The sequence below is a fragment of the Garra rufa genome, chromosome 12, assembly GCF_049309525.1.
Source record: "Garra rufa chromosome 12, GarRuf1.0, whole genome shotgun sequence".
In the NCBI taxonomy this organism is placed as follows: Eukaryota; Metazoa; Chordata; class Actinopteri; order Cypriniformes; family Cyprinidae; genus Garra; species Garra rufa.
The window spans coordinates 16,522,230-16,594,318 of record NC_133372.1 but is presented as its reverse complement, the minus strand read 5'-3'; the positions used below and the strand labels follow the sequence as shown (position 1 = coordinate 16,594,318).

Sequence of the window (72,089 nt, the reverse complement as noted above, 5' to 3'; positions counted from 1 at the left end):
AAAGGGGTTTTGGCCACTTTTCCAGCCTGGTCAGGTTGGTCTTAGCTGGTCAGGCTGGGAAACCACCAGCTAAAACCAGCCTGACCAGCTTGGCCAGGCTGGGAGACCAGCTAAAACCAGCTACTTCCAGCTTAAACCAGCTAAGACCAGCCAACCAGCCTAGGCTGGTATTAGCTGTTTTTTTTTCAGCAGGGATGGTGGTGTTTGAGACTCATGATATGTCATGTCCATGTACTGAACTGTTATTATTTAACTATGCCAAGGTAAATACAGTTCCCTTCCGGGAACTCGAGCTGCGTCATCAAACGCTATGGGGAACGCCATTGGCGGGCCACACTCTGAACATAGTCTGCAACCAATGAAATGACGGGAGTGACGTCACAGGCGTGGTGAATAAGCGACCAGGAAGTGTAAAGCACGTGCGTTTGAAGCCGGCGGCAGCTTTTGTCATTCAGCGAGAGCGCTCTATGTGTGTCTGTCTGCTTCATATTGCTGTTTTTCTGTGCCAGTTTGCACAACTTTTATTTGAGCAATATGTCGACTAAACAAGGGGGAAAGAGAGTTTCAAAAAGAGCAGTTGAGCAGCCACATAGACGGTGTGTCCCTCCCTGCCAACGCTTCATTGTTGGTGGGGATACACACGATCTATGTGTCGTCTGCTTGGGTGCGGAGCATGCACAGTCAGCTCTTGAGGGGGCTGGCTGCCCGCAGTGTGAACGTCTTCCACTGCGGGTGCTCCGTTCCCGGAAGGCTCTCTTCGAGGAGGGAGCCTTCGCTAGCGTTCCTCGCGGGTCTGGCCCCGCTTCCGTCGAGGCGGAGTGGCAGCTGCACTTGTGGGGTTCGCAGCTCGATCTACTGGAGGGAATGGAGACGGGTGATCCCCTATCTCCTTCCTCACCTGGTGGATCGATTGACCTCCTTTTGGATGAGGAAGCCCGCAATGCGGTTCCTTCCCTCCAAGAGGAGGAGTCAACGCTTCTCCTATCTTCCTCCGAGGAGGTTGATGTGGAGAGCGTTGCAGAACTCAATCAACCGCCCCCCCGTTCGCCTCACTATGAGGAGCTAGTGGAGGTGCTGACGAATGCGGTGGCCAAGCTCAACATCAGTTGGTCCGCCGAACATGTCAATGAGCCGCAGAGAAGTAGGCTTGATGAGCGCCTCCTGCGGACAAAATCAGCACCTCCCAAACGGAGCCTTCCCTTTTTCCCCGATCTGCACACAGAAATATCCAGATCGTGGGAAAAACCATACTCAGCCCGCTTGTTCACCCCCTCATCAGATTACTACGGTAATGTGGGGGGGCTGGATGAGCACGGCTACAAAGCGATGCCGCAGGTTGAACAGACGCTAGCTAGCTATCTGTCACCTGGTCTGGCATCGTCTCTGAAGGCTCCGTCCTTGCCCTCCAAGCCATTAATAAAGATCATTTCAAACACAACTGGTGAGACCATTATTTCATGTTCTACATACTTCAAGTATCACATTTCTCCCCACTACCCCTTCTGGACATTGTTAGTCATTTAAACAAGTAATCTGCAATTAAATTCTTCTTACCTGGACAATGCTCAATGGTGAACTTATAAGGTTGCAGAGTCAAGCACCAGCGCAGTATTCGAAAATTATTATTTTGCATAGATTGCATCCATTTCAATGCTCGATGGTCCGTTTGCAGACTGAATTCTCTTCCAAGCAGATAATATCTTAGAGAGTCCACGGCCCATTTAATTGCCAAACCTTCTTTTCCACCGTTGAATATCGCCTTTCTCTTTCAAAGAGTTTCCTGCTCAGAAACAACACTGGTTGCTCACTCCCCAGCTCTCCTTGGGCCAATACTGCTCCCAGTCCAACATCTGAGGCATCGACCTGTACAAGAAATCTCTTAGAGAAATCAGGACCTTGCAAAATTGGTTCTTGACACAACAATTGCTTAATGGCTTCAAAAGCCTCTTCACACTCCCTTGTCCAGTGAAATTTAGAGGGACTCTTTTTGGTCAAATCTGTTAATGGGGAGGCCAGAGATGAAAAATGGGGAATAAATCTACGGTACCAGCCAATCAAACCCAAAAATGATCTTTCTTACTTCTTTGTTTGTGGCCACGAAATATTTTGAATGGCTTTAAGTTTTTCCACTTGGGGTTTGATTTGGCCGTGACCCAGAAGATACCCCAAATACTTCACTTCCTCTTGTGCCCATGAACATTTAGAAGAGTTAATAGTGAGCCCAGCATTTTGAAGTCTTTTCAGTATGTCAGAAAGGTGTTCAAGGTGTTCTTGCCATGACTGGCTATAAATGACCACATCATCTAGATATGCTGCAGCATATTGATCACATCCAGCCAATATCCCATTCATCAGTCTTTGGAAGGTGGCTGGAGCTCCATGTAACCCAAAAGGTATTACCGTATACTGGTACAACCCAGTAGGGGTCCGGAAAGCAGTGTAGGGTCTGCAAGATGGTTCAAGTGGAACTTGCCAGTACCCCTTACATAAGTCAAGTGTGGTCATGTAATGTGCTTTACTGAGTCTTTCAATGAGTTCATCAATACGAGGCATTGGATAGGAATCAAAGCAAGACACACTATTCAACTTCCGAAAGTCTGTACAAAACCTCACTCCCCCATCCTTCTTAGGTACCAGGAGAATAGGACTTGACCATTCAGACTGAGAAGGCTCTACGATTCCCATCTCCAACATCATCTTCACCTCGGTCTTCAATTTCTCAACCATCTTTTCAGGAACTCTATAAGGTTTCTGTCGAATTGGGGTAGAATCTTTCAAGATGATATTATGAGTGAGAACTTTCGTCAGCCCAGGTTTTTCTTGAAATAGAGTTGGGAAGGATTGACGTACCTTCACTAACTGTTGTTGTTGTTGTTCAGTTAGATGAGAATAGTCACCAGGAATGTCCTCTGAATGTCGTACTGGTTCCATTTCCTCCTCATCTACTTCCTCATCGACAGCCTGGACCATCATCGCCACTCGATTCTCATTCTCTATCAGTCCGCTCTTTGAACTCCCTCAACAAGTTGACATGTAGGATCTGCGTAGGACATTTCCTTTCAGGATACAGAATCTCATAAGTTACAGGGCCCAACTTTCGCTTGACCAAATAGGGCCCTTGCCATTTGGCCAACAACTTGCAAGTACCTGAAGGTAAAAGTACCAGTACCTTTTGCCAGGGTTGCAATTCTCTTTCTCTGGCATGTTTGTCGTACCATACCTTCTGCTTCTTTTGAGCCATCTGCAGATTCTCTTGAGCCATGTTCCTGAAGTTCTCCAATTTATCCCTCATCTGCAAGATGTATGAAGCGACACTGCACTGAGCTGGTTCCTCTGCTGTCCATCCTTCTTTGAGCATGTCCAGGGGACCTCGAACTTGCCTACCATATAATAACTCAAAGGGAGAAAAACCAGTTGAACATTGAGGTACTTCTCGATATGCAAACAAAAGGAAAGGAATCCACTTGTCCCAATCCCTACCAGTTTCGTCAACAAATTTCTTAAGCATGTTTTTAAAAGTGCCATCAAAACGTTCAACCAAGCCATCTGTTTGAGGGTGAAAAGGAGTGGTCCTAATACCCTTTATTCCTAGTTGCTTATAAAGCAGTTTCATCAATTTGGCCATGAAATTGGTTCCCTGATCTGTGATAATTTCCGAAGGAACCCCCAACCTTGAAATTAGATCTATCTAACACTTCACAATGTTTTTAACTTGACTAGATCGCAAAGGGTACACTTCAGGATATCTAGTTGCGTAATCACAGATTACCAAAGCAAACTGGTTACCTGAGCTACTCTTCACTAAAGGTCCAATTATGTCCATTCCTATGCGATCAAATGGAGTACCAATAATGGGTAGAGGTTCAAGGTAATTCCTGTCGCCTTTGCGAACTGGAGCTACCATCTGGCATTCAGAACAGGTCCTACAATATTCTTGTACATCCTGATACAACTTAGGCCAATAAAAGCGTTGACCGATTCGGTCATACGTTTTCCGATGACCTAAGTGTCCTGACCACGGGATAGTATGACCTAAATGCAAGATCATTTGACGGAGTTTACCAGGTACAACCAATCTTGGATTTTCAGTATCTGCTAAATACAAAAGGCTGTCTTTAATAATATACCGATCCCCAGCTAGTTTTGGTACACCCACAATTTTCCCATCAACTTCACAAGCTTTTTGAAACAGAGGTTGTAAAGTTACATCAGATTTCTGCAATTCCCTAAAATTGTCAGGAACCTGCCACTGAATTTCAACCAAATCGGATACAGGGCCAGGGAAGTTTGGTAGACTATCCTGGGCTTTACCTTTACCCCTATGTTTTTCTCGTCTTCGCTCTTTTTTGGTTTTCTTAACCTTTCCACCAGAATCAAACAGATCTACATGAACATTAGGGAGAGGTTGCAGGCCTGTACTCTGTGATCTAGTTACCACAGCAGAGTTTCTGGGAATTGCATTGACAAGTTCATTTAAAAGTGGGAAATCCTCACCTAGCACCACATCATAGGCTAGCTTATCAACTACCCCCACCCTCAGTAAATACGCCTGATCATCCACAATTATATTTACATCAGCAGTTGGGTAACTCTTTTCTTCCCCATGAACACACTCCAAAGGAAGTGTTTCCCCATAATTCATTATTTACCCATTCAAGAACTTCACCAACGTTTGGGTACTTCCCGTATCTACGAGGGCCTGAGCCACCTGACCATTTACTGTTACAGTTACATGTCTATGTTTTTCAGAATTAATTGACAATTCACATGCAGTTTCTTCTCTGGGTACATAACACATGTGAGTTACCTTAGGTTTTCTCAGGGGACAAACAGACGCCTTATGTCCAGGTTGATGGCAATAGAAACAGATTAGAGGTCCAACAGCAGTAACAGGTTTCTTTCCCATTAACCCGACATTGCTATTACTGGGTTCCTCCAATTTACCCCTACCCACAGTACCTTTACTAGACCTGGGTGGGTCCTGATGAGCAGCCACATATCTCTCAGCCAATCTAGCCGCTTCTTCACCAGTCTGAGGTTGACTTTCTTTGACCCAAACCCTTACGTCTGGGCAAAGCATTCAAAGATATTGCTCAAGAATGATGGTCTCCCCCATCTGGTCTTTGGTCTTTGTCGCTGATCGCATCCATCTCCCATATAAGCCTTTAACCCTCTGGGGTCTGAGGTGTTTTGGGGCCCTGAAGAAGTTTTGACATGCCCTGACATTTGTGCTTTTTTCAGTATCTTAAAAACATATGAATGGTTAAAGTCAGATTACATTGTAATCAGCACATATTGGGCTACAATAATATGCAAGCAACATTAATGTGCATGTTTGTGTTTTTGAGAAAACTATGTTTATGCGTGGTTATTGAAAATCTAAAGTTTTGAAGTCACTGAAATAAGGCCATGAACGACTTATAGGACATTTCTTTACAAGACTTTAGATAATTGGATGTCGTAGGTTAGAATTTTTTCAACCAAATGATGTGAAAATCATCTCGTTCACTCGTTCAGAGAAAACAATATATTGATTTAAATTTTATAAAACATGTTTTGTGATCGAAAGGGATTATTCATAGGTGTGGCAATGACCCATGAATATTTAGCAATTCACACCTGAGAGACAAAAGAGCCCTCCCTAATGGCCCCATCAATGCCTGACTTCACTAGCAGAACAAGAAACAATGTGAGAAGATTCAGAGAATGGAGTTTTAGATTATTTTTATTTTATTTACTATCACTGTATAAACAAAACATACATAATGAACGTCAAAGACACATTATTGAGCTCCCTCATCTAACCACACAGATGTGCACAGACTTTGTGGCATTTCTGAAAACTTCTTCTGAATTCTGTTCAGCAAATGAAACAAGTAAATCTTACCTGCTATTTTGCATGCACACAAAAAAAGTCAAAAACTTTTTTTACACTAGAATATCAGTGTAGTTGAACATCTCAAGTTTCTAGTGCTCTCACAGGAAAACAGTTTGAAGGGACTCAAGGGAAAGAGGGCAGGATTCACTTTTGAGCAGGTTTGAGATCACTACAAAAACAAAACAAATCAAAAATCATATCAGGATCATCTGTCAGAATACAGTCTATACTCTAGCATTTGTACTAATGTAAAAAAGGACATGTAATATCTGAGAAACTAATAATTATCGTTTAGCACTATATTACTAACAAACGTGATGTAAACACACATTCAGTGTAAGCACTCATATTATATTATATATTATATTTCACCCTACTGTTGTACAATAAAATAAATAAATTAATAAGTATGATTCTACAGTCATAAAGATATCGTCATAAATGCATCTCACAGTCATAATCACATCGTTTTTCTAGAACATTATAAATATCCTGCCATTGTGTGAGATGCAATCAAACGTACTTCATAATGTTTCATTTGATTAAGTCAGGAATTTTAGTTTGGAATAAGTCTAACTAGTAAAATGTGTACATGTTTTGCCAAAGGAAACAACAGCGAAAGCTAGTAGGAAAATGAAAGTAAGACTTACTCATGTAAATGTCTCCTCCTGTTGGGTTTGCGTCGCATCACGTCCTTCTTATGATCGTGGTAAATATAAGTCTAATTCCTCACAGCATATCTTAATTCAGGAACAAACTGTAACCAAGATGAACTTGAAGTCATGTTGCTTTGTTGCGGTGATGTGGGAGTTTCCTCGCGTACAGATACTCCGGTCCTTGCCGTGATTGCAGCACATGGCTAATTTGCATAGCAAAAGAGATTTCGCGATAGTGGGCGCGGTCACATTAGAGATAATTAGTTGGAACTGGATAGACTAGACATCTCCTTGGTTTCATATAGATTAATTTATCACAGATTATTGGTTTTTGATCAAACTTACTTCGTTTAAAAGCATAAATCTCAAGCTTTCAGTAGATACCACTTTTCTGTTTGTGTGCTGAGTATTCACCGAGTTTGAATGATTTAAGTAACGCATTTCTAAAAGCAGTTCGCGGAGACAGAGAAAACAGAAATCACCCTGTTTGTTTTCTTTATTCTAAATAAAAAAGCACAACTTTCTGCTGTTCCTGTGAGTGTGCACAAATAAAAGTACACACTTTACAGTTTCCAATGATGTATATCTCTAATTTGTATGACTAAAACTGACAGAGCATTTTTAGTGTCTTTTGCGCTGATCTTAAAAAAAGTAGGTTGGTCACGCCGGCGTGACCGTCGGCCCCAGAGGGTTAATACGATTATAGGTCTCTCTGACTGTCTCTCCAGATGGAACCATGAGACTTCTAAACCGCAGTCGATAAGTCTCCTCCGTCATGTTATACTTGGCCTGAACAGCTGCCTTGATGTCATCATAGTTGCCGGCTCTTAGCTCATCCATCCCAGCATAAGCCTCCAAGGCCTTACCTGTCAGTAAGGTAACAACTCGAGCAGCCCACTCATCTATTGGCCAACCCCACGTTCTTGCAATTCTCTCAAAGCGAACAAAAAAACTCTCCACATATTCTCCTTCTACAAATTCAGACAAACATTTTAAATACATTTTCAAACTCTCAGAGACTAGACTCCACCCCTCACTTCGATGACATATATAGGGCTTCCTGTTTGCGGGCCGGCCCCTCCTATTCCCCGGGAAAAAGGTAAGACAAAGAAAACCATGAATGTCAGACAAAAGTATTGTTCTAACTTACAATGTCTTTTCCAGATACCAAGACTTGACAAGACCAAAAAGAAACAGTCACACTGGAATGTGCACCTTCCGTGTGACTGAAAAACAAAAGAATTAATAAAGATCATTTCAAACACAACTTGGTGAGACCATTATTTCATGTTCTACATACTTCAAGTATCACAGTTCCCAAGAAGGATGGGGGGCTTCGGCCCATTCTAGATCTCAGACAGCTGAACCGCTCAGTCAGAAAACTGAAGTTCAAAATATTAACTGTCAGACATGTCGTGTCTCAAATCAGGTCCGAGGACTGGTTTGTCACGATAGATCTAAAAGACGCATATTTCCACATCTCCATCCTTCCTCAACACAGAAAGTTTCTCAGGTTCGCTTTCAGGGGCGAAGCTTACCAATACAGAGTTCTTCCTTTCGGCCTAGCACTCTCACCCCGAACTTTCACAAAGTGTGTGGATGCTGCTCTGGCTCCTCTGCGACTCCAGGGTATCCGCATACTCAACTACATAGACAACTGGCTGATTTTAGCCAGCTCAGAACAGTTAGTGGTTCAACATCGAGATGTTGTCCTCGCTCACATGAAAGAGCTGGGGTTGAGACTCAACACCAAGAAGAGTGTGCTTTCTCCAGTACAGAGGACCACTTATCTAGGTGTAGTTTGGGATTCGACCACGATGCAGGCACGAATGTCACCTGCTTGGATCGAGTCGATCCTTACTGCAGTAAATGCGGTCAAGCTAGGCCTGTCACTCACTGTCAAACAGTTCCAAGTACTGTTAGGTCTTATGGCAGCTGCATCCAACGTGATACCTTTTGGTCTGCTGTACATGAGACCGCTACAGAGGTGGCTCAAAACCAGGGTGTTTTCCCCGAGGGGGAACCCATTCCGCAAGATCAAGGTCACGCGGCGATGCCTACGTGCCTTGGACATGTGGAAGAAACCCTGGTTTCTGTCTCAGGGCCCGGTGCTGGGAGCTCCTTGCCGCCGCGTCACGCTAGCGACAGATGCATCCCTCACCGGATAGGGGGCAGTCATGAGTGGCCGCTCAGCCCACGGCCTAAGGAGCGATCATCATCTCTCTTGGCACATAAACTGCCTAGAGATGCTGGCCTGGAGCATTTCCTTCCAGACCTGAGAGACCGTCACATGCTGGTCCGTACAGACAGCACTGCGGTAGTGTACTATATCATCACCAGGGGGGTCTGCGCTCACACCCCTTATACAAGCTGGCGTACCGGATCCTCCTATGGTCTCAAGGAAAGCTTCTCTCTCTAAGAGCAGTCCATATTCCCGGACGTCTCAATGTGGGAGCAGACATCCTGTCGAGGCAGGGGCCGAGGCCCGGGGAATGGATGCTTCACCCAGAAGTAGTGAAGCAGATTTGGAGAGTGTTTGGCCAGGCTCAAGTGGACCTCTTTGCGACTCGAGAGACATCGCAATGTCCCCTCTGGTACTCTCTAGTTCCTCCAGCTCCTCTTAGACTGGATGCCATGGTACAGACGTGGCCGAGGCTTCGTCTGTACGCATTTCCCCCGATCGCTCTGCTCCCGGGAGTTCTGGAAAGAGTTTGCCAGTATGGAGTACGGCTGCTACTAGTAGCCCCGTACTGGCCGGCCCGAGTGTGGTTCTCGGACATAATCGCTCTCCTCGACGGCTCTCCATGGGAGATTCCCATCAGGAGGGACCTCCTCTCCCAGGCTGGGGGCGCAATCTGCCACCCCTGCCCGGAGATGTGGAAATTATGGGTGTGGCCCCTGAGGGGGCACAACTCATAGAGGCTGGTCTCCCAACCGAGGTTGTCGAGACCATTCTCCAATCCAGAGCTCCCTCTACGAGGAAACTTTATGGCCTTAAGTGGAACCTGTTTGCTTCATGGTGTCATGAACGCCGTTTAGACCCAGTTCACTGCCCAGTTGGTACAGTACTGGAGTTCCCGCAAACTTGTCTTTCCGCAGGGTTAGCTCACTCCACCTTGAAGGTGTACATGGCGGCTATTGGTGGCCTTTCAGTGGGCAGAGACCCCCTGGTCACACGTTTCCTCCGCGGTGCACTCAGGCTGAGGCCTCGAGTGAAACCGAGAGTCCTCACGTGGGACTTAGCTGTGGTGTTAGAAGCTCTATGTAAGCCTCCATTTGAGCCCATAGAAGAAATCTCTGATCGTATGCTTACTATGAAGACAGCATTGCTGCTTGCTCTTACCTCTCTAAAGAGAGTTGGGGACCTGCAGGCCCTTTCGGTGGCCCCTTCATATATTGACTTTGCGCCTGGGTTGGCCAAAGCATTTCTCTACCCAAGAGCTGGGTATGTCCCTAAGGTCCCGTCTTCAACACCACAGCCAATTACGCTTCAAGCGTTTTATCCTCCACCATTCGTGGAGCCCGACCATCGGAAGTATAACCTAATGTGTCCAGTAAGAGCACTAGACACGTATGTCCACAGAGCTGCCTTGTGGCATAAATCAGAGCAACTCTTTGTTTGTTACGGCCCTCCTAAGAGGGGGTTCCCGGCTTCAAAGCCCACTATCAGTAAATGGATCGTAGATGCCATTTCCACTGCCTACAAGTCCTCTGGTCTCCCATCTCCGTTGGGAGTCAAGGCTCACTCCACTCGAGGCTTGTCTGCCTCTAAAGCTCTGATGGCAGGTGTCCCTATCCAAGACATCTGCAGTGCTGTGGGTTGGTCCTCACCTCTAACGTTTGTCAGATTTTACAAGCTCGACCTCAGAGCCACTCCTGGCTCCTTTGTCCTCTCACCCTAGCAACAAGGCTAGGCTCAGAGTTTTACCCCTCTTGGTCTGGCAGTTCCCCAGACAAGAGATGTATTACTATTCTTGTCCTGGCAATCCCCAGGCAGAATCCTCCCGTGCCCTGGCATGATCACCAGGTGCACTGTTTATTCCTCTTTTCTGGCAGCTCCCCAGATAGAGGTGCATTATTACTCTTGTCCTAGCAGTTCCCCAGGAGGAGACTTTTCAGAGTGTCCTGGCCTACTGATTCCCAGGCACTCAGTTAAGGCGCATTCCTTCTATCAAGTAAAAGAATGTTTTACTCCTCTCGGTCTGGCAATTTCCCCAGACGGAGGTGTATTACTCATGCTCTGGCATTACCACCAGGCACCCCTTATCCCTCTGTGTTAACTGGCAGTTCCCCAGACAGAGGTAGACTATTTCTCTCACAGAGCTAGAGAATGTTTACTCCTCCTGGTCTGGCAGTTCCCCAGACATGAGATGTATTACTATTCTCCCTTGAAGCAAGAGAATTCCTACCCTCTTGGCCTGGCAGTTTCCCAGGCAAGAGGTGTATGACTCTCTCCTCTTGTGCCTTAGGGCCGAGATATATTTCTTCCTCTCGTTCTGGCTGTTTCCCAGAGGTGCACTACTCTCTCCTCGTGCGCCTGAGGGCCGAGGCATATTTCTCCCTCTGGTCTGATGGTCCCACAGACAGAGATGTATTCCCACTCGCGTCCTGGCAATTTCCCCAGGCGGTGCCATTCCAGTGTCCTGGCAAGTTCACCAGGCACTACTTGTGTCCCTCCTGTTCTGGCTGATTCCAGACAGAGGTGTACTACCTTTTCCTCATGTGCCTGAGGGCCAAGGTATATTTCTCTCTCTTGTTCTGGCTGTTTCCCAGACAGAGGTGTATTACTCTCTCTTCGTGTGCCTGTGGGCCGAGGTGTATTTCTCCCGCTTGTTCTGGCGGTTCCCCAGACAGAGGTGTAATAATACTCACGTCCTGGCAATTTCCCCACGCGGAGACTTTTCCTGTGTTCTGGCAAGATTCACCAGACACAACTCTTTCCACCCTTGTCCTAGCAGACACTAGGAAGGGACTTGGAATTATGGGGGCGTGGACATCTCGTTCCCCATAGCGTTTGATGACGCAGCTCGAGTTCCCGGAAGGGAACGTCTCAGGTTACGTATGTAACCCTGGTTCCCTGAGGGAACGAGACGCTGCGTCATGGACCATAATTCCCGCATCCCTGCGGCGCTCGCTTCATTCCTAAAGAGCTGCCGCCGGCTTCAAATGCACGTGCTTTATACTTCCTGGTCGCTTATGTCACCACGCCTGTGACGTCACTCCCGTCATTTCATTGGTTGCAAACTACGTTCAGAGTGCGACCCACCAATGGTGTTCCCCATAGCGTTTGATGATGCAGTGTCTCACTCCCTCAGGGAACCAGGGTTACATACATAACCTGAGACGTTTTCTATTTTATGGCACCTTTTTTCAGGACCTAAAAATGCAAGCCCTGGAAATAACAAGGCATTAAAATGCAAGCACTGGTAATGCAATACATTATTTTTTCAGTTAGTGCTTTTCAACATGTTTTTTTGTTTCAAATAAATATGCCATTAATTTTCTTCCATAAGCAGTACAAAGAGCCATGTGAACCGCATGTATTACTATCTGTGTGTGCCTGGGCTACCACGCCAACCGGCTTAAAAATAGTGGTCTCGGACTATGTGACCCTTTGGCTACCACGCTGATTGGCTTAAGAATAGTGGCCTGTGAGTATGTGTGCCTGGGCTACCACACCGACTGGCTTAACACTAATTAGACGTGCACTATGTGTAATGTCAATTAACAAAATGGATATATGTTGCAGTCTGATAGATAAGACCCCAGTATCCACCTGAGCGATTTAGTAATTTGATATCTGCTGTTACTTTCTACACTTCATCAGTCCCAGTGTCAGCATAAAAGGTCGTTATGTAATGTTGCCAGGTCAGATTGAGCTAGTCCTATCAGACTATGTCGTCTTGTTTCATGCCAGAACTCTGTATTTCATAAGTGTAATCTCCACATGTTACCCTTGTATGGGTAGGATGTGGCCTCCATAGTGACCTTTTACCAAGTCTGCTTAGGCACGCTTACCCAGCATAAGTGGTCCTGGCTGTAAAAACACTCTTTCAATAGTGGATATATAAAAAATAACTTTTTAACTTAATTAATTAGTCATAAAAAAATGTGTAAAATTTTGTCCTCAAAGTTGATGTGTTAGAAGTAGGAAAAATGGACAAGTGTAAGGATAAGGTATTAAAGGTGGAAGAGAGCGCTGGTTATTCATTTCCCAAACCGACAATCCCTGCCGGACCTGAGACTCAAATCCACAACCTTTGGGTTACAAGTCCAACTCTCTTAGGTCTCGACTGCCCAAAAGTGGGAAGAGACAGTTGTGAACCAAAAACAGGGTCATGGGCAACCAAGGCTCATTGATGTGCATCAAATTGCTCAAGAAGTTAATGCTGGTTCTGAAGTAAAGGTGTCAGGAAACAGTGCATCGCAGTTTGTTGCGTATGGGGCTGCATAGTCGCAGAACAGTCAGGATGCCCATACTGACCCCTGTCCACCGCCGAAGGCACCATGATGCACTATAGGAAGAAGGCAAGCCAGCAAAGGCAGTGTGATGCTTTGGGCAATGTTTTGCTGGGAAACCTTGGGTCCTGCAATCCATGTGTATGTTACTTTGACATGTACCACCTACCTGGTTTAAGGAGCACAACAAGGAGTTTGAGGTGTTAACTCTTCCTCCAAATTCCCAGATCTCAATTCAGTTGAGCATCTGTGGGATGTGCTTAACAAACAAGTCCGATCCATGGAGGCCCCACTTCGCAACTTACAGGACTTAAAGGATCTGCTGCTAACATCTTGGTGCCAGATACCACAGTACACCATCAGGGGTCTAGTGGAGTCCATGCCTGACCCGTCAGGGCTGTTTTGGCAGCAAAAAGAGGACCAACACAATAAAAGGTGATCATAATGTTATACCTGATGGGTGTATATACAGGTGCATCTCAGTAAATTAGAATGTTGTGGAAAAGTTCATTTATTTCAGTAATTCAACTCAAATTGTGAAACTTGTGTATTAAGTAAATTAAATGCACATAGACTGAAGTAGTTTAAGTCTTTGGTTCTTTTAATTGTGATGATTTGGCTCACATTTAACAAAAACCCACCAATTCACTATCTCAACAAATTAGAATATGGTGACATACCAATCAGCTAATCAACTCAAAACACCTCCAAAGGTTTTCTGAGCCTTCAAAATGATCTCTTAGTTTGTTTCACTAGGCTACACAATCATGGGGAAGACTGCTGATCTGACAGTTGTCCAGAAGACAATCATTGACACCCTTCACAAGGAGGGTAAGCCACAAACATTCATTGCTAAATGAAGTGTGCTGTACAGAGTGCTGTATCCAAGCATGTTAACAAGTTGAGTGGAAGGAAAAAGTGTGGAAGAAAAAGATGCACAACCAACTGAGAGAACCGCAGCCTTGAGAGGCTTGTCAAGCAAAATCGATTCAAGAATTTGGGTGAACTTCACAAGGAATGGACTGAGGCTGGGGTCAAGGCATCAAGAGGCACCACACACAGACGTGTCAAGGAATTTGGCTACAGTTGTTGTATTCCTCTTGTTAAGCCACTCCTGAACCACAGACAATGTCAGTGGTGTCTTACCTGGGCTAAGGAGAAGAAGAAATGGACTGTTGCCCAGTGGTCCAAAGTCCTCTTTTCAGATCAGAGCAAGTTTTGTATTTCATTTGGAAACCAAGGTCCTACAGTCTGATGGAGGAGATGGAGATGCTCATAGCCTAAGTTGCTTGAAGTCCAGTGTTAAGTTTCCACAGTCTGTGATGATTTGGGGTGCAATGTCATCTGCTGGTGTTGGTTTACTGTGTTTTTTGAAAACCAAAGTCACTGCACCCGTTTACCAAGAAATTTTAGGGCACCTCATCCTTCCTTCTGCTGACCAGCTTTTTAAAGATGCTGATTTCATTTTCCAGTCGGATTTGGCACCTGCCCACACTGCCAAAAGCACCAAAAGTTGGTTAAATGACCATGGTGTTTGTGTGCTTGACTGGCCAGCAAACTCACAAGACCTGAACCCCATAGAGAATCTATGGAGTATTGTCAAGAGGAAAATGAGAAACGAGACCAAAAAATGCAGATGAACTGAAGGCTACTGTCAAAGAAACCTGGGCTTCCATACCACCTCAGCAGTGCCACAGACTGATCAATTAAGGCTGTAATTAAATCAAAAGGAGCCCCTACCAAGCGTTGAGTACATATACAGTAAATGAACACTTTCCAGAAGGCCAATAATTCACTAAAAATGTTTTTTTATTGGTCTTATGAAGTATTCTAATTTGTTTATATATTGAATTGGGTTTTTGTTAAATGTGAGCCAAATCATCACAATTAAAAGAACCAAAAGCGTAAACTACTTTAGTCTGTGTGCACTGAATTCGTTTTACACTGATATTCAAGATGGCGCCGCTCTGTTTGCTGGCCTGCCGTCGTCCGCAGTCTCTGCAGCATTTAATGCTGTTTGTTTTAGCTCTGATGCTTTTTGTGTGCCAATCAGTGCATAAAGTGTCATCATCAATTATATATGATCGCCAGTTTCTTCTTAGTCTGCAATCTTCGTCTGTTGACTCCACTTGCATGGGTTACGACGAACGTGGACATGGATCGTTTAAACCCCCGTTCCTTGCTCAGATTCCATCTACTATATGTCGTGTATCTGGTTGTCTCCTACATAGAAAAAGACGGCCGAGAAAACGGGGAAAATGCAGCGGTAACTTAGTGCGTTTAAGGAGAGCTCTCCGCTATCGCACGGAGCTATTGGATTATGCTTCTGTTGCTTTGCCTGCTTGCGCCCCGATCAACGGGACTTTCAAGTGTGGATTGAGACTCTCCTACCTTTCTCCTCTCTGGCCTCAGCGTCTGGACACGGCAGACAGACTGGTTCCTGATCGGGCTTTTCTAAGATCTCATTCTCAGGCTGGGGCGAATCTAGGCAATCTCAGAGTGTTGGAATATGTTCCTTTACAGCGGAAGAATGACGGCGCCGGCGTAGCATTACTACGGCATAGAGCTTCGGAGACAACTACTGAAAATGGCTCTTCTAAACGTAAGATTGATTTTAAATAAAACTTTTATAATCAACGACTTTTTTACATCTCGAAATCTGGATTGTATGTTTATAACTGAAACTTGGCTAAAGAATGGTGACAATGGTCCCCTTTTTGAAGCTTCCCCTGATGATTGTAATTTTATAAACTCTCCAAGGTTAACTGGTCGTGGTGGAGGGGTTGCGACTATTTGTAAGAACAGTTTTAAGTGCCGGTTACTACCTGTGGACTACTTCAGTAGTTTTGAAGTTCAACTACTTAAGTTTGGCACTGACAATGCTCTTGTCTGTGCCTTAATCTATCGTCCACCCCATTACAACAGTTTGTTTTTACATGAATTCTCTGAGTTCTTATCTTCTCTGGTTCCTTTTTATGACAAACTGCTAATTTTAGGAGATTTCAATATTCATGTGTGTTGTCCTTCTCATCCCCTGGTTAATGAGTTTCTTCAAATTATTGACTCTTTTAATTTGGTTTTGTCTGTGTCTAAGCCTACACATGCTAAGCGTCATGTATTAGATCTGGTTTTGTCATTGGGTTTTTCAGTTTTATATTTGCAAATTGATGACTTTTGTTTCTCCGACCATAAACCAGTATTGTTTAACTCGGTTCTTAATATTCCAATGGCCGATTCTATACCCTGTGGTCGCAAAATCCGTTCTGTGAACTCTTCTACTGCGTGTTTGTTTGCAGATGCATTTTCAAGTGACATTTGCCCCATCATGACTTCCTTTTTAGATCTGTCTGTGGATGAGCAGCTTTCTCAATTCAATTTTCACTGTAACAATGTTTTGGACTCTGTTGCTCCTTTTAAAAGTATGAAACACAAACCTCAGGTGAAACCATGGCTTAATAATGTTACTAGGACTTCTAGACAGGAATGGAGGAAGGCTGAAAGAAAGTGGAAGAAGGATAAGCTCCAAGTCTCATATGATATCATGAGAGACTGTATGACAAATTATCAGTACTCAGTCAAGACGGCCAGGGAAAGTTATTTTGCTAGTTTGATTTCAAAACATGCTCACTGTCCTAAGATTTTGTTTAACACTATTGATCAGGTTTTAAATCCTTCTACTCTTTTATTTCCTGATGCCTCTACCACAATTTGTGAAAAGTTTCTGCATTATTTTGTCGATAAAATTGACTGTATTCGTTCCGGTATTAGGCAGTCTGACCCGGATGTCTCTATTACTGATCCATGTTCTGTTTCTCTGACTGAGTTTGACCCTGTTTCTCCCTCCTTTCTTTCTGAAGTGCTTCAGAAAATGAAGCTTTCCTCCTGCTCTCTTGATGTTGTACCTCCTCGTTTATTGTTGGATGTTTTAGGAACAGTTGAACCATTAATTTTACTCATTGTTAATAGTAGCCTATCCCAAGGGACCGTTCCCTTAATTTTAAAGCATGCAGTGGTAAATCCCCTTAGAAAAAAGGCCAGCCTTGATCCTTATAGTCTCGATAGCTATCGTCCTATCTCAAAATTGTCTTTTTTATCTAAAGTTTTGGAGAAAGTGATTTTTCATCAAGTGACAGCATATCTAACTTCTAATAATTTGTTAGACAAGCATCAGTCGGGTTTTAGGAGGTATCATAGTACAGAGTCCGCTTTGTTAAAGGTGTTGAATGATCTGTTGGTGGCAGCAGACTTAGGAAAGTCTTCCATTCTAGTCCTTTTAGATTTAAGTGCAGCGTTTGATACCATTGATCACAAAATCCTGCTTGAAAGATTGAGAATTTGCGTGGGTATTCAAGGCTCTGCGTTAGAATGGTTTAAATCCTACCTCTCTGGCAGATCTTTTTCGGTGGAGATCGGAAATTTCTCTTCTTCTTCAGTCCCTTTAAATTGTGGTGTGCCTCAGGGTTCTATTTTGGGTCCGTTGTTATTTTCGTTATATTTGCTTCCTTTGGGTCGTATTTTTCAGAAATATAATATTCCTTATCATTTTTATGCAGATGACACGCAGGTTTATTTTCCGCTAAACCATAAGGATAATTGCAACATACTTCCTCTGCTAAATTGTCTGACCGAGGTTAGATCCTGGCTGGCTGCCAATTTTTTAACATTAAATGACTCCAAATCTGAGATTGTAGTTTTTGGCCCACCTGCCTCTATTACTTTGATTAACAATCAGTTAGGCTCACTATCTGCTAACTCCCATGCTCATGTGAAAAACCTAGGGGTGATATTTGACAATGATTTAAAGTTTGAAAAACAAATTAACGCAGTTGTTAAAAACAGTTTTTATCATCTTAGATCTATCGTGAAGTTGAAATCATTTTTATCGCCTAAAGACTTGGAGACTGTGATTCATGCGTTTTTCACTTTATCTTGGTGTGTCTAGATCTACTTTATCTCGTCTGCAACTCGTACAGAATGCCGCTGCCAGGTTCCTTACCGGAACTAGAAAGAGGGATCATATATCACCGATTCTTGCTTCTTTACACTGGCTACCAGTTGAATATCGCATTAAATTTAAGGTGTTGCTGTTTGTTTACAAAGGATTACATGGTCAAGCTCCGGAATATATTACAGATCTCCTCCTCCTTAGAAACTGTGGTAGAACATTAAGGTTATCCGACAGTAGGTTGCTTTTTGTGCCTCGATCACGTCTGAAATTAAAAGGTGATCGTGCCTTCTCGATTGCTGCCCCTAGATTGTGGAACGATTTACCAGCATATATTAGGTTGTCTCCAGATATTGTAAGCTTCAAATCTCATCTTAAGACATATTTTTATTCTTTAGCCTTTTAATTTTGTTTTTATTTAAGTATAAGTGTATACATGTGTGTAATTTATGCATTGAAATTGTCGAATGTTGTTTTGTGAAGTTATGTTTGAATTGTACAGCACTTTGGTCAGCAGTCGCTGTTGTAAACGTGCTTTAGAAATAAAATTGCCTTGCCTTGCCTTGAATTTATTTAATACACAAGTTTCACAATTTGAGTTGAATTACTGAAATAAATAAACTTTTCCATGACATCCTAATTTATTGAGATGCACCTGTATATTAGGGCTGTCAGTTTAATGTGTTAATTAATTAGTTATGAAAAATAACACAATTAAAAAATGTTGACACAGTTAACACACTGACTCCACCCCCAGACCTGTATGTCATCTTACAGTCCCTACAGTTGAATGAAGACAAATATAATAGAGGGCAACAACTCCACAAATGTAGGTATGCCCTAAAATTCAATATATTGGTGCTAAAAATGCCCCTGTATGAGTCTCATATATATATCATATGATATCACAAAGCAGCGAGAACTGCGTGAGTGCTGATTTTGTCATGCAGAGCACGAGTGAAAATATGATTAACAGTTGAGTAAAAAGTTAATATTGTGTTATACAGTATCTCACAAAAGTGAGTACACCCCTCACATTTCAGCAACCATTTTAATATATCTTATCAAGGGACAATACTATAGAAATGAAACTTGGATATATTTTAGAGTAGTCAATTTGCAGCTTGTACAGCAGTATAGATTTACTGTCCTCTGAAAATAACTCAACATACAGCCATTTTTGTTAAAATAGCTGGCAACAAAAGTGAGTACACCCTAAGTGGGTAGTATGCAGTATGTTGTTTAACCATGCAAAACCACATGTCCTAATCATCTTTCAACAATTCTAATTCTCAAATCCTCAGAAAGTTCTTTGCCATGTTGGACATCCAACATATCCAACATGGCAAAGAACTTTCTGAGGATTTGAGAATTAGGATTGTTTCTCCCCACAAAAATGGCCAAGGCTATTAGAGGTTCAGTAACACCCTGAAACCAAGTTACACTACAGTGGTCAGGGTCATATAGAGGTTTTCCAAGATAGGTTCCATTCGGAACAGGCCTTGCAAGGGTCGATCAATGAAGTTGAGTACTTGTTCTGTGCATGAGGTGCAGAACCTGGCTTCAAAAAACAGATGCATGAGTGCTGCCAGCATTGCTTTAAAGGTTGCAGAAGTAGAAGGTAAGCTTGTCAGTGCTCAGACCATATAACTGCCTTGCTGAGGAGGCTGAGGGTGATGGGGTGGCCAAGTATGTCTCCAGACCTGAACCCTATTAAGCACCTGTGTGGCATCCTCAAGCATAAGGTGGAGAAGCACCATGTGTCTAATGTCCAGCAGCTCCGTGATGTCATTATAGAGGAATGGAGTAGGATCCCAGAAACAAGCTGTGTAGCTCTGGTCAATTCCATGCACAGGACGATTAAGGCATTTCCAGATAACAATGGTGCTAACACTAAATATTGACACTTTGGACAAGTTCACTTGGGTGTACTCACTTTTGTTGCCAGCTATTTTGACAATAATGACTGTATGTTGAGTAATTTTCAAGAGACAGTAAATCTATACTGCTATACAAACTGTACATTGACTACTATAAAATATATCCAAGTTTCATTTCTAGTATTGCCTCTTGAGAAAATATACTAAAATGGCTGCTAAAATGTAGGGGTGTACTCACTTTTGTGTGACACTGGATTTTAAACACAATATTGTGGTTTTGCTCAGTTTTGCCAACAAAAATATTACCTGAGGCCACTGCAAAACTGTTGTGCGTGTGTGAGCAATAGCAGTGATTTTCTAAATAAATCTTTTTTCTGAATGAAACGTGAATTAATTATACAATGGCCCATTCCTAGATAGAGCTGTTTACTTGTCTCCTGAATGAATCAGCTGTTTGAATGAATTAAATGAATGAACAAATGACTCATAAAGACATTTACTGCCGCCACCTGCTGGTAGTTTTATTTTCTCCTTTAGAGTATTATTTAATTTAGGCTATAAAAAATAAAAATAACATTAAAGGAATAGTTTATCAACAACAAAAAAGCCATGAAGTCCAAGGAATTGTCTGCAGACCGAGACAGGATTGTATCGAGGCACAGATCTGAGGAAATATTGAGAGCCTTAATGAAAACCCATCCAACCTGACAGGTTAAGAGGTGAAGGGATGAGAAGAAGAATGGCAGATAACTGCCAAATGATGATGAGCAAAACTTGTAGCAATATATCCAAAAACAGTTGAGGCTTTGATTGGTGCCAAAAGTGCTTCAACAAAGTATGGACCTTTCTCACATTTCCTTGTTTCTCATAGTGGAAGTTGTTATAGTTGGGTAAAATCTGAGAGCAGTGAATGGGAGAGTACTACAAATGTATTTTTTGCATTCCCATTTGCTCAAATAACAAAAAACTCCACAATAGTGTAGATCATTGTGATAAATGATCTGTTCAAAAATAGAAAGTGGTTTGTGCATTATATGTGTTGCACTTTAAATGTGTTGGGCCCTTTAAGAATGGCACTCCCTCATGCGATGTATGTATCAGCAACGAGTAGCCTGGAGTGAGTGTGTGTGACATGTCATGTTGGCGACACAAGCCGTGTTAATAAACATCACGTTCATATGTCGATGTCATGGTTTTAATTCCTGGGACACACAACATGGTGTCAGAAAACGGCACGGACTTTTCGCCTGCGAGTGAACCGTTTTTGTAAACAAACAGAGACTGCTCTTAGAAAGTTTTTCTCAAGCCGCGTAGTGCGTGACAATGGCGGATTGTTTTCGGAGACCTGACCCGCTATCTTTCGAAGGGAATGTTGCCGACAATTGGCGAATCTTCGAGCAGGAGTATGACATTTTCATCGCGGCGGCGCACCACGATAAGCCTGCCAAGACAAGAGCCTATATCCTCCTCAATCTCGCAGGACCGGAGGCCATAGAACGAGAGCGTTCGTTCGTCTACGCAGCGGAGGTGCGTGCACCGGGCGATAATGGCGCTGTTTTAACTCCCGCTGAAACAAGAGAGGATCCAGAATGCCTGAAAAGGAAGTTTCGTGAAATTTGCAACCCACAACAAAACAAAACAATGGAGAGACACAAGTTTCACTCCAGAAACCAAAAACAAGGTGAGACTATTGAGTCATTTATCAGTGATCTAAGGATTAAAGCAAAAGTATGTCATTTTGGAGAATTGACAGACGAGCTAATCTGTGACAGGATAGTATGCGGTATCAACAGTGAGAGCTTAAGGAAAGCACTGTTAAGGGACAGCGACTTAACTCTAACTAAAGCCATCTCAATATGTCGCATACATGAAATGACTGAAGAAAACAATAAAACGTTGGCGATGCCGCAGACGCCCACTAATGTGGATGCAGTACATCCAGTTTCCAGCAGGAGGCGCCAGTACATAAGACAAAAGCCCAAAATAGAACACAATGATTCACTCACCATAACCAATTGCAAGAATTGTGGAAACAATCACATAGCAAAGAAAGAAAAATGCCCGGCTTTTGGACAGCTATGCCACAACTGCAAGAAAATGAACCATTTCAAAAAATGTTGCAGAATGTTGCGTTGTCAGTTTGGTCCAAAGAAAACAAACTACAAAAAGACAGTACATGAACTTGAAATGGACAAATCCGCTGTATATGATGACACGTTCTATGTTGACGGCATTGAATTTGATAGGTGTGTTGACACTGTTAACTCTCTCATGGCTGAGCATGAAGAGGGATTTGTCACTTTGCACATAAATACAACTCCAATTGAGATGAAAGTCGACACTGGGGCAAAGTGTAACATAATGTCGCAAACAACCTTCAAACTAATTGCAGAAGATGCACAACTAGTGAAGAAAGGAAGTACGCCTAACCTAGTGGCTTATGGTGGGGGTAAAATCGAAACAAAAGGTTTAGTTACACTGCTGTGTAGCTTAAAAGGACAAAGTCACTCCCTCCCATTTTTCTTGGTGGATCAAGATGTCCAGCCACTGTTAGGATTTCGTGCATGTTTAGACATGGGAATTGTAACAATGAGCCCGCATGTGCACCTGGTCAGTATTGGGAATGGTACTGAACAAATTCTCAGTGAATACAAAGACCTGTTCACTGATGAACTTGGGGAACTCCCAATCACATACTCCATGACAGTAGACCCAAACGTGCAACCTGTAGTTCGCCCTGCACATCGCATTCCATTGGCAATGCAGGACCGTGTTAAAGCAGAGCTGGACCGCATGCAGAGTTTGGGAGTCATAATGCCAGTCTCTGATCCAACAGACTGGGTTTCGTCCATGGTTGTGACACATAAAAAGGACAGACAAGAAATCAGACTGTGCATAAATCCTAAAGATCTCAACGCTGCCTTAAAGAGACCCCATCATCCAATGCGCAGTGTAGAGGAAGTTGCATCCCAGATGTCGGGGGCAACTGTATTTTCGGTGCTAGACGCAAAGAACTCTTTCTGGCAGATACGTCTTGACCACAAGTCCTCTATGATGACTACCTTCAGCACTCCATTTGGGCGCTATAGATTTCTTCGTATGCCTTTTGGCATAAACTCCGCAAGCGAAGTGTTCCAGCGCTCAATGGAGCAGCTGTTTTCAGGATACCCCTGCGCTATCATTGTTGATGACATCATCGTCGGAGGCCGTGACGCCGCAGAACATGACATCAATTTGAAAAGGGTGCTTAATCGAGCATGCGAAGTCAAGCTCAAACTAAACTCTGCCAAATGCAAATTCCGTCTAGACCAAGTCAGCTATGTAGGCCACATCTTTACTAGTGAAGGCTTGAAGGCGGACCCTACAAAAACAAAAGCTATCTCGGAGATGCCAGCTCCCAAGGACGTTCCAGCATTGCAGCGCTTCCTTGGAATGGCAAATTATTTAGGGAAGTTCATCCCTAACTTTAGTGATGTTGCTGCACCTTTAAGGAAGCTGACACACAAAGAAACTGCATGGTGCTGGTACAAGCAGCACCAACATGCATTCGATACCCTCAAAGCATGTTTGACAACTCCACCTGTGTTGTCATACTATGATGTGAAAAAGCCAGTCACATTAACCTGTGATGCCTCATGCTTTGGACTCGGTGCTGCATGTATGCAGGATGGCAGACCGGTTGCGTACGCGTCTCGCACGCTCACAGACACGGAGACGCGATACGCACAGATTGAAAAGGAGCTGCTTGCCGTCGTATTCGCCTGTACCAAATTCAGGGATTATGTGTACGGGAAATCTACAATCGTTGAAACAGACCACCAGCCCCTGGTGACTATTCTAAAGAAGCCCATTCACACAGCCCCTGCACGATTGCAAAGGATGATGCTCAGGTTACAGTGCTACGACATCACTCTGCTGTATAAGAAGGGTAAGCACATGTATCTTGCGGACACCCTTTCTCGAGCTCCGAACATAGAAATCCCTCCAGATGCTGAAAACGACACATTCGAGGTCATGTCGGTCAGTTACATCTCCACTGCTCGACTGGAGGAACTCAGAAAGCAAACAGCAGAGGATGAGGTGCTACAGACTCTCAGCACTGTGATTCAACGAGGTTGGCCGAATAAAGAACATAGTTTGTGCCCTGCCGTGCGTCCATACTTTCCTTACAGAGATGAATTAGCCGTAGAAGATGGAATAGTGATGAAAGGTCACAAAACAGTCATCCCTCGCTCGTTACATAGAGAATACATCAGCATAGTCCACAGAGGTCACCCTGGTCTGGATGCCACCAAGCACAGAGCAAGAGGTATAATTTTCTGGCCAACCATGACGGCTGATATCACAGCAGAGCTCCTCACTTGTCCAGTTTGTAACAGCACAAAACCTCATCAACAGAAAGAACCACTGAAACCATACCCAGTTCCTGACTTGCCTTGGTCTACTGTGGCTACAGATATGCTTGAGTGGCGTGGCCAAAACTACCTTGTGCTTGTGGACTCATACTCGGGTTGGTATGAGATTGACCTTCTCCGTGACACGACGTCCTCAGCTGTGATTAGGAAATTAAAAAGACATTTCTCTGTGCATGGCATACCGCATATGCTCATTTCTGATAATGCCAGACAGTACACAAGTCAACTATTCAGAGACTTTGCCAAACAGTGGGACTTTATCCATGTCACCAGTAGTCCAGAGTTCCCGCAGTCAAACGGCCTGGCAGAAAGAGCGGTCCGCAGTGCCAAACAGCTGATGGAAAAATCTCACAGAGATGGAACGGATGTATTCCTCAATCTCCTAAATCTGAGAAACATTCCCCGTGACCCGACATTAGGATCCCCTGCACAACGTCTGTTGTCACGACAGACACGGTCAAGCATTCCTGTTAACTCCAAGTTGTTAGAACCAGCTCCCAAACAGGCCCACCAAGTCACTGCACAACTCTTCCATAAGAGAATGACCCAAAAGCGATACTATGATGGCTCAAGTCGTCCACTGCAACCATTGGCAGAGGGACAAGTTGTCAGAATGCAAACCCCGAAAGGATACGACCACCTCGGAACAGTAAAGGAGGTGAACAAGGAGCCTCGGTCTTACACTATTCAATGCAATGGGAGAACATACAGGAGGAACCGACGCCATATCCTTGCTGTTGCAGAGCCTCCTCCATCACGGCTCACCCCTGAGGACATTGACTCTCAAAACACCACTACACATACACAGGACTGTGCTCCCCCAGCACCACATTCACCACAAATACACTTCCCACAACCAGAATCCACACACACAGACTTGCCAAAGCACACAGTAAAGTCTCCTACCAAGGTCGGCAGTACACCTTACAGAACACGTTCAGGTCGTATTTGCAAGCCTAACCCGAGATATGAACAGTGAGTTCTATCAGTGGTAGATTTAGTGGCAGTTTGGTTCTTATTTTAAATGCCTGTTACATTTGTTTGTTATGGCTATTTTTATTCTAATACGATTCTTTGTTGATGTGTATTTTTCATACATAGAGACCATCTGGGGATTTGTAACTGCAATGGTTACATTGTTATAATGGAAGTTATTAACGTTCTAAGTCATTGACTGAGTTAATGTAATGCCACAAATCTGTTTATTGTTAAAAGTTTTCCTTTCCTTGATAGGAGGTTTCAGCTAAAGGAAGGGGATGTAGATCATTGTGATAAATGATCTGTTCAAAAATAGAAAGTGGTTTGTGCATTATATGTGTTGCACTTTAAATGTGTTGGGCCCTTTAAGAATGGCACTCCCTCATGCGATGTATGTATCAGCAACGAGTAGCCTGGAGTGAGTGTGTGTGACATGTCATGTTGGCGACACAAGCCGTGTTAATAAACATCACGTTCATATGTCGATGTCATGGTTTTAATTCCTGGGACACACAACAATAGTGTTTTCATGACTTTCAATCAAAAGAAAAAAATTGAGACAGACAGATATTGGCAGTCAGAAAAGAGAACAATGTCAAATTTACTGTCCCTCCCATAGACGCGGCATTAGAAACACCCTTGCATTAGCGTTAATTCGTTTTTTGTAACTTGATGAAAAGGTGATATAATACAAAGTATAGTGTTATAAATGTACATACATTTTTTTTTAAATCTAAATATGAAAAACTTTCAAGGATTCATGATGATGATGACCTTTAAATTGAGTCATAGCAGTCTTGTAAAAAGGGTCCATTGAGCAAAGGCTGTAAATACTGTACATGTGATTTTTTTTTTTTAAATGTTCAAAGATTTCAAACAAACTTCTTTCACACTGTCATTATGGGGTATTGTTTGTAGAATGTAGAGGAAAATAATGAATTTAATCTATTTTGGAATAGGCTGTAACATTACAAAATTTGGAAAAAGTGGTGTAAATACTTTCCGGATACACTGTATGTTATTAGTGTAAGAATATAAATAAATACTGTGCTTGTTGTCTTTTTTTAAACAGGGGGTTGATCTAAGTCCAAATGAGCAGTTCTATTCCCTGCCTGCTCCCCTTACAAATTGCAGCAGCACAGCGGTAAGTTTAACTACTGGTCTGCTTCAGAGACTATGTTTTGTCCTGTAGATTTAATATTACGTGTTATTGTAGGCTGTTTGTATAACTGACAATCATTCTGAGGTCATCATATAGCCACTGAAGTAATTGGCGAATATAAATGTCAATAAAAGCAAAAATCTTAAGTATGTATACTATGGTTCAAAAGTTTGGGATCAGTAAAATGTTTAAATGTTTTTAAAATATTATGCTTATCAAGGCTGCATTTATTTGATTAAAAAAAATATAGTTGAATTTTCATCAGCCATTATTCCAGTCTTCAGTGTTACATGATCCTTTAGAAATTAAAAATAATTCTGAAAACAGGTGTGTGGCTTGATTCATTCATTCATTCATTCATTGTAATAATATTTCATAGTCATTGCAGTAATATTTTACAATATTACAGTATTACAGTATTATAAAATTTACAATATTACTGTTTTTACAGTATTGTATTGAATAAATGCAGTCTTGATGAAAATAAGAGTTCTCTGAAAAACATTCATACTGATCAACAATCTTACTGATCCAAAATCTTTAAACAGTAGCGTATATGTTAGGTAATGTAAATTGTAACTATAAAATGCTAATAATTTCATGTTTTCTTGAATGTTTTAAAGGATTATGTTAATGTGAATATGACTGTGGTCAATGGACACAGAGCTCTTCCTCCCACACCAAGAGATACGAACAATCAAAAAGATGACACTGAGTATGAGCAACCAACATATAATTAGAGACATATATAATAAATACGCTTACATACACAATACAAAACAAAGAGCTCAGGAAGAGTTTTCTTATACTGGAGGCTTGTACAAAACATTGTAAATCTAACTGATTTTAGTACATTTACTGACTGAATGTGGGCAATGTGGCAGAGATACAAACTTGTTTAAATGTTAATTTACATTTAGTTTTTAATTACTCTTGTTGACAACACTGACAGATGTGTTAAAATTATGTCACTTAACACACCAGAAAGAGTCTCTGCAGTGCTTTGAAGTGTATGGTGGGAACAAAATTTTTTTACACATTTATAGCCATCGTAATAGACCTCAAAGAACTAAGTGTGTTACTGTTCTGGTCAGGGTCCTGGCAGCAGCATCTCTCTGAGAAACATATACTTCCTGCACTCTAGTAGCCTTTGCATGTTGGTAGTAATATATATATATAAGTAATGTGAACTTAAAAAAACTGTTTATTTACCTTAAAATGTTTTGTTATATCAATTCAAAGTTCAATTCATTTAACTTAAAAATGTTTGTAACATGAATTAATTTGCGGTTAGTATAGCTACTCACTGACTCCCAGAGTGCATTGTGACATTAATAAATAATGCAATTGCTTTGTTTTACTGTTGTTGTTTATATTTGCCAATTTTATTTGATGTTTTGTGTCAGTAGTCAAATAAAATGGTTGTTGTTGCAATTAATAAAAATAAACAAATTTGAATTGCTACCATTGTTGTGATTTGCATGCTGAATGTTAAAGTCTGTGTGTGACTCGAGCATATATTAAAAGACTTTATCAGCCCAATTAAAAGCTTCTCAAGGTGTTTATATAGAACAATAAAACAGTAAAGGATCATTAATAAACATGTAAAATACAGCTAATGATATATACATAATGATTTAATCAGAAGATAGATAGCTTTCTAAAAGCAATCTACTAATTACTTTTCTTTCTTTGAAATCAAATAATATTAATAAAACTAACAAAGTTCCAAGCGCCCAACCAAAGGGGAATGCCAATCACTATAATGGTAAGTTTATTTTATTTTTATTTTTTTTAAATCAACATCAATTCATGAAGTCAGCTTATATGACCTCTGTATAGAAGTCAGTATATATCAGGGGTGGCAAACTCTGGTCCTAAGAGCCGCAGACCTGTATAGTTCAGCTCCAACCCTAAGAAAAACTCACCTGCCTATAGATTCCAAATAACCTTTCAGACATTTATTAGCTTGTTCAGAAGTCTGTTGCAGAAAGCCAGTTTTGTTTTTTACCCAGATAAGTCCACATTTAGTTTTAGCAAACTAAACTGTTTTTAAAAGTCTAAACCAAGAAGTTTTGGGGCTCAAGAAGGTAAGTTGGTTTTGAGCGTGTTTTTATCAAAATGGTAACTTGTTCTTATTGACAATCACAGAGGTTTCGGTTTTTTTTTTTTTTTGTTTTTTTTTTCGTTTTGCTGTTACCATTGTAGAGATCAGTGTTTGCTTTAGTTGGGCTCCTGACCCTTGAACACTAGTTTTATGTTTGATTGTTATATGCAGTTTTAGTGTAAAATGTTTTGAACTACATCACTGACACATCAAAAAAGAGACATGTCAAGACTCAGCATATGAATCTCAATGACAATCATACAAATGTGTGCTGTTGTTATCTGCAGAAGAACTGAGGTGAATCGTTTTTAATAGGTTTTGTTTAATACTAAGTTTTTAGTACTAATATGTTCACATTATCTAAGCATTATAAATGTTTTTTTTTTATAAACTTCAAAAGCACTTGGCTAATTTATGGCATTCTACAAATGAAATAAGTTAACTTGAGTTTATTTTATTTTTTTCTCACAGTAACATAGCTTCTCTTGCTATAACAAAAATAAAAGATCTAAACCTCTGCATGCTGGGTACCAGCAGAGTACAAAACTCACTAATGACTCCCAGCATGCATTGCTGCATGAATATTATTTTCTTTAATTCTTAATATTTTTTTTAGTTAGTAGCATGTTTTCGTGATGTTTAGAGTTGATGTGTTATTTATTTTTTTGATTGCCACCGTTGTTGAGATTCACACGTTGATTCTTGATATGTTTAATAGCATATCTGAGCCTTTTTTTGTTATGTGTGATTTTTCATATTATCCTGCTCTTGTGCTAATATGGAAATAGAGCATTGCTTGAATAAAAGAAGAAATACTGAAAACCATTGAACTTGGTGTATCATTAGCAAAACATAGTAACCAATATAATCTATTGTGCTTTGGCTCTGTTCTGCCACAACAGATGTCCTTATAAAATACCGCTAAAACAACCAAAGAAATGCTAATGTTAAAAAGTCAAGGTTTAAGAGCCCAATTAAAGCAAACACCAGAGATGGGAAAACTCTGAAAGTTTGTACACGCTTTAATATTTTGATTAAAAAAACTTGTAGGCCTATTTGTTTACTGCCCCTCTAATGTAGACTTGTTTATATCATGTATAATGTTTATTGTTTATATCATGTGTAATGTCATCATATACATGTAATTTTCAATTGTTAATAAAACACTTGAGAATAAACATGGTGGTAACTGAAAAAAGAAATTGCGATAATAGTGTTTGGAATGTTTATGACAGAAAATTCATGAAGAAAGAAAGAAAGAAAGAAAGAAAGAAAGAAAGAAAGAAAGAAAGAAAGAAAGAAAGAGTGCTGAGCCATGTTTGTCTTTGTTATTCTTCCAACTTCTGTCAGCTCACTTTCTGATTGGATATTATGTTTCACGTGATAATCTGCGCGTTTGTCCTCAGGGTTTCCCCCACACATCAGGATTTCTGATTGTAAATATTCAACATGTTAAATATTTACGTTTCGCGATCGGGGCGCCTCCTACATTCTTCCGAGCAGATTCAGTCACTCTTAAAGGGATAGTTCACCCAAAAATGAAAATTTGATGCTTATCTGCTTACCCCCAGGGCATCCAAGATGTAGGTGACTTTGTTTCTTCAGATCACAAACAAAGATTTTTAACTCAAAGCGGTGCAGTCTGTCAGCCATATAATGGCAGTGGATGGGCACCAAATCTTTAAAAGTAAAAAAAAACATCCACAGACAAATTACACCCTGCTGCTCATGACGATACATTGATGTCCTAAGACATGAAACGATCGGTTTTTGTGAGAAACTGAACAGTATTTATATCATGTTTTACCTTTTATACACAGCAACGTCCAACTGTTCCGAGCACAAGCTCATCATCCGGCTCGTTCCATGTGTACGCGTTCTGGCGTAGTATATGCAAACGCCGTGAGGGGAAATCGGTGAAAAGTCCCGGATGAGTTCGCGCAAGCAAACGTAATCTTTTAGCATTAAATCGGTTTGAACAATCAGGATCAGGGGAGGGAGTGGTGCGTTCACCATCTCCCAAAGAGCAGCTCCCTCCATCTCTTGCTCTTCCGTTTGCCACTGGTCTTGGTGGGGGCCTGGACGGACGGGGTGCCGACCAGAGACCGCGAGGTCCGAAGCAATACAAAGTTCTTTGAGAATTTCTGGGTCGTGACCACCCTCGTACAGGTCCTTCAGTGCCTATGTAACAATGCCATAGCATGTAAGGCGGAAGCAGCTTCACCACAAGCCACATTGGCACTGTCGATCAGAGCTGACGAGTGCCTACAAGCCTGGGAGGGAAGAAATGGATTGCCCCGCCAAGTGGAAGCGGCGCAGGGACACAATTGCATTGTCACCGCACGCTCCACCGACAGGTCAGCCGTGTATCCCCGGACTGGTCCGCCATCAACCCCCGAGGAACCGAAACGGAATCTGGTCCACAGCTCCGAGATGGTCATCCTCCCAGAATGAGAGCATGACTCATCCACGAACGCTGCCTCAGCTCAGATCGTGACCATCACCCAGCGCCAGGTAACGACCGCATCTAAAAACGCATGAGTGGAAGGGCATGTTTGAACGCCTCGTCTTTATAAAGACGTTCAACCCTGAAGCTGTTTTAGATCTGCTCGTTTGTGCTGAGGCGCACAGGGGAGATGGCAGCAACAACACAAAAGGGGTTAGTGAAGCCTAATGTGTGCTTTCCCATTCGAAAGGAAGACCACCACCGTTGAAGCGCCGTGCCGCCAACACACAAACTAGAAAAAGCTTCTGAGAATTCATTCAGTCTTGCTTGAAGTCAGAAAGATTGGCTCCGAAGTTAAAGCTGACTGTGCACTGCACCTGCTGGCTATTTATAATAACGGTCAGCGGCAGCTGGATGCAATCATCGCATGTCAATGTGCATTGGCTCATTTAGTTTACATGAAGCAGATTGGTCTCTCTAAGCGAGATCCCAATTCATCGGTCTCCAATGTGACTCGGAGAGACCGACTAATAGGGAACAAAATTGCACTAGGCCATGATTTAAAAAGGTACATTTGGCACAAAAACTGCTAATCATCCAAACAACACAGATACAGTTTGCGATCTTCAATACAGAAGAATGAAGAATGTTATTATTAAATCTCAACTAAAAGAATAATCACAGCAAGGGACAAGGCAGATCCAAATGGGATGGCCAGGCAATAGGCTACTTTTTCACAGACGTGAAGGAGATTACAGTCTCAGGGTAACGAATCTAAAAGCCTTGAAACAATAAAGATAAATAACTTAAAGAAAACTCGCTAGGAGCCAATAATGGCTGGGAAAAATGTAAAAAGACTTTTTTTTCTCCTTGACTGAAACCTTTTTTCAATCTCGCAGTGAAACTGCACAGCCATTGATTCATGCAGTGCTTTATAAATGAACCAATGGATCGCCAGTGGTGCTGCACGATCCTATGGCAACTAAGCCCGCCAGAGCCCACCAAAAGGGACAGGGTTATCTGGCTATATAAGCGGGCATTTCGCCACAGGATCCTCAGGTTACTTCCACTGAAGCGACAACCAAGTCTAACAATGCAGTACTCGTTCCTGTATCTAAGTGAACCAAGGTTATGTTAGTAACCGAGTACATTCCCTGTCGATACTACACTCGTACTGCGTTGCTAGACGCTATGGGAACCAGTACAATCCCAGCCTCTAGGTAGAGGAACGACTGAATGCATACTCCTGTAAGCTTGCAATGCTCATAGAAAAGCATAACAAGATTCTTTCAAAGCAATAGCGGGCTAAGTTCAGCAAGGTTACGTCCGGCCTGGGTGATCGTTCCATAAAACTTTGTACAGCCTAGACACCTCAGGGGCATAGAGCGCACAAGTAACTGACTCAAGGAGCTTGAACGTGCCACAGTCAATAACTCCATCTTCAGACTGGTTCTAGATGGCAAGTGTATGTCTGTCTAAGCGGAAAGGACTCTGGCTAGGGCTGTTCAATTCTGAAATTTTTGGAATCGAGTCCGATTCCTGATTCTGGAATAGATGGGATTTGATTCCAAGAATCGATTCCTAAATGTTGGTTCAGATTCTTTCTCGATTTTTGTTTTTTAGATTGAAGGATCCTAAACTCGTAGAACATATCCTTCTCATAATATGAAGCTTTATTTGTAAAAAATGAAAATATATAAATTATCATTTAGTCTGCTTGTTGCACAGTTCAGCTTAATGATAAAGTTTACTTTGTATGTTTTGCACAAAATTGCACAAACTGTACACTGAAACAAAATAACCAGAACATTCCCAACAGGCACAGGACGTCAACATGACATCAGATTGACGATCAATTTCTTGGGATCGTTGCATTTTGGTTGGAAATGAAAATCGGGTTGACATCAGAACCCAACGTCAGGCCGACGTCAATGTCCAACGCTTAAGATGTTGGCTCGATGCTGGATTTTGGTCACTTTCCAACACACAGAGGTTTAAAATCCAGGTTCTGTGAGTAAAAGTCCTCCCCAGTGTTTTTTTCCAATCACCTGGATTTGCTAATTAGCAGAGTTTTTCAACCAGGAGGACAGAGATTGGACCAAGTCATTCCTTTTGAGTCTCAAGCAAGTAAGTATCCTCAAGTAAAATCCCAAGAGATGTAAGATGTTGGCTCAACGTTGGATTTTGGTCACTTTCCAACACAACCTAAAATCAACCAAATATCAACATCATTTGACGTCATTATTGGACGTCAAAATAACGTTGTTCTTAGAAGCTGGCTAGACATTGAATTTTGGACACCTGACGTCACAACCTAAATCTAACCTAATATTAACGTCATATGACGTTGTGTGCCTGCTGGGCTAACAATAAGACTGACAGAGCTTGCGTGGTTAATCTGTCAATCAGATGCACTCTTGGCCACTGATCTACGCTCGTGGAATTTTCTTTTAGAATTATCATTGATTGATAGAAATGTTTTAAAAATAGTAGGCCTATTTTAGATGAAAATAAGATCAAGACCCTCAGTCACATCATGATCAATTTTGTTGTGCAGCGCTCAAAATTGTGGACCACATAAGCCAGTTCCAAAAAAAGTGGAGCTGAGTCCATTCCAGAAGGTGCTCTACTAGAACAAAAAGGTGCTTCGAAGAAAGGCCTCCCTGGTGATTTATGTAGGACACCACATGTTGTCTGAGTGAATCAGTTCCCTTAGGTCTGGCAGGAAGAACTGACAGGCTCAACATACTGCTATCATTTCCAAGCAGTTGATGTGGAGTCCTCGTTCCTCTTTCGACCAATGGCCGAAAGTAGGTCTGCCCTTGCACAGAGCTCCCCAACCCATGTTGGAAGCATCTGTCGAGACCACCTTTCATCTGCTGACCATTCCAAGGGGTGCTCCTTTCTCCATCCACTGATTGTCTAACCAAGGGGCCAGGGCCATCACGCAGGCCTGGTCCACTTTGACACGCATGGGGTGGAACTTGTGGTTTCAGCCAGCTCTGTAAGGGGCCCCATACAAAGTAGGCCCAACTGCAGTGCTGGAGAAGCTGTGGCCATGAGGCCTAGCATTCTCTGAAACGTCTTGAGAGAGCGAGGGGTTCCTAGTGTGTTCTGGCATGACTACTGCTCTCCTTTGTGCTGAGTCAAGAACTGTCACCATAAATGATATTCGTTGGCTCTTGGCCAAATTGATCCTAAGCCCAGGGGATCAGCTGGGACCACTGCTGCTGTGACGCTGAAGGTGGCGGAGAAGCAGCGAATCAGCCAAGCAGAGGCCTGCTGGTTCAGCTTAATCCACTGCGAAGGCATTTCAACGGTGAGATAGGGCTGGGCAATATATCGAACGATATTGTGAGGCGCGTTTAGTCAATGAAGCCGGTGCTTTGATTAGTAGTAAATCTCCATCACGTGCGTTCCGCTCAGGTTCCGCTGGAGCGGCAATTGATAAACAGAGACGTAAATCTCTGACAAGCTACGCCATATCGAGCTTAATATCGCATTCGATATTTAGCGCGATATGGCGTAGCTTGTCAGAGATTTACGTCTCTGTTTATCAATTGCCGCTCCAGCGGAACCTGAGCGGAACGCACGTGATGGAGATTTACTACTAATCAAAGCACCGGCTTCATTGACTAAACGCGCCTCACAATATCGTTCGATATATTGCCCAGCCCTACGGTGAGAGGCTTCGAGTCTCGTAGATCAGCGAAGAAGCAATCTTTCCTTTTTTCCTAATTGATGAAGAAGAACTGACAGCCATCATGTGTTAGACAGTGTTCTAGGTTATTACAGGTTTTTGGCCTGAAAATTTTTAACACCTCTGTTTTTTCAGAATTTCATAGTAGAAAATTACTAGTCATCTAGTTTTTTCTACTAACTATGCATTCCGTTAGTTTTGCAAATTGGTATGTTACAGTGGTAACAGTGAAAGCTGTTTCCTGATCATATTTTCCAAGGATAACATGTAAAGCATGAAAAGTATTAGTCCTAGTACTGAGCCTTGTGGTACTCCATACCTCTTCATTCACTGCTACGAGTTGATAATGGTCAAATAAGTTTGATTTGAACCATGCCAATGCAATTCCACTAATGGCAACATAATTTCTGGTCTATTTAAAAGAATTTTGTGTTCAATACTGTCAAACACAGCACTAAGATCCAGTAGCAGTAATAGTGAGATAAAAAGTGTGTGTAGTTTATGTTGTAGAACAGTATTATCAAGTTATGTGTACCACATGCTTTATTTTACTCACAAATTGAAAAAACACATTATAAAACCCCAAAGGAACCAGCTGTAAATTAGTCTTCCGGGTTCTGATGTACCTACACCACTCTATAGGATGGAAAGGATTCAATGGCAAACAATCAAAACAAATACCATGTGTTTGCACAAAAATGCATGCAGATGGATTCTAAGGTTCTAGCAAGAACTCTGACTGTTGCATTTTGAGGTCATAAACATATAAATGAACATTTCTGCATTTGACATTGAGAGCATAGATCGTAATTTATATATATTTTTAAGATGGAAAATGCAGTTTTACAAATGCTAGAAACGTGGCTTTCAAAGGAAAGATTGCTTTTTCATAGTAAAAATAGGTTCCTAACTGATGACGAAGAATTGACAGCCATCAAGTGTTAGACAGTGTTCTAGGTTATTACAGAAAACCAAAACACAAGAATAACCAAAAAACAGGGTTGATCAAACTGGACATGAAAGTACCTGCCTCTGTAAGGTTTGTCAGTTGTCCTCCTTCCTGTCTCCCTGTAGCACTGTCAGTAGAAAGGTCTTAAGATATTAAAAATGTGACCCTATTTGTCTTAAAGAACTGTTCCAAAGGTCCATTGTGTAATCATTGTTTATGGTTTTTTGGAAAAGCTTGGAAAATAGTGTAAACACTATAGATCTGTAAAGCTATTTGGATTTGACAAAACTATCTGTAAAATACAGTTGGCCTATCCTAAAAAAGTGACTTTATGTTTATGTTTATGTTTATACATATATTTTCTACTAACAAGCTTCGTCAGTTTTTGACATTATGTTGTGATTTTTCACAAACTGTTCCACATGTCACAAAGCACATTTTATTCATGTTAAAGGAACAGGGAAATGCTAGTGCAGATTTCCATAAAGATTTTCATACATATACCATACAGATTTTGCATACAGATATTATATTATCTACAGACCAGGGGCCTGTTTCATTAAGGAGGTTCAACCAACTCTGAGTTTAAACTTGAACTTGACTTACCGAGAGATTAAAAACTCAGTTTTCGGTTTCAGAACAGCTGATCTGAGTTAGGTCAATCAACTCTGAGTAGACTAATTCAGAGTTAAGCGCGCACACCGCGACTATAAAAAGGCATTATCAATGGAGCGCAGATATTACGAGTCACCATGGCAACATCTGAAAAAAAGAGATCAGCATTTTTTTCTCCAGCTGAACTTGATGTGCTCATGCAAAGTTATAGCAAATATGACCATATATTTAAAAAAAAAACAACACCACTGCATCGGCGAAACAGAGAAGGTTAGTGTGGGAAAACATAGCTGCTCAAGTTGTCACGTTTTACAAAGGGGTCTGGGTCCAAATGCTGGGTAAGAAATATTTATTAATTAAACACAAAATAATAACAAAACAAAACAAAAAGCCAACACGGCAGACTAAACACAAACTGAAACATAAACTGAGCAAAACATAAAACAAGGTCAAAGGCCAGGATCAAGAACATAAAATCCACAGAAGACAATGTTACCACACCAAGTGTTGGGAGAGGGAAGATATATATAGTCCAGTGATGATCAGAAACAGCTGTGGAGGAAACGAGTAACAGGTGTGTCCGATTCAGGAAGTGAGGTGTGTGAGGAAAGACAGCGACATCGTGTGGCGGAGGGAAAGGCTGCAGCCCAGAGTCATGACACAAGTTAATGCATAAGTTTACATTTAAAATATTTCAATTATTTAAATATTTAAGTATAATAAAAAAAATAAGTAATGTAATGTGTGACGTTTATTGACTTTTCAATTGAAAAAGTGGGGAAGTTATTTCAGATGTAATTGCAATCCTGCAGGTATTAAAAGAACATGGCAGCAGCTGAAAATGAAATATAAAAACATAATTCAATCAGGTAAGGTTTGAGCATGTCATGGATGTAGGTTTTTTTTTTTTTTTTTTTTGTGTCACATGTCTAATGCTGTTTTAACAAGAATCTTTACAATCACATCTTCACATTTTTGTGTCCAGTAACCTATAGAATGTAAGTATATCCAAGTATAAATGTATATTCTTGTCTTCCCCCATCACCACCCTCCAGAGTGTGGAAAAACAGGAAGAGGAGGAGGAGGAGGAGGAGGGTCCATCAACTTCTTCTGCACTGATTAACACAGTTCAGTGATGTACAGTAAATGCCAGAGTTTAATTCAATGGAAGTCATGCACAACATAATGTAACCCTAAACTACTGTATTTTCAGTTACCAGTAAAGGAGTTATATAGACTGCATCTGCTTAAACAAATTGAAAAAAACAATAAAGAAATGACACTTGGATACTTGGATCGACAGATCCTAAAGTCAGATATGGAAATCGAGATCCTGAAACACAAGCTACAGGTAAGGTGTGTATTGTGATTAGTGGATTATATAAAATTTTTAATTTGTAGGAAATAAAGAAGACCAAATAAATTGTTGTGACTTGTTTATGTATTTTTTTTTTTTTTTTTTTTTTTTTTTTTTTTTGTGGTGGTGGCTGATTTAATCAGAATGAATAGTGCCATATAAGGTCTCGGACCACCCTTTCATCCTGGAAATCTGCAGGGTGGATGGGGTCTTCCTCTGGGTCTTGTATATGTAGGGCAGGATGTTGTTCCCCTCTAAAAATTGCAATATTATGGAGAACAACACATGCCACAATGATGTTGCAGGCCCTCTCAGGGGTGACCCTGAGGTGACGTAGGCACTGGAAACATGCTTTCAACAGAACTATAGTCATTTCCACCCTGCCTCTAGTTTTACTGTGTGCCATATTGAACCGCTGCTGTGGGCCTTGTTCAGGTTCTGGGTAAGGGGTTAGCAGTGTAGGCTGGCATGGGTAACCTCTATCCCCCAGAAGAAAGCCGTCAATCTCTCCTGTAAAAAAAAAAAAAAAAAGGTTCACATTGGTTTAGTGCTGCATTGAAGTGCCCAAGTGTGTAGTGCATACATTTACTTACCACTTATATGTGAGCCATCAATGCATCCAACCACATTGGGAAATCCTGAAGGTAATTTTAAATATTAGGTTACTTTCAGAGGTCGCAGCAAAATGTTATTAACTGAACATATATATATATATATATATATATTTTTTTCATATTAAATACATTTGAACTGATTTGAACGCTACAAACCAGCAATTCTGTAAAATTCCTCTTTGATGACTCCCAGGGGTTTGTGGCCAGGAAACACTACAAAAATGTGCAGAAAGCATTTCAGAGCGAGGCACAATTTCAGCTCTACAGTGGCCTTACTAATATGCTCCGCATCCCCGATATTGTACAGAAAGCTTCCATTAGCAAAGAAACATAAAGCTGCACATAGTATCAGCTCGGATGTAAGAGCACGGCTACGATGGGTGATGTTAGTGATGTAAGGACGGATTAGATTATGGATATATGTAATTGATTGCAACGAAAAACGGTAACGCTTAAACAAAAATGTATGGGGAAAAGACAAAAAATCCACTCTGGGTCTCAAAATCCTTGCCTGACGTAAATGTAATTCTCTTCGAATTAATACACCCTTCTCATCTATGGGATCCTCCAAAAAAGGACAAGCCATTCTCTTTCAGAAACAGGCTTGACTTACCCTACTTTCTCGAGTTTGACAAACCTTTTTTTGAAACGGAAAACCCAGAGTTTCTCTCATTTCAGGGTTAACATAGCTCTTCACTTAACCTCCTTTCTCAAACAGGGCTCAGGTTACATGTCTGTTACAAGACTGTTCAATCCCCCTTAAATCAACAAGGCATCACAGTAGGCAAGTTTGTATTTTATGTATGCGATAGCTACATAGTGATTTAATAATGTATACAATTTTAATTCATTTCTACAGTTTTGAAAAGTGCATTTGCATTGTCTATGCTTGTGTGTTGTTAAACACAGTCTTGTCCATGCATACTCTTACTGGCATGTGCAGTTGGTTAACTCCAAGTGGCCAAGTTAAATTGGACTGCATAAAAGTTACAAGAAATGCTGTATTGTGAAAAGAGGGCACTCTTTGAGGTTTTGTGTGCACCAGCATGTTCCACTTAAGAAAGAAACTCATACAAGTTAGTAAATAACAGAATTTTTATTTTAACTATTCCTTGGATTCTGCTTTGAAGCAGTTTTATTGATAATTTTTCCCCTTTTTAATTAGTTTTATGCACCGTTTGATATGCCTGAAACAATTTTAATCAGCCATATGGAGGACAGAGGGTACATCTCACCATCCAGACTTTATAGAAAATTTCTCTTTATTGGTCATTTAATCCAGCAAAATAGAAATATATTTGAAATAAGATTTAACTAATAATCATCAGTCTTATACACCCTCACTAGGACAACAGCAATCAAAAGTGAAACCAGAATTCCATTAAGCTAATTTAAAGTTAAATGCATAATCAGCTGGGCAATAAAAGTTTTCTGGCAAGAGAGGTGGGATAATGAGGGAAAGAGAAGACATTTGTAAAGAATTGAAAAAGAAGTAGGTCATAAGAGAGAGGTATGTGAAAATAGAAGGGAAGACGTGGTTATATCTCCGTATACGGCTCTCAACCATTCCTTAAGTGTTATTGGGAACATGAGTCAGGTTATAGGCCTAATTGTTTAAAAGAGAGAGAGAGAGAGAGAGAGAGAGAGAGAGAGAGAGAGAGAGAGAGAGAGAGAGAGAGAGAGACGGAAGAGCATGTTCTGTTAGACTGTACCAAATATAAAAAAGAAAGATCAAAACTAGAAAATCAAATCAAGGCAATAAGCCTATAAGTGGTTTGTCAATTCATAATTTATTAAGAAAATTCATCACAAGTTTTCAAGATATTTTTAGAATTTGTAAAGGTCACACATTTAATTAAACGAATTTAGAAAATGATTATTGTTACAATTTTATTTCTTCTCTTTTTTCTTCTTTTCTTTTCTTTTCTTTTCTTATTTATTACCTATATTACACTCTTCATTGGTGCTCCACACTCCATCTCAGTAGGTGGCGTTAGTTTGCCAAGTCGAAAGAAGAAGAAGAAGAAGAGAAGCACCCACTGAAGAAGAAGAACTTGTCAACATTGTCGAGTTTGGTGCTGAACATGGGTACATACAGACGAATAGATTGTATATTTTTCAGCGAATTTCATCCAACTTTAGGACCAAAGATTACATATCAGGTAACGTCATAGAAGCATACATTTGGGGGCGAAAGAGACTAAATGCTGTATGTTTGACCAAGGGTATATATTGGTATTGGTAAGAGAACTCCGTTAGATGCATGCAAGCTAATTTCTATATGGTAATAGACCAGTAAGAACACAATTATATAAGTGTAGTTATATTCGTCATGATTTTTTTATTTTTTATTTTAAGGTTCCTGAAGAATATATTTCGAGGGAACTTTTTGATACTGTGCAGGTGTACATCATCACAAAACCTGAACTGCAGAACAAGCTCATAACAGTGTACGTACTGAACTTTACCTCATCTCATTGCTGCATTGTCCAATTTGTATTTTTTAATGCTTTGTCCAATTTAAATGCTTAACCCTAACCCTTAAAGTTATTAATAATAATAATAATAATAATAATAATAATAATAATAATGTTGTGTTTTATCTGGGTAACTGATTAAGGACTGCCATGGAGAAGAAACTAATAGGTTGTCCAGTGTGCATTGAGCATAAGAAGTACAGCCGGAATGCCTTGCTCTTCAATTTGGGTTTAGTCTGTGATGCCAGGACAAAAACATGTGCTTTAGAACCTATTGTCAAAAAACTGTCTGTCTACCTCACGACTCTGGAGGTAAAAGTTCATTTAATAAGTATTTATGTTATTGTAACTCAAAAATTGGCACTTATTAACTATTTCATAAAATTTCTTTGATCAGCTTGAGAGTGGATACATTTCAAATGAGGAGAGTAAACAGAAGCTGTTGCCTATCCTGTCCACACTTCTGGAGGAACTTAATGTTACAGGAGCCTGCACTCTACCTATTGGTTATATGCATTATATGTATTTTCTATTTCTCTGTTTCCCTCATCAGTGGATGTCAATGTTTTTATATTCACCTTTTCTCTCTCTTTAATGACAGATGACTCGAACACCATCCACTTGAAGCTAATTGAACAAAGGAAAGATCCTCTGGTGGTTCAGGAGTATGATGTACCAGTATTTACCAAGAATAAGGACCACTTTATAAAGTCACAGTGGGATCTCACCACACAGCAGGTCTACAAAAATGTTTCCCACCATTTAGTTTTACTATCTTAAATTGAAATTCATTATCAGATTTAAAAAAAAAATAAATAAATAAATAAATAATGCCCTGCTTCACATTGTAAGTGTCAGTTGTGTATAAGCAGCACTTGTGTTTGGTTTTGTTTGACACCCAACAAATAAGAGACTTCACTTCAGAAGCAGGAGCATTGCTTTGAGCAGCAGTGTAGCAGGTGTTTTGGCCCACAGTATATTTTTTGCAATGGTGCTCATTCAATTAGAACACACTGTTGGAGTAAGTTCATATGAATTGACACAAAGAATTATATGTTTTTAAAAATGCATGCATTGTAGTGTAATGTGTTTTGTTAGGAAATAAAACATGAAAAAGGAAAAAAACACAATGTAAAATGTATCCTTTTTTTAAAAATAGTACTTTTGTTCAGCTGGGATCAAGTAACAGACAAGTGACACTACACAGCACGTTTTACTACAGCGTGACTGAAATGAGATGAGCTGAACTGTTTGTAACACTCTAATTGTAAAGAATTTAGATGAAAATGTTGTTCTCATGTCTCTTATTCTCATGTAAATACAATTTCACAACAATTAAGTTTTTAAATCTTATTAGTATCTTCTGTTAACCATTGTTTTTGATGTGCCACTCACGCTTGTAGTGTGAAACCGGTATAATATGATTTTATTTGACATGCTGCCTTCAAGCACCATTTATGTTACCAGTAATTTAGCATTTACATTATTTTTCATGAATATTTTGATTACTTTTTTTTTCCAGATCTTGCCCTTTGTTGATGGGTATCGACACATTCAAAAGATCTCAGCTGAGGCCGATGTTGAGCTTAATTTGGTGCGGATTGCTGTTCAGAATTTATTGTAAGTATGATTTTATTCTATTTTGAGCAGCTGCAATAATCTCAATAATGTATTAAAAGAATATTCTGTGTTAAATATAGTTTAAGCCTCTACTGCATTGGTTCTCAGCTGGCTTTGCTTCAGCACCCAGTTTTTATTCTAAAAAATGTATAATACAAACAATATAAATGAAAAAAAAGTGTTTAAAGCCACAATGAAATAGAAATAACAATAGATCTTACCTTGTTTAATGTGGTGTGCATTTGAGTGTAACAGGTTATTACAGAAGGAAAAATGTAGGGCAGATTCTATGCATTGTTTTTTAATGTTTTTTGAGATGTGGGCTTTGCACTCAAAAGCGGATGCAGATGAATGTGCAGAGTTTAAGTGGACTAAATAGTTGGAGAAATCCTGCATTCATTACTAGAAAGAAGTCATCATTTTCACTGAAAGATTGAACATTTTGATTCGAGTTTATTTTTTTTATAAATTAAACAAATGCACAGATGAACTGTTTACAACCTGGGTTCACATAAAAAACCTATACTATGAAGCCAGTTTAGCTGGTTAGCTAGGTAAGTTTTAGTTTAGTTTGTGCCTGGGTCTTAGTGTTTTTCGCGGTGTTCATTGCCATAGTAACTTGCGCTCCATGGATAAACTTTACTGGTGCAGGTTTTGTTCTGGGTAAGACTTTGCAAAACTTAGTTTAGAGACTTCATCTTCTGTAAGAGGAGAGAAGATGGTCAGCTGTGAGTTTCTGAGTGAGTGGAGCCGAGAACTCACTGCTGATGGATGTGGTTTTGTTATTGAAGCAATAAGTAAAATCGTCAGCATTTAAAGAGGGAAGTATTGAATGTTTCAAAGAGTCTGCATGTGTCTGATGCCTTTCTGATTAGCACAGTAAAGCCTATAGCACGCAAATGGCTAGAAATAGAAACTAACGCAGTACAGTTTGCCACTTAAGTGCAAATGAACAGGTAGCAAAAAGTAGCAGGTATTCTCCCAACTAGCAGATACTTACACACCGTGTCCACTGACAAATCACTTTCTCACTTTCTTTAGAAAAACAATAATACTAAAACTGAAAAATGAAATTGCTTATTGTTAATTTAAAAAAAGTTAAAAGGAAAAAAAAACATTTCAATACTATTTTATCTAAAGAAAAAGGAAGTTAAATTAACTGTTCCCCTTTCATTTTAAATTTGACGGAAATGCGTTGTGAATGTCTTTACAATTTGACATGATCACGGATTGCCAGGTCTTTGTCACTACCTTCCCTGTCCACTTTTTCCAGTAGGTCAGACTCCAGCATTCCACTACTGCACAGGAAGCTGAGCTTTGAGTTCTTATGAAGTTGTGGAAAGAGTCTGAGATCACTTCAGTGCTTAAGGAATAACTAGGTTCTCTTTGGAGTGAATTTTAGTTTTCATTCAGCCTATATGCTGTTTTTGTTTTGTTTTGTGTAGTATAGTTTGACAAAATTAATGTCAGAGCATTTTGTTTTTGCTTCAAATTTCAAACTTATACAATCTAATTTAGATTAAAACTGCTCATGCTGTTTGGATCTTGATTAAAATGCAGTAGTTGCTTCTAATTTTAAATGAAAAGAGGCAACGCCATGTATGAAGAGATTTCTTTTATTTGTGTGATTTATTGATTTGATTTGGGTTTTGTTTTAAAATTTCAGTTTAGTTTTTTTATTTGACATTTTTCAATTTCAAAGAAATGTGCTGCATTTTGTCTAAGCAATAATAAAATTACACCTTTTCATTTATAATTAGTCATAAATCTCATTTTTAATAAGTGAGAAAATCGTATTGTGAAATCAGTATTGTGAATCGTGTTGTGTCATAAGCTGGGTGACGCGTTATATTCCTAAAGTGCCATAAACTTAATTCCACCCATTGTAAAATTGTCTGCAGTTTCTCTTACAGAACAGAAACTTTGTTGTGTACTCCAAAACTAATGTTTAAGTTAAAGATAAGAATTTGCGAATTGAAAATACGCCTAATGGAAACGCATCAATTGTGCAAAAACTCCCATATATCACAAAAAAGTTTTTACGCTCACATGAGGTGGGTTTTTTTGGCAATTCGAAAAAGGAATATTGCACAAATCAGCAATGGAAACGTTTTTTATTTCGCATTTACAGGTCACATTCGATTAAATTTAGCCAAAATCCCACAAAAATCTGTTGCCATGACTTATCGCGAGAGGGAAAAAATTGAGTTTTAGTCGCATAACATCCGTTAATGGAAACGCCGTCATTTCGCAATACTTTTTAATCGACATTTATAAAATATCTAGGGTTGTGCCGATAGACGATAGTATCGTGTATCGACGATAGTCAGAGATATCGCCTGTTGCTAATGCCTTTGACGATAGTAAGACGATTATTATTATTATCCGTCAAAAAGGCACCTAACTTTAGCGATGCAGCGCGGAGAGTCTAGGATGCTTCAGAAACTTGCCGCGGTATAAACACAAGCATAGAGTGGCTGCGTCGCGCCGCAGATGTGTGCAGTGAAAATGTGTAAGAGATTTATTCATCATACAGTGTACATAGATTAAGTGTAGACAGTCATTAGGATAACAGAGGTAGTAAAATGTGGTTTAGGCTGAATTAAATACGATATATCAGAATCCGTCTGTATATAGTAAACATAAACATTCACCTCAGTAACATCTGTAGCTATGCCTTAACTAGAATTACGATGCGATAAAATGGCGCTAAACATATGCACGTGAATTACACGCACATCGCTTCTCCACATTCTATATAACCTGAACTACAACATGAACTGATGACAAAGATCAGACATACAGCGATAACATTATTGCAATATGAAGGTATAGAAAGATACATTAATTTGCATTCAAGTACGCACATTTATCCGCTCCCTGAAGATAGCAGAGAATGAAACCGAAAGTAAACTTGATCCTCTCCGACAGAACTACCGTCAGCGCTCTGTACATGCACAACTGTGTCACAAGTCACATGCACTACCCTTACAAAACGAATAAGGAATTTATTACGTATTGACACATTTACATATTATTAAATAAATTAGCATGATAGTATTGTGTATTGGCGATCTCACAGGCTGACGATAGGACGATATGAAAATTGAGCATATCGCCCAACACTAAAAACGACCTAGACACTAGAAACGGACCTATTGACTGAACAATGGTATTATGTTTTACAGGTATTATGAAGTGGTAACTTTGGTATCCATATTCCAGGTAAGGTTTTTTTTGTTGATGTTTTTTCATCAGAATTGTGTTAATCCATAAATCCACATCCATAAATATTTTTTTTTAAATTGTTTTTGGTTTTCATATTCTATAGTACTCAAATGTTTACTGCACAACACCTAAAGTGCAAAACTTAATAGATAAGAAGTGTCTTCAGGAAGAGTGTCTACATTATGTCAGTAAGCTAGGTGAGCAAGTTCAGTGCTTCCAAATACATTGTTTTTTGCAACGTGTATGAGCGTGAGTATATATAAAGACTTTTTACTGTTTATGTTACCAGGCCAAAGGACAAATCTCAGGGATGTGTTCCAGTTGTACTGTGGTTTAACCCCAGGAACCACTGTACGTGACCTCTGTTCTCGCTATTCTCACCAGCTACAGAGGGTGGATGAAAGGCAAGGCCATTTGTATTTTATGGTTGTTCACATTTAAATCCCCACAATTATTACCATTTGTAAGGTATGTCAATTGTTTGTGTGTGTGTGATTTAAAAAAAACTGAAGAACAGTACTGTAAAGATTTTACACCAAGAAGAATGCTTATTTGGCTATTGGTTAAGTGCTAGTGTGATCTGTAAGAAAATAAATATTCTATATTGTGTTGCTTTAGGAAGTTGATTCAGTTTGGCTTGATGAAAGGTCTGATTCGGCGCCTACAGAAGTATCCAGTCAAGGTTGTTAGAGATGAGAGGAGTCGTCCACCTAGACTTTATACTGGCTGCCATAGTTATGATGAAATCTGTTGCAAAACTGGCAAGTATTTTATATATGTATGTATGTGTGTGTTTTGTGTGTGTGTATATATATATATATATATATATATATATATATATATATATATATATATATATATATATATATATATATATATACACAGACACACACACGAATATTCCTTTATTTTAACCATTTTAATGAAAGTGACACTGTTCCTTGCCTGTGTTTTCAGGAATGAGTTATAAGGAGTTGGATGAGCGCTTGGAGAATGACCCTAACATTGTTGTTTGCTGGAAGTAATGTTTCAGAGACATAACTGTAACTACTCATTTGTAACTTGAGAGAAACAGATCTGGTCCTGATACTTTTACAATCTCAGGCTTTTTGTTCTGTACCTTTATTGTAAATCAACTACCCTTGATGTATATTTATAGCCATTATAGGTCAAAATATGAACATAAAAAAAAATCAGTGAAGGTGCATAAATAAATGCAAAAACAACTAATGTTTCTACATGAAACGTCACTGCTTTTAAAATAATTTATAATTTATTATATGGCATGGTGTAGTGTGGTCTAATTCTGTAACCAAACCATTTCATTTTTCTTGGAAATGGAATACATAGACAAGACCCTGTTGATCTATGACTTTTAAAGTACCTTCACCTTGTGCATTTACTGTTATATTAGGCTTAGAATGAACAAAAATACATTTTTAGAAACGCTTTGAGTTTTTGCTCTTCTGATCATGTGTAATCCAATTCCAATTTCGGTCACATCAGTTGCATCAATTATCATGACTGTCCAAGGACAGTAAAAATTTATGGACATTGCTGAGGTTGCACAATAGTTTGATTTTTTTTTTCTCTCTCACATCAGTCCCTTTAACAAAATCACTAGATTGATATTTACAGAACACTCACCAACATGAATATTAAAATGTATATACTGTGCTTATGTTAATGGCAAGAACAGCTAAACATCTTTAATTGGAAGAGAACATTGAAATTAAAATATCTTAACACAGCTGTCATTTTACCTTGTCATCCTTTATTCTTTAACAATTTCTTCCCATTGTCTTCTTAACCCACAAGTAAGTTAACTGAATGTTTACCAGTGAAACTGAATGGTTTTTTTTTTTCTGAAGCAAGCAAAACAAACAAAAACTTGATGTGACAGTTTTATTTAAGGTCGGAATGAGAGCTATTGTTATATACAAAATGGACAGAAACAAAACATCACGTATTCATAAATAGCTCTGTGCCATGTCTGACATTTTAGATGTAAATGCACCAAATTATCCCCTCTCTCTTAATGTGAGCTTGGAGAGAGATGGCTAAGATAACAAATGGGCAAATATGCTACTCATCAGATTCATACAAGATAAGGGTACGAAAATGATGAGGACTAAAGATGCAAAGAGAGAAATCACATCAGTGAGAGCTAACAGGCCAAGGAGCATTTAAAATCGGAGCCAGTACATAGCACTTCTCATTCTGTTATAATCTGGCAGCTGCTCTACTGGACCTGCATAAAAGAAAAAACAAATTAGATGTTAATGCCAGTGACATTTCAGAATTCCTAATCCAATTTCAGTACCACATCATTTGGATAGATGTCTATCAATTTCCAGGAAATTTTTTCTTCTATTAAAGTCCGATACGAGAATTAATTATGGTACCCAATGTCTCTGTAAATAATTTGCAGCTAGATCCAGTAAATATAAGGTATTATATTTAATATTAGGTGTCATATTAGGTGTGTTAATGATTAATCACCGATTCATAGATATTTGATTTGCAATCAATTTCAGAACAAAAAAAAGGTTAAGTAATTATGAGAGCAGATGGTAAAACCACTGCCTATACAGTCATCCAAAGCTAAAGTGAGCTCTACAGCTTAAGCAATGTATGACATTTCATGTTTGTGACAAACAACCTTGGCTTGAATGAAGAAAATAACATAATATTGGGCATATCACTGGTTTCTAGTTAAATTCCTTAATTATGTGTCATGCTAATATAAATTACTCCAACACAGAATTACAAACAAAAAATGCATATTCAAGACAAAAATAAACTGACTCACCAACTGCAGACACAGCTGGGCATTTATCATAGATGTATTTAGAGCAAACATCCCGGACGGTCTTGGGAGTCACAGCCTAGTAAGAGACAAACAAGTGAAAAGGTATTCTTAAAATTAAACTAAATGTCATCTTAAACAATGCAGTCACTCAGCCACTGTGGGCTTCCTAATATGAACAATTTACCTCAATTCTGGCATCCCACTCTGCCAATGGGATGCGGCGACCATAATTTAGTATGTGCCTGCCAATGTCATCACAAACAGGTGTAGTTCCTGAGGACAAAAAGAAGAAACATGTTATGGAAGCAGCCAATTCAGTCTGATTGATATTAAGTCAATATTACAGCAATGTCTTACAAACTCTACTGTTGCTACAGTTTAAAGTAGAGATGCACAATATATCTGCAGTTTATGTACTATTGCACCACATACAATTAAATTATCCTAAAATATATTTTTCTCCACTATCTCTTAAAATTAGTTGGTATGTAACCAAAAAAAAGAAGCTGCATTTAGCAAAAATAAGTCACTTTGTACTATGAAGCTCTGTGTTACGATGTATTTGGGGTTTTTTTTAATGACGATCATCTGCTGGAAATATTCTGTTTTAAAGACTATGTGTCGAGTAGTAATAAGCAATTGCTTATTTATAAAAATATTTTTACTTACATCATATAATCGCAATCAAACCAGTTCAAATACAATGTAGATTCGATTTTGAAATTATCCTCAAAGAGCAACATGAGATGCTAACTTTGTTAAAAATAGGGCTGCAACAACGAATCGATAAAATCGATAAAAATCGATTACTAAAAGAGTTGGCAACGAATTTCATAATCGATTCGTTGTGTCGCGTGACGCAGAGACATTTGGTTGTTATTATATATATTAAAAAAAAATTTGAGCGGAGTGGACACATTCCGTCTCTCTCCCGCACTGATGCCAGCAGAGTTCGGCACCTCATAAGCTGTGTTTCCATCCAAAAATGCGAATTTAACTTATGCGCAAAACTGGAACATTTGAGCATAAAGCACCTTTTCTACATTATATATATATGCTGCCCCGATTTATATCAAACATGTTTGATATTTAAGTCTACTTTGGCTAGCCTACTTTCACAGCAGCCAATGCTCAATCGCAAAACAGCTGCTGTACGGGTCGTTGGATAGTGGAGATGGAGAAAACTACTTCTATAGTTTTTGTAACACTGTCTGTCTGTATAATGTGTCGAAAACATACCACAACCGTAAGGAGAAAGAGGACCTCTGCTGAGGTGAAATCGTCTCAGTTTTGAATAGGGCTGTGACGGTGGCACGTTGTTTTTTTATATATAGCCTACACTTCAGTCAGCGAACAAGCAGCCTAAAAACGCTAAAATAAATCAAAGAAATAATATATTTAATATATCATTCAATCAAGATAATTCCAAAGTTTGTGCGGAGAGAAGCGCGCTTTGCAGGACATGGAGACGCCAGTGCAATGTGGAATTTCTTTTTTGCTCATAAAGGTAAGAGTAATATACCACCCGGGCCGGAACTGTAAAGGGTCTACCTTAGTTTGTGTACTCACAGTATTAACAAAATGTGCTCTTAAAGAAAACAAACAGAATACGCTTGATATCTTTGGTTTAAACAGGAGCGCTTCACAATAATTAACCGAAACCCAGGTAATTGCCTCACAAACACAATATCTATAGAAAGCTTTAAATTATTATTTTACTATAAAACGAAATAATTAAAATCGAAAACAAAACTCTTTCATTAGCTAATCCATAAAGATGCATTAGGCATTAATGAGCAGATGGCAGGATCGTCAATTTCATCTTTGCAACACTGAATCAGAAAATACTAGTTTATTAATAAGTAATTCGAATATTTTCTTAATTTTTTGCCTTGACACATTCATGGTAATTACTTTTGCTGGGGCTTTGAGGCCAGTTTTGCGTGCATTTGAATGCGGAACTCTTCCAGCTGGTCGCTGCTGATGGCAGGACACTAAACACCGCCATGGCAGAATGAATGTAGCAGAAAGTTAGTCAAGTTATCCCGTTCCAGCGTGCAAAGTCACATGACTTTTTTAATGCGCACTGAGGAATTTAATTTGAGAGGCTTCTTGATGGGAAATGCAGCATGTACACCACAGCAGGCCGCTGTCTTGACGGATAGTATTTTTAGTTTATTTAGTCTATATATTTGGCAGATGTAAAGCATACATGTGTATGTTTTTTGTGTTAGTCCATTTTTATTTTATTATTATTATTATTATAACAGTTCAAGGAGCAACATGTTTGTGCACTTTCTAAAGATTTTAGTTCTGTTTTTGAATAAAGGGTTGTAAATCCCTTGTTTTTTTTTTGTTTGTTTTTTTATCCGATTCATCGATTAATCGAAAAAATAATCGACAGATTAATCGATTATTAAAATAATCGTTAGTTGCAGCCCTAGTTAAAAACATACATTACCTGCTGTAGCTTTAATTAAACTAATGTGCTTGTTGTATAACTAGTAGGGATGGCTCAATAACACTTTAAATTCCGACAGATCTATATCTGTACCTTGTATCATTAACTTATTCTAAGACAAAAATATATATTGTTAACTGGCTACACCAATTCCAGTGAAAATGTGAAAAATCTATGATTTCTTTACTATGATTATCACTATGTTTTGATGCAAAGAGAGAGAAGGTATAGACCGTGTATAAGAGTGAGTATGTTTGAGTTTATTACCATTGAGCTGTCCCACTAAGCTAGCCTTTAAAGCATTCTTGGCTCGAGCCACATCACTCTCAGTCACTGTGGTGCACAAATTCATCCTGAAACATCAGGAGCACATATATTCATCATCTCAAATACAACTACAAAACATCAGATGACAATCCTATCTTCTTTGTATGTTATAGCTGAACTTACCAGGCATTCTGAGCCCAATGCATCATGTCCTCTATTTTATGTTTGTCTGTAACAAAATAAATACCCAGCAGTCCGGTGTCACTGTATGAAGAGTGGAAAGCCTGGAAACTGTGACACAGGTTCAGCTCTGCAGCCAGGCGAGCCAGGCGACTGCTTAAGTGCTATATACAACATACAAAAAAAGTAGCATTATTTCATCACCCTTAAGCAACCACCATTTTATTTAATAAATTACATTACAATTTCTATTATCCTCAGCTAATTTACAAATTAAACTTATTCCAAAAACTATGTATGTGTGTGCAGGGCAGTATGTATGTTTATACTCATAGGAACGGTAGGAAAAAACATATTCTAAATAGAGATGCTCCGATCAGCATTTTTGGGGCCGATCACCGATTACCGATCACCAAGATCATGATCTGCCGATTGCCGATCACTGCCGATCACAGAATGGCAGGGGAATGGGAATCTTTGATCTGTAATCTAGCAGAGTTTGCACCATTTGTAGAAATGAAACTAACTCTAAATTAACTACATAAAAAATAAATAAAAAAACTCTAGAAATAGGCTACAGTCAAGATCTTGAAGAACCACAAAGTTAGGGTTGGAGACGATAGTATCGTGTATCGACAATAGTTAGAGATATCGCCAGTTGCTGATGCCTTCCCTGCTGAAAAAAAAAACAGCATATGCTGCTTAGGTATGTTTTGGTGCTGGGATGCTGGTTTATGGTGGTCCTTTGCTGGTTAATGCTGGTCATGTTGCTGGTCAAGGACCAGCATTGACCAGCCAAAGAACCAGCATGAACCAGCAAAGGACCAGCATAAACCAGCTAAAACCAGCATCCCAGCACCAAAACATACCTAAGCAGGATATGCTGTTTTTTTCACCAGGGTTTGACGATAGCAAGACGGTTATTATTATTATCCGTGAAAAAGGCGCCTAACTTTAGCGATGCAGTGCAGAGAGTCGGTTCTAGGATGCTTCAGAAACTTGTTGTGATATAAACACACGCAGAGTGGCCACGTCGCCTTAACGCGCCGCATGGGGAAGAGATTTATTCATATTAAAGTGCACCTCGCACTAGACTAGGCTATGTTCTTTGATATTGTAAATGTTCTTTGCTTGTTATTTGTAGCTGCTTTTTAAGATGATGTAAGGATTATATATTATCCAGCATTGCAGTCATTAGGATAAAGGTAGTAAAATTTGGTTTAGTCTGAATTAAATATGATATATCAGAATCTGTCTGTATATAGGAAACATAAACATTCACTTCAGTAACATCTATATGCGTTCATTAGAATTACGATGCGATAAAATGGCACTAAACATACGCACGTGAATTACACGTGCACCGTTTCTCCTCATTCTATATGGACTGAACTACAACATGAACTGATGACAACAATCAGACATACAGCGGTAACATTATTGCAATATGACGGGTATAGAAATACATTCATTTACATTCAAGCACGCACATTCACCACTCAGAATGAAACCGAAAGTATACTTTAACTTCTCCGGCAAAACTACAGACAGCGCTCTGTACACGCACAACTTAGTCACATGCCCAATAACAAGACTACCCTTACAAAAATAATAAAGAATTTAGTACTCATGTTGCCACTGGTAAGCTCCGCTCTGCTGTTGTTTACCTAGGCGCCGTGCATGCACGTGTGAAAAATTTGCTCGAGTAATTTACGTCAAGTGATCGGCTTTTTTGATCGGCGCTTTTGGGGTTCGCCGATCAAGCTATTTTTAGCCCAAATCGGCCGATCCAGATCGGTTGCCAATCGATCGGAGCATCACTAATTGTAAATGATACTATCAACAGTGGCTATCATAGAAACTCAAAGATTTAATCACTAAGATGAACTAAGACTTAGAAACACTGAGTGATTATTACGTGACATGATACATTAGTACAGTTGCATTGTACTGTTTCTTTCCTTATACATTTTGATGTTCATTTATGTTTATTTCTTGCTATAACATTAGTAAAGACATTTCACGTGTGCTCCACACTACCTCTTGAACCGAGGTGGCAACAGCAATCTGTCGTTTCACATTAAAAAGCATCAAATCAGAATTTTGGAAGCTCAAAGCTTATTGTGGTTATTGGAAAGAAAACAGCAACGACGAAGATTGATCTACGAATTAAAAAATAAATAAATAAATAAACGCATGACACTAATATGCTTGTTGTATAACTAGCAGGGATGGCCCTATTCAACTTTTATATTTCCGAAATCTCATATTATTAACTTAGTCTATGACAAAAGTATATACTGTTAACAAAGCTACTGGATACAGCGCTATAACAGTACCAGTTGAGTTACCAGTTGCATCTATATAAAACATGATGCTGTTAGAATGCTGAATGGGGAGTAGTGTTTACAAGTCATGTTTAGCAAAGCTTTGTTTGCATCAACAGAAAACAATTAATCAGTGTAAGAATGCAGAGCATATCATTACCATATTTAATGTGTACTATGGTTTTCCCTATTTTTCTTTTAAAAACAAGGTTTTTATACTGTACATTATAAACAGATTAACACACTGACTGTTTTAACAATGACCGATGTTTAAGCCAGAATGAAATTCTCATATTTGATTATAATATCCAACTTCGTACATTTATACTTCCAAGAAATGAAACAAAGCACAAAGCCTGTTGTGCATTTTAGGACAGAACTTAGGTAAAACCTTTATACTCAATTTTTCCAGAGCCATCTTAATTGCCAAAGACTATGGCAAGAGCCTTCAAGAATCCCTGAATCTAATAAGATCGCAAGGTACCTGTTTCTATTTCTACTTCAAACACACCAAACATTTAAGAGATAACAATTTTACGAAGTTATAAACTAACCTTGCCACCCCCAAATGTGATGTCATAGCTACCAATGATGGAATTGGCAACCATGAGTGGCACAATATCAGGGCTTGCAGCTCCAGCTCCCTCTACAGCAATAGCAACATGTGCTAGGGGGATTGCATCATCACGCATACGAATCTGAAAGCAAGAGAAGATCAGACCAACATATAGTCAATCAATCAGTCAAGTAACTGCAAGATACTGAGACCCTTTCATGCACATATGCAATTCATAAGCTACCTCACTCCCAGTGAAACGGCACGGGGACAGAACAGGTACAGCATCCATTTCATATTCAAAAGAAAGGCCACTGAAATGCTGCTTAGCCAGAGTCACAAGCTCATCATGGTTTACTCCTGCAGCAGAACAGTGAGAGAGTGTTTAAGCAATCAACTCAGCTTTGTGTGGGTTTTCTTTTAAAACAATATTGTATGACAAGTTTGATAACTGTTCAGAGTAGTACCTCCAGCTGTAGCCAGGACCATGCGAGGAGCTTTATAATGGCTACTGATGTATTCCACTAAATCATTACGAGTTAGTGTCCTTGAAAACACAAAAAGCAAAAAAAAATATATATATATTTTTTTTTTAGGAACAGGTTTCATTAGGTATGTTTATATTTACACTAATTTTCATCAATGAGAATTAATCCAATCTGATATCAAATTTTGAAAGTTCTGTTTATATTCACATTTTCATTTATTTCTGCATTTATGTATTCCAAAACATCAGCATATCCACAGTGCAAGGACATGAAACATATGAAATACATTATCTTGAAACTAGGGATGCACCGAATATTCGGCCACCGAAAATTTTCGGCCGAAAATGGCCCAAAAGTGCATTTTCGTTTTTCGGACGAAAGACTTTTATCACCGAAACAACACGGCCGAAACAGCATGTTGACACAAACAGAGACCGCAGCCTGTACGTGCTTGTCTGAAGCAACAAGTCTGTGGTGTGGACGCATTTCAGTATATCTGAGAAAGACCCACGGATGGCCATTTGCAAAACTTGAATGCCGAAAGTTCAAGAGGGGGTGTGTCTGCAGTCGTGCGCGCAGTGATGAGAGCAAGACAGACAGATGTAGCTTTCAGTGAGTGAAAAAACAATGGCTTTACGTTAGTGTTACGTCGCAGTATTTTAAAGATATGTCTTTTCTATATACTGTATTTTTATGAATATTTATGTTTTAAACTATGGAGGTGAGCCAATGGATAGCACACAAGCAACAGGAAAACTGCGCAATGTTAAAGTGAAAGTAAAAACTGACAGTGATTTCAGCATCTGACGTGCATTTTCTCAGAGACGATTATACTTCATATGCTGACATTAATTTAGTTCCCTAATATTTTTCTTGTGCCCTGAACATGGTGGGAAAAAAATAAAAATAAACGTATTTTGTGTAAGGTTTGTTTTTGAAAGTCGGTTCTTGAAATAAAGCTCTTAATTTTTCATTGATGACTGCAGTGTTATTAGGGGTTAAGAAAGTCTTAATTATGACTTCAGGTGGTCTTAAATGTGGGGACTGAAAGACAAGAATTGCGATGAAACTTCAAAAGGCTATCCATTGAATAAATATGAGCGCTGCATGTTTCAAAGTCATTTGCTGCGCTGCTTTGTATACTACCATTCTGACAGCTCCTGCTGGAAGAGAAACACATAGAGTTGTAATGTGAACTGATGGATCCACAAGATAATGTGTTGTAAAAATTTAAACTATTAAACAATTTAAACAAAGGCAGTAAAATATATGTATATGTTATTTAAGTAATATAATACTTGATTGATAATAATTGTTTAAATTAATATAATTGATTTATTCTTTGAAACTTTAATATTAATTTATGCAATTGCAATGCCTTGATTTTAGTAAGATTAGTACACAGTCATAGCCATAAATGCAATGGTACTAATAATTGGCATAATTCTTTCAGTGTTTCGGTTTTCGGCCTTGGTTTCCTCTTTTTCGGTTTTCAGTTTCGGCCAAGAATTTTCATTTCGGTGCATCCCTACTTGAAACTGTGTGTACCTGGCATTGGAAGAGGGACCAAGAACACTGTGGCCCAGAGGAGTACCCTGGAAAGCAGTAGCATGGAGCAAATCCAGACAAACATCCTGCAAGCTACCTTGCACCTCTTCAAGCTCTCTTAGCACCACACTCCTCTGCTGCTCTATATCAGCCTCACTCAAAGATGAGCTCTGCACTACTTCTGCCAAGAGCTCCACCGCTACAATAAAGAGATGACATTAATAAGAAAGAGTAACACTTCCAGATTATTCAGAGAAACACTACATGATCTTTGCCAACATGACATACTCCATTCTAGAGCTCATCTAGATGCAGATACTGCCTTAGCCTATTTGAACAGCTTATTTGTTTGTTCTCTAACCTTTAGGCAAGTCTTTAGCAAGGGTCTTCATGTAGTAAGCAGTATGTTCCCGAGAGGTGTATGCACTCAGGTGACCTCCCATAGACTCCACTGCCTGTTCAAGAGCAGACTGTGGGTGCTTCTTTGTGCCCTTGATCCAAGAAGTGTTTGGAATTAAAAAAAAAAAAAAAAAAAAAAAAGTGTATAAATTAGTGAGTTTTCACATTACAACCAATTCCTATCAACAATATTTTTTCTTACTATAAACAAGTTCAGCATTTCACATAATGTGCTTCTAAGAAGTCCTAGAATTCAATCATTATCATCATAATCAGAACCTGACCTCAAATTTCCCACTATGTGAACAAGTAGTTGCCGGTACCCACTTACTTCTATAGTACGAAAAAATACTATGCAAGTCAATTGCTACCAGCCACTGTTTGGTTACTAACATTCTTCAAAATATATTTTTGTGTTAAACAGAAGAAAGAAACTCATACAGGTTTGGAACAAGTGAAGAGTGAGTAAAATGACATAATTTTCATCTTTGGGTGAACTATTCCTTTAAATTTATGCTACAAATTTATGCTACACTTAAAAATGTAAAGACTACTATTTCTTTTTCCAGCAGCTAGAGACACAATGCTGGGAAAGCTAGTAAAAAAAAAAATTTTTTTCATTACAATAAATTTGCTTTTCTGTTAAATTTGAGTTTTGAGTGGTAACATTCAAGATCTAATATGATGTGGAGATAATATAGTGCTTATATGCCTTATCATTAGCAGCAATACTCAGCCCTAGTAACAACATTTATTTAGAGAGAATGAGACCAAGTAGTTTATTGCATACTTTAAACGCCATGTGCTCCAGGAAAAATCCAGCTCCATTATTCTTCTCAGACTCATATCTGCTCCCACAACCTATCCAAAGACCAACCTGCAAATCCAGGCAGATGAAAAGCACAAAGAATTACATCAGCAGTACGTTTCCTTTTGGTAAACATTTGAAAATTAAAAAAATAAACTACAGTCGTTCAGGCTTTTTCAATTCCTGTTATTTTTATGACACATATATAAAACATTATTTTAATTGACTTTTTTTTTTCTTTTTACCAAATTAAAAAATTATTTTAGATACTAATATTTCATTGCTACAAAATTAGAGTGCTGGAAAGTGTGAGGACCTTACAAATCCCTCAATGAGAATTAAAATCACGTCTGTTAAAAAAAAAAGAAAAGATTTGCACAGCCTAAAAACAGCTATTCACCGTGCATGTGGCCTGGTTGGTCTCTTCAGAGGCAATCCTCAAGCCATTGCTTAGAGTAGTTAGCCTTGTTTCTGGAGCTCCTAGCAGGCTCTGAGCATATGACACAGAGGCTTGTCCTCGTCTCAGGGACAGCAGAAGAGGCTAAAACAAAGAAACATGGTAGACGTAAATAATAAATATATTGTGCAATTTCTTTCTATTAATTTAAAAAGGCAAGCCACAAAAATTACAGACTAATGCAATGATATAGACAATAAAACGAGATTTAGATTAAGTGTTTGAATTGGCCCAGTAGCCAGAGATATTTTGTAATATTTTTGATATTTTTAAAGTCTCTTACGCTCACCAAAGCAGAATTTAGCAGCATGTATTTATATATGCATATATAAAAAAATGTCCTTCGCTGTGACGCCTGTACTGTCACACAGGACAAAGATGTCACACTAGAGGACAAGGTCTCTTTAAGAAGCATTTTAAATAATTAAATAAGATTTAACTACTTTTTATTCTTTTTTGATCATTTTTAGTGTTCTTAAATTCAATGATTACATTAAACTATTTTCTCAAGTTTTTGCAGAGAATTTGTACTGTTATAAAGTAAATTTAAAATGTGACACTCAAATTCTTTCACAAATTAGTGAAAGAGAGAGGACACAGAATTATAGACAGAAAATTAACAGGGATCCTCCAGAAGGGAGGAAATCCTAATAGTCAAAATGATGCCTTAAGAAAAGAGTATAGAGCCATATAGTTTTAAAAAAATGCATTCACATTTTAAAGAATATAGTTTAAATATCAATCATTTTTAGCTGTGCCGCACATGCAGCGGGGGGCTATAAGAGTTTCAGTAACAGTAAATTATTTTGTTTAAAAACATGTTGATATTATTTGTATCAAAATTAAACTTTCTTTCCCCTTTGACAAGTTCAAAATTAAATAGAAATACTTCAATAACTACCATTTCTGTCCTTTAGTGTGACATAATGTCCTATGGTGTGACACACATAAAAGAACCACAGATTTGTTTTAATTTCAAAATATCTTTAAAAAAAAACAGACGGGTATTGCAATAGAGTAGATATAAATATCACTTATTTTAAAATGGTGTAATTTTGAATGACACAAGTCAGCAAGTCATAGGGGGGAAACTATGTTAATTATAATTTTATATTAAATAAATAACACTATATGAAAATCAGTTGTCTAAGATTAAGATAAATCTGTCATGCTATTTATATATTATTAAGAGTTTTTTCCTTAAATTTTGCTGTCACACCATAGGACAAATACATGGTACAGATAAAAAAAATAAAAACAATGAAAAAAATTGAAGTTAGTGATCCTTTATATTTTCTCAAAGATCAGACTTCACGCTACATAAATATATGCATTTCTTCTTCAAAAATTGTCTTTTACACAATAAGCATTTTTTACTGCCTATTTGTCAACTACCCACATATCTGAGAACTTGTAATGTTATAATATATATATATTTTTTTTTTTTTAGTTTTTTTTTTTTAGTTTCCTTTTCCTATTGTCAACGCTCTTGTAAGGAACTGACTCACATATAAAAAGTTCTTTATTAACAGTCAAATTAGTTAAATTAGATTTTATGCTGTTTTGTTGTAGTTGTTGCTACATAGAGGACAGCACTCGGTCTGGTAGCGTTTCTGTTTTTGATTATAAATAACAAAAGGAAAATGTCACAAACAGTACGAAATTATACCCTTAATGACTTTAGTTCAACAATTACAGAGTATAAGTGAAACAAATAATCTAAGTTATATCTCCTAGTGACGTCAGATTTCAATGACCTTGTCAGATAAAATTTCAGGTTAACTTAACCTTAACATAAAGAATAAGAAACACATAACGTTAAGGGCAATATTTCAATTTCTAGAGTTACAAAGTGACTTGCTTACAGAACTGTTTATAGCTCGTCTATTGATCCTCAAAGCTCTTAGACACGGGAAAGATATCTAACCTTTAGTGTATCTGAGCTATCAGCTAGCTCCCCGGCATTGGCAAGGCCAATGACAGTCACAGGACTATGGAGATCGACTGGTTACTACCCGTGTATTTAAATGTAATGTTTAAAATTCCTAACGCTGGTATACATTTCAAAGCCATACAATACGTACGTATCTAGCTTTGGCAAGAGCTCGATTCACTTCCCCAGTGATCCGCCACAGAGAGGGAACCATCTTGTCCACGGTGTGCACCACCACTGCTGACTGTCTTCTTCCTCTTCTTTTTGTTTAACGTCAGTTCGCAACCCTAAAATGCTCAGTACCGCCACCTTTTGTTAGCATGGACGAGGTTTGAATGGACTCAATATAAAAAAGTGGCCCCCTGGTGGCCCACAGTAGATATTGTAGGGGGACCAGGCTGTTACTGCACTGTAAAAAATTTCGTTTTTGAAAAATTGTGGAAACTGACAAAAAAATATTGACTCAACTTATTGCTTCCCAATAATTATCCCCAAACAAAATAATGCATTGAAGTAATTTTAGCTGAAGGTCTGAAGTTATAAATTAAAAATATATATTGGCCAAACATATTAAAATGTGCTCAGCCAATCTACCAAGCAGAAGTGAAAAATCTGTTTTAGCTGAACAAGCTTTGCAGCAGAAAAGGCCAATACGCATGCGCCTGAGAGAAACCGTTGGTGGAGTGAATTCAAATTCCTGTGAGCGGGAGAACGAGAAAGCTTGAGACGATGCTGAGGGCGACAAAACATCATTTACAGACGGATTTTCTATCCTTAAAGTTATGGTGAGTACTGAGCTTTGTATTTATTAAGTCATGAGTCACGTACATTACATTGTATTTTGCCGAACAACTGTGAATTCACCATTTCACGCCTTTAAGTTACTTCTTGGGTAAGGTTAGGGGTGTGCGACATATAACGTTAACGTTTTCGTCTTTGATAATTTTGTTTTATCAATGTGGGCTTTCACTTTATCCTGTATATCGCAAAAAAACAAATAAAACACGCCTGACAGAGTGCACTGCACGACTACATTAACGTTATGTGTGCTGAAGATTAAGTTAGACTAGTGAGGAAGCGCGTTTACAGTGCGTTTTGTCACTGCATGATTAAGTCTATTAAAATGCATGTAGATTGACCACATATTATATGGGGAGGGGAAGAAAATATATTTAGGTATTCAAAATCAGTATAACGCAAAGAGTGCAACGTTTTCCGCCAAAAAGCCGCATGATTGCAAATTTGATATTGGTTTTATATACAACAGCTCAATAAACAAGAAGTTAATATTAAAGGACTTGCATTTTAGAGACAATAATGCCTGTTTTTACTCCATTTCGCCAACAAAAATCTTTCCAAACACAGCCAGGGCACTGGTTTGCGTCTCTGTGCAATATGACGGTGTTTGATTCTTGAATGAATCAACCGTTTAAATGATTCGGTTCAATCGCAATGACTCACTTATAAACATGGACTTACTGACACCTACTGGCGGTTTTAATTTCACGTTTAACATAATTCCAAATATCAGCATTCAACATTTTGTTTAAAATATCAAAATATTATTTTGCATGTGTAACTGCAGGTTTAATGCATTCATGTCTCTTTGAGCTGAATTAATCATGTGTAAAAACATCTCGTTGTCACTTCAGATGCTACAGAAGTCCATAAGATACATAACAGCATAATAACACACTCAGCAAGACATCGTCTAATGATCATTTTTGATTATATCCCAGAAAATATTAAGATATATTTTTTATCAATACTACACACCCCTATCTCACAGTTACCCAAAGTTACTATTTATTAAGCTAAATTATTTTTATCTTACTATAATGATTATATACAATTTATGAGACACAAGGAATATGTTTCTGCTATAACTTTTTTTTTCCCATTAGTGTAACCCACCATTGCCAGGTCTGAGCTCAAGAGGCACCGTTTGGTATAGAAAAGGAACCATTACGAATTTCACAGTGAGTATTTATCTTTAGTGAATCTTTGTTTCATATTATTGCCAAATACTATTAGCTCTTAGATGTAATTTGTGAGGAGTCGGATGTAGACTGCTAATTCTAATGTAGACTTAGTATTGACATTGCTATTTTATACTTTGTTTTTGCAGAATACCAAGCCATTGGAGAACCACACAACTGCAAAGAAAATGGAACTTCTTGAAATGGTAAGCAGTGGCACTTGCACCTCAACGGCCATGTCAAATGTGCTGAATGTTAGGTCAACTGGAACTGGGAACACTTCCCATAACACCTGATGTGCTTGTTTCTTTGTAAGAAGAATGGCCTCTACATTAATATTAGTCTGTTTGTTCTTATTTATTCCGAGGTCACAGTAGCCGCCAGATCCAGTCTGTACCCAGCCCAGATGGTGGATCAACACCTAGAGACAAGCTCTACAGCCCTGAATGTCAGCAGAGACCAAATCAACTAGATGAGCCCCAGAGATGGATCATCAGTAAATAACTCCTCACCTAGACGGCCGTTGGCGCAAGACCATGGGAACCAGATGAGACCTTGGCAATTCTGAGTTGGCTGCAACAAGAAACTTTGGCACTATTGACACGATTGTCTAATTTAATACTGTAAAGTTGCTTTGACACAACCCGTATTGTTAAAAGCCCTGAATAACTAAATGCGACCGAATGTCTCCGTTGTCCTGGAAGAGGAGGTGGAGCTTGACAACTTAGAAAATGCATTTATTGTACTCTTTGGATTATTGTATGCACTCATCGTGAGTACAGCAAGGACTTAAAGGGATTGGTAACCCAGAAATGTAAATTCTGTCATTAATTACTAATGCTCATTTAATTCCAAACGCATAAAAACATTTGTTTATCTTCAGAAAACAAATTAAGATATAGAATCTAAATTTTGATATAGAAATTAGAAATAAAAATAGAGTTTTACTCATATGGAATGACATGAGGGTAATTGATGACAGAATTTTACTGTAAACACTGGTTGAAGTAATCTCCCCAGTACTTAAATTTGATGGTGTTTTTGACATTTTTAATATATGAATGTATTTTACGTTTAATGTTTAAGTAGGTAAGATGCAGTTTCATGAGCTCAGAATACCTTTTGTGAGAATGGTAATATTCAGTGGTAATACACTGAACATTGGTTGAAGTAATCTCAGATAAATTATTACATTTTATACTGTAGAAAATTTACTGTGTATTTATAATTTTAAAGTATTTTCACATTATGTTGGAGATTTCATTAAAAAATGATTAAAATGTGGCAATGTATCATTTAATTTTCTTTTCTTTTGGTATAACAGGGAATAAACAATTCAGTAAGGTTGCTTTAGCAATATACATTTACCAATATACACTTTTGAATTAGGTAAAACAAAAAATGTATGCTACCACAGTTTAAAATATTTAATTGGGCCAATAACATAGTTTGGTAGACTTATTTGTTTTTCAATTGGCTCAATATATTATTTCTCATTGAGCCAATGTTAACAGACTGTTGCCACAATTGATAAAATTCAATTAGCAGAATATCCAATTGGGCCAATTGAAAAGTTTAGATGTGATCAGTCACTAAAAAATTTTGAGTTTGGGAGGTCTTAAATTTTTTACAGTGTGTAGTTTTTATTGCATCAGACCCTCTTTAGGTAAAATCACTGTGGGCCTCCCATGGGTGTGGGTCCAGGGATTTTTAATTTATTTTTTTGTTATTTTATAGTCCAGTCAACTACAGAACAAAAAATATAGAGATTACTCTATAGCTTTAGGGGCTTACTATCTGGGTATATGGGAAACTTTTATTTAAAACAAATGAATATATATGTTGGGTTCTCTGAAGTGTTTTTTTTATATATATGTAATAAATTCCCTTTTTTTGTGAAAGTTAGATTTTTTTTTTATGTTTTACGATAAACATTTTTACCACCTTTGTTTTGTTACTTTTCGAATGCCCTTATGCATACTCTAGTTTTATTTTCTTCTACTCTTTACTCTTTCAACTTTTAATTAACTATAAAATGTTTAAAATTATGATCTAAACAAAGGATAAAATAAACTAAAATGAACATTTTGAATGTAATTTAAATTAACGTTTCGAAAATGTCCTTAAGATGCGGTGTTACTGCACCACAGCTATTAGAATTTTTTTTCCTTAATATTATTGGGTGGCTGGCATGCTACAAATAATAACTAGACTTTAACAATAAAATATTATTTCCAAGCATTTATACCATAAGTAAAACAGCTTGTGAATAGTCATGTAATGTGATTTACCTTTACAAAAGTGAGTACACCCCTCACATTTCAGCAACCATTTTAGTATATCTTCTCAAGAGACAATAATATAGAAATGAAACTTGGATATTTTAGAGTAGTCAATGTGCAGATTGTATAGCAGTATAGAATTACTGCCCTCTGAAAATGCACACTGCAACAAGTCGTTTGCATAGGTGTCGTCCCAGAAGGAAGCCTTATCTGAAGCTGGCTCACAAGAAAGCCTGCAAACAGTTTGCTGAAGACAACCTGTCCAAGAGCATGAATTACTGGAACCATGTTCTGTGGTCTGATAAGACTAAGATAAACCTGCTTGGCTCAGATGGTGTCCAGCATGTGTGGTGATGCTCTGGTGAGGAGTACCAAGAAAATTGAGTCTTGCCTACAGTCAAGCATGGTGGTGGCAGCATCGTGGTCTGGGGCTGCATGAGTGAGGGAAACATTATGTACAATACATTCTTAAGCAGAACATCATGCCTTCCCTCCAGAAACTAACACAAACACACCATCAAGATGACAAATGCCTTGCTGAGGAAGCTGAAGGTGATGGGGTGGCCAAGTATGTCTCCATACCTGAACCCTATTAAGCACCTGTAGGGCATCCTCAAGCGTAAGGTTTAGAAGCACCATGTGTCTAACATCCAGCAACTCCTTGAGGAACATGTGCAGCTCTGGTCAATTTCATACCCAGGATGATTAAGGCAGTGCCAGATAACAATGGTGCTAACTAAATATATTGACACTTTGGACAAGTTCACTTTGGGTGTACTCACTTTTGTTGCCAGCTGTTTTGACAATAATGGTTGTACTGTATGTTGAGTAATTTTCAGGGAACAAAAAAACTATACTGCTATACAAGCTGCACCCTGACTACTCTAAAATATATCCAAGTTCATAATTTCGATAGTATTGTCCCTTGAGAAGATATACAGTTGCTTTTGTCCTATTGGATTAAAACTCACTACCACTTCTTTATATGCCATCTTTAGTTTTATATATCTTTAGTTTTAAAAGTATTATTCTTCATTGCGCTTTAGAAAAATTCTAGTTTTAAAGTTCAGTATGATCTTATCATCATTCTTGTGTATAGCCTTTTGTCTCTTTTCTAGCCACATGTAAGGTTTTTGTTATCAGTCTTATGTTGTATAATTAACTCGCAGACTTTCTCGCAAGAACCACATACACTGACCAAAATTATAAATGCAACACTTTTGTTTTTAATAAATGCACCCCTATTTTTCATGAATTGATCTCAAAGATCTAAGACTTTTTCTATGTACACAAAAGACCTATTTCTGTTAAATATTGTTCACAAATCTGTCTAAATCTGTTAGTGAGCAGCCTCACAGCTGTTGCATATCAAGATGCCACTCTAAAGGCCACTCTAAAATGTGCAGTTTTATCACACAGCACAATGCCACAGATGTCGCAAGTTTTGAGGGAGCGTGCAATTGGCATGCTGACTGCAGGAATGTCCACCAGAGCTGTTGCCCGTGAATTGAATGTTCATTTCTCTACCATAAGCCGTCTCCAAAGGCGTTTCAGAGAATTTGCCAGTACATCCAACCGGCCTCACAACCGCAGACTACGTGTAACCACACCAGCCTAGGACCTCTACATCCAGCATCTTCACCTCCAAGATTGTCTGAGACCAGCCACCTGGACAGCTGCTGCATAACCAACGAATTTCTGCAAAAACTGTTGGAAAATGTCTCAGGGAAGCTCATCTGTATGCTCGTCATCCTCATTGGGGTCTCGACCTGACTGCAGTTTGTCGTCGTAACCGATTTAAATGTGGGAAATGCTCACATTCAATGGCATCTGGCACTTTCACGAGTTCGCGCGTACATACAATAAACAGTGTAAAAGTTAAGCGTGTTTGGCGTGCTGTCCGGGAGAGGGCTCCGAGCTCGGTAATCATCATCTGCACTTCTTCTGCCCGGGGGAGGGGTCCGAGCTTGGCATTTGGCCCAAACCCAATAGCCCTCCCCCAAAGGCAAATAACTGCAGGACAGCAACCAGATAACCCCCCAAAATTGCTTAACTTGGGCTGAAGGGATGCAGAACGTTTAGTAGAGGACAAAGTACGGGAGGAGCTCCTGCGGGCACTGCTAGGGTAAAATAAAGAAGAAAGACTTCTGTGGGAGTGGAATTTGAGGAAAGGGGGAATTATGAATGGTGCTCTCGTGGGCGTGGGTACTGCTGCGGCATAAGGGGAATAAGTGGGGAGCTCCAGCAGGGGCGTGCATTGCTGTGCATATGGGGAATAAGCGGGGGCCCCAGCGGGGGCGTGCATTGCTGCGCATATAGGGAATAAGCGGGGGCTCCAGCAGGAGCGAGCATTGCTGCGCATAGGGGAATAAGCGGGGGCTCCAGCAGGAGCGAGCATTGCTGCGCATAGGGGAATAAGCGGGGGCTTCAACAGGAGTGAGCGTTGCAGTAGCGGCGGGGGGAAGGAAGCGAGAGGTCCCGTGGGAGTGGGACGCAGAGGGGATGGTTGAAGCGGGTTAGGGATCACGTGGACGGGGGTGGGCTGGCGCTAAGACGGGTTGGCCGACTAGGGTTTGATGGGTTTCCTTGATGAAGGCGCGATCTGATCGGATGTAACTCTTGAAAGCTTCTGATGACCAGCGGCCGAGCGCTTGGATCTGCTGTTGGGAGAGGCCTTTTTGGGCGGCTGTTGTTGCTGTGCCTATACGGAATGAATGGCTGGAGAAATTGTCAGCTGGGGTACCAGAGAGAAGCAAGACAGATTTAAGGTGCTTTTGGAACCAGAAGCGTGTGGCGGGGCGGTTGGAGTCATCTGTAAAGAGAGGGTAGGAGGGGAGTCTGGATTGGGATTTCCTGAGCTGGAGGCTAGGAGGGTTTGGAATGGTTGGAGGGGTGATTGAAGGTTAAAAATATATATGAAGTGGCCTTTATTTGTTTGGTCTGTCTTACTTTGTTTTATGAAGTAAGAGATGGTTTCACCGTCTAGTACTGCTAGATCGGAAATAGTAGGGTGGATGGCTGGGTTGAAGCCAGATGCGATGGCGAGCTCAGAGCATCTGAGGAAACCGAAAAAAGCCAGGATAAACATTGCGTCTAATGTGCGGGCAGTATGGATGGAATGGTAACCTTTACGGAGGGTGGAGATGCATTTGGTCAAAATTTTTAAGGTGATAGGTTGTCTGGGGTCTGGGCGGAAATTTTTAAAACATTTCCATGCTGTAAGGTAGGATTGGAGATTCCTAGGGGAGACGGCTTGGAGAATGGAATTGATGGATGCTTCGAGGAGAGGTCTCAGAGGGTGGTTTACGGGAATATCAGTTCTGAATAAGGAGGAACTGGAGTTGGGAGCGGGTCCACCTCTGGAGCCAGCGATCTGAATTTCTGAAAAGCAAAACGAGAGAGAGTCAGCGATTTGATTCTTTGACCCGGGGATGTGTTTTGCAGTTATGATAAATTGGTCACAAGCCAAAATCCAAATCAAGCGTCTAAGCAAAGCCATTAGTGCGGGGGAGTGGAAACAGCCTTTGTTAATGCAGTGCACGGTAGCTTCGTTGTCGCAGTGGACGACGATGCTGGTGGCGGACCACTCTTTGCCCCATAGGGAAGCTGCAGCCACTAACGGATAAAGCTCGAATAGCGCTGAGGATGCTAGCTGATGAGGCAAATCTGCCAACTCGGGGGGCCAGGTAGAAGCGAACCAGCGGCCCCGGAGGAAACCTCCGAAATCGACGGAGGGGGCGGCGTCAGTATATAGTTCGATATTGATTGGGGAAGAAACCAGATTGCTGTAAAAGAAAGATAAGCCGTTCCACTGTTTGAGGAAGGAAATCCATAGGCTGAGTTCGTTGCGGCATGAATCAGTTATGGAAATGCGGTCCTCAAGGGCGTGGGCAGAGGAAGAGAGGGAGAGGAGGTGGGAGATAAAGAGGCGGCCTTGTGGGATGATGCGCATCGCGAAATTTAGATGACCCAGAACGGATAACAGCTCGCGTTTTGAACAGCTAGAGTTGGTTAACAGAGTGGAGGCTACCAGAATCGTCCTGTCAATTTTTTCTTTGGGTAGGGAAGCCAGGAATTTTTGGGAATCTAAATTGATGCCCAAAAATTCGATGGAAGTGGTAAGACCCTCGGTTTTGTCTTGGGCGAGGGGAACCCCGAGCTCTGAGAAAAGCTTTTGAGTTGTCAAGAGGTGTGCGGCTGGGACGGAGTCTGGGGGCGAGATGATTAAGAAATCATCTAAAAGATGGATCAGATAGGGTAAGTTGTAATTGTTGGAGAGGATCCAGCAAATTGCCTCCGACAGCGTGTCGAAGATTTTAGGACTGCTTCTGCAACCGAATGTGAGGCGGACAGCGAAGTAGAATTCATTCTTCCAGCGGATGCCGAATAAGTGCCAGAAATCTGGGTGGGTGGGCATTACTTTGAAGGCGGAAGTAATGTCGACTTTGGCCAGCCAAGCGCCGCGCCCTGCCTTTTTAATCAGGGTGGTGGCTTGGTCGACGTCGTGATAATGGAGAGAAAACTCTTCGAGCGGAATGAGGCTGTTAATGCTAGGGAATGGGGAATTATGTGGGGATGAAAGATCAATTATGAGGCGTTTTTTGCCTGAGAATTTTCTGGTGGCAACGCCGATGGGGCTGACTCGATACATGCTGAAGTGTGGGACAGAAAAGGGGCCTATCATGAAATTTGTATCTATTTCTTTTTTGATTAGGCCGTCCACTATTTCGGGTTCGGTGAGAGCGGAGTGGTGATTTGGGCAGATGAGACATTGGGAGGGGAGACTTACGACGCCGGGGTGGAAACCGTGTGCGAGACCTGAAAGAACATAATCTGCAAAATGAGGGTCAGGGTGATGAAGCAATTCTGCAGATAAACGGGAAACATTTACAGGAGTCGATAAATATCTTTTTTGATTTTTATTTGCAGCTTTATGGACAGGACAAACCAGACGGGCATGAGCACCGCCACAAAAGTTGCACACGTGCATAAATCGACAGCGCTGTCTTGTGCACCTGCCGCTATTAAAGTCGGTGCAGACCTGGTTGCCGGAGGAAGATGGGCGGCGGCGAAGTGTGGGAGTAGGGGTGGCTGGGGTATCCATGGGGCACGGGACGTAGCTCGTGGATTTGGGTTGGGATGGTTCGGGGCAGGGAGGAACGGATGGAATGGTGAAAGGGCAGCTGGAGGTGGGGTGGGGAAAAAGAACGGCAAACCGTGCAAGAGATGTTACGGCAGCCCAGGAACACTCTGCTATGGAGCTCGGTGTCCAGAGCCCCCCAATAAGGACACTGGTTCCACTGGGCTACACGGATGGCACATTTGGCGGCGAACATCTTGTGTTAAGTGTAAAAGTGGGAACCTCCGTATGACAGCGCGAGTTCAGCGACTATTGTGAGATAGTCGCTGAGCTAGCGTCTCCTATGGGGAAAAGCGGCGCAGATGACTTCTGCGTAACGGGTGAAGGCGATGGTGAACTTGGCAAAGGCAAAATGCGTGACTGGACGGGTGCTGAATTTTTAAGGGTGACTGAAAAATCGCCGCAGTTGATTTGGCGATCGGCGGGTGAGGGTAAGATTGGTGACAGGAGGGAAAAAAGATCCACATCCGCACCTGCCAGAATCTGGGTTCTGATGGAGTTGGAAACGGGGGGAGGTTCCTGCGCTAGAGCATTTGGAGGGGCTGGAAGGGGTGTGGCTGAGGCCAATGAGAAGGGAGAACGGGCCTGAGGAGGAGGAAAGGTGGCTACCGGGACTGGTAGTGGAGGTAAGTGCTAGGGACGGCTCCTGGGGCGGAGGACAGAGAAGGGAAGAGAGGGGGAATGGGGAGCACCGGTGCTTGTGGCATGAGCGGGGGAATGCTCGTGCTATGAGTGGAAGGCGGTGATGCGGGCCATGGGAAGGGGAGTGAAAGGAACGGCAAAAGCTGCGGACGGGAATAGGCCGCTGGAGTGGGCGAGCTCGTGCTACTGCGGTGGCTTGTAGAGGCGATGGCCGGCTCTCTGTCGGCATGAGCAGCGAGCTCCCGCTTGGAAGAATGAGCAGGATGGCAGTGGCTAGTGACTGTGTCATCCGGGGCGTGGCCCAAGCTCGGTGACGGCCTTCTGCTGCGTCCTGGCGTAGAGTAGGGGGCGCTGCGGCCCGAACGCGCTCTGCCTGAGGCCCTAGAAGGAGGGGTAGACTTTGTCTTTTCCTGCGGTTGGAGAGATGCGTAGAGGGCGAGGAGATCCGCTTTGGAGGAGCGGCGTTGGATTGGCCGTGTTAATTATCTGTGTGAGCTCCTCCCGAAATTTGTTAATAAAACATCACTTCGAGAGGTGTTCTCTTCACGGATGAATCCCAGTTTTCACTGTACAGGGCAAATAGTGGACGGCGTGTATGGCGTTGTGTGGGTTAGCGGTTTGCTGATGTTAACATTGTGGATCAAGTGGCCCATGGTGGCGGTGGGGTTATGGTATGGTTAGGCGTATGTTATGGACAACGAACAAAGGTGCATTTTATTGTTGGCATTTTGAATGCACAGAGATTTTGTGATGAGATCCTGAGGCCCATTCTTGTGCCATTCATTCACGACCATCACCTCATGTTGCAGCATGATAATGCACGGCCCCATGTTGCAAGGATCTGTACACAACTCCTGGAAGCTGAAAACATCCCAGTTCTTGCATGGCCAGAATACACCAGACATGTCGCCCATTGAGCATGTTTGGGATGCTCTGGATCGGCGTATACAACAGTGTGTTCCAGTTCCTGCCAATAACTAGCAACTTCGCACAGCCATTGAAGAGGAGTGGACCAACATTCCACAGGCCACAATCAACAACCTGATCAACTCTATGTGAAGGAGATATGTTGCACTGCGTGAGGCAAATGGTGGTCACACCAGACACTGACTGGTTTTTGGATCCTAACAAGTTGTATCATAGGCAATGTATGTACTACAAAGCATAGGACACTTGATCCCAATTGCTAAAGGTGCTAGAAAAGACAAAGTGGCAGAGGCCTGGCTAAAACAATATGGCTTTGATATGTGGTTTTGATATGAGTGTTATGTGAGAGGCAAGACAACATCATGTTTGAATCAAGCTCCATCCCCAAAAGGCAACTTTTAAAACCTTTTGACCAGTTTACTAGTCCCAAAACCTGCTAAATGCACCAGTGTTAAAAAGGTTACATACAATGTATATAGTGTAAAGTATCTGTATTCATGTTGGTTTCAAATGGGTTAAAACAGGGGTTTTCAAACCTGTCCTGGAGCCTCCCCTGCCCTGCACATTTTGTATGTCTCCCTTATTAGGCACACCCAATTCAGGTCTTGCAGTCTCTACTAATGAGCTGATGATTTGAATCAGGTGTATTAGATGAGAGAGACAAGCAAAATGTGCAGGGCAGGGGAGGCTCCAGGACAGGTTTGAAAACCCCTGGGTTAAAACATTTTTAGTTTAAAATGTTTTACATTTTAAAATGTGGTATAATGATCAAGTAATAAATTTCAACATTTTACTAACACCTAAATTATCTGCAAGAGTTCGCACGATCAGTGTAGAGTTTATGTATTTATTTATTGTTTGATGTTGGCAAAGACATTTTACAATCCAAGGTTTGTCATGTCACAAAAAGGTTAAATGATTATTTATGGGAGACTTTTATAGACCTTTTTATTATTTCTCTCTGAATGTTTTTCATGTTTGTTGCACCACTTGACATGCCTGACAAAAGTTTTAGAACTGCTTCAATACAAAATATGCTAATAACCCACATATATAGACACACACAAGACAATAAGACAAGCGCAAAATGTCAAAATGCAGAGAAAGCTTGAGATTGATTTATTACTGGTTACATAATTTGATTATACACCAAGCAGAAAGAAAAGCAAAGATGAAAATGCATTTCCTTTGTAAGGCAGTATCAAGAAATAAGAGCTGCAAGTAACGAAGAACTTCATGAAGAAAGAAAAAAGGTACATCAGTTACATTAGAAATACTGAAGCATGGCTTCCTTACTCGCATCAAAAGCCACTGCTCACATCACAATTGCTTGAGCAGGTGGCCACCTTCTGATTGGTCCATAAAAAGTATGTATTGCCATGCCATTGGTCCAGGTG

General features: G+C 39.9%; 2 protein-coding genes and 1 long non-coding RNA gene across 3 annotated transcripts; 2 read left to right on the top strand and 1 right to left on the bottom strand.

Moving 5' to 3' along the window:
- Positions 1-40,192: 40,192 nt before the first annotated feature.
- On the top strand, positions 40,193-47,247 carry nprl2 (NPR2 like, GATOR1 complex subunit). Its single transcript, XM_073851193.1, has 11 exons — positions 40,193-40,323; positions 40,520-40,611; positions 40,782-40,950; positions 41,036-41,144; positions 41,240-41,376; positions 42,161-42,258; positions 45,447-45,483; positions 45,590-45,683; positions 45,776-45,890; positions 46,105-46,247; positions 46,444-47,247. The coding sequence occupies exons 1-11, from the start codon at positions 40,246-40,248 to the stop codon at positions 46,509-46,511; spliced, it is 1,140 nt and encodes a 379-aa protein (XP_073707294.1). The 5' UTR covers positions 40,193-40,245; the 3' UTR covers positions 46,512-47,247.
- Positions 47,248-47,377: 130 nt separating this feature from the next.
- On the bottom strand, positions 47,378-60,000 carry uqcrc1 (ubiquinol-cytochrome c reductase core protein 1). The gene is made up of 13 exons (XM_073851192.1): positions 59,874-60,000; positions 57,733-57,873; positions 57,315-57,401; positions 56,487-56,616; positions 56,126-56,324; positions 54,557-54,636; positions 54,334-54,449; positions 54,088-54,231; positions 51,210-51,370; positions 51,027-51,112; positions 48,483-48,571; positions 48,299-48,374; positions 47,378-47,737 (listed from the first exon to the last, which is right to left on the bottom strand). The coding sequence occupies exons 1-13, from the start codon at positions 59,934-59,936 to the stop codon at positions 47,673-47,675; spliced, it is 1,437 nt and encodes a 478-aa protein (XP_073707293.1). The 5' UTR covers positions 59,937-60,000; the 3' UTR covers positions 47,378-47,672.
- A 431-nt stretch (positions 60,001-60,431) lies between these two features.
- LOC141346345 (uncharacterized) lies at positions 60,432-61,986 on the top strand. Its single transcript, XR_012357198.1, has 3 exons — positions 60,432-60,507; positions 61,627-61,701; positions 61,851-61,986. It is a non-coding gene; the product is annotated as an uncharacterized lncRNA (long non-coding RNA).
- The last annotated feature ends 10,103 nt before the right edge of the window (positions 61,987-72,089 follow it).

Bases quoted from the DNA above. Each gene is read 5' to 3' on its own strand.
- nprl2 (XM_073851193.1), top strand. From the start codon at position 40,246: ATGGGTACATACAGACGAATAGATTGTATATTTTTCAGCGAATTTCAT. The intron at 41,377-42,160 runs GTCTACAAAAAT...TTTTTTTTCCAG, and splicing joins GGGATCTCACCACACAGCAG to ATCTTGCCCTTTGTTGATGG. The intron at 45,484-45,589 runs GTAAGGTTTTTT...CATATTCTATAG, and splicing joins CTTTGGTATCCATATTCCAG to TACTCAAATGTTTACTGCAC.
- uqcrc1 (XM_073851192.1), bottom strand. From the start codon at position 59,936: ATGGTTCCCTCTCTGTGGCGGATCACTGGGGAAGTGAATCGAGCTCTT. The intron at 56,617-57,314 runs GTATGCAATAAA...TCTTGGATCAAG, and splicing joins TGGAGCACATGGCGTTTAAA to GGCACAAAGAAGCACCCACA. The intron at 48,375-48,482 runs GTAAATTGTTCA...GTCTCTTACTAG, and splicing joins AGTGGGATGCCAGAATTGAG to GCTGTGACTCCCAAGACCGT.